At 32.5% G+C, this 72089-nt stretch overlaps 3 protein-coding genes across 3 annotated transcripts; all 3 read left to right on the top strand.

The window, feature by feature from the left end:
* The first annotated feature begins 9814 nt into the window (after nt 1-9814).
* LOC100784221 (kinesin-like protein KIN-14N) lies at nt 9815-15870 on the top strand. The gene is made up of 17 exons (XM_003539989.5): nt 9815-10101; nt 10202-10456; nt 10634-10778; nt 10872-10981; nt 11081-11200; nt 11322-11504; nt 12528-12737; nt 12826-12900; nt 13070-13216; nt 13301-13439; nt 13546-13655; nt 13988-14149; nt 14253-14452; nt 14766-14847; nt 14974-15078; nt 15161-15265; nt 15599-15870. Exons 1-17 carry the CDS (start codon nt 10030-10032, stop codon nt 15776-15778), a joined length of 2400 nt encoding a protein of 799 aa, XP_003540037.1. The 5' UTR covers nt 9815-10029; the 3' UTR covers nt 15779-15870.
* Nucleotides 15871-34731: 18861 nt separating this feature from the next.
* LOC100500083 (uncharacterized) lies at nt 34732-36409 on the top strand. Its single transcript, NM_001249623.2, has 3 exons — nt 34732-34844; nt 34959-35081; nt 35938-36409. Exons 1-3 carry the CDS (start codon nt 34743-34745, stop codon nt 36091-36093), a joined length of 381 nt encoding a protein of 126 aa, NP_001236552.1. The 5' UTR covers nt 34732-34742; the 3' UTR covers nt 36094-36409.
* A 4579-nt stretch (nt 36410-40988) lies between these two features.
* On the top strand, nt 40989-44966 carry LOC100783689 (bHLH transcription factor). Its single transcript, NM_001354890.1, has 5 exons — nt 40989-41377; nt 42985-43047; nt 43666-43743; nt 43859-44021; nt 44347-44966. The coding sequence occupies exons 1-5, from the start codon at nt 41238-41240 to the stop codon at nt 44611-44613; spliced, it is 711 nt and encodes a 236-aa protein (NP_001341819.1). The 5' UTR covers nt 40989-41237; the 3' UTR covers nt 44614-44966.
* The last annotated feature ends 27123 nt before the right edge of the window (nt 44967-72089 follow it).

Raw genomic sequence — 72089 nt, 5'->3', positions numbered from 1 at the left:
TGGAAAAAGTGTGTCACGAATATCATTAATGTGTTGGACATAATTTAAAAAAAATGCAAAACATAGACACTTAAGCATAGTTGCAAGGGTCCAAATCTTAGTTCATGAAATCGTTACAGGGGTACTTAAACATATTTGATCACATTATCACAACATTTTATACTTCAATGACCAAGATGATGGACAGTCCCACAAGGCGGTGGACATCAATTACATCGTGGATTTCTTCTTTCCTGTATGACTGGTTCTCCCACGTCATGATGATGTTGTTGTTCTATGTCAGTATATTCAATGTGGGTTGCTACAGCTGAAGAACTTTGTCCTTGTTCTCCAAACAAATGTGGTGCATCGAACTGTTGTAAAAAAGCTAAATATGATGCTGCAGAATTTGGTGTATTCAAATCGACGCCAAATAAATTAGTCATCCATTCATGGCTGGTTGCGTTATCGGACTCGCCAGTCTAACCAAAAGTTTGATGAACAGGTGAAGGAGTACAATACATTGACTGAGGATGTGGAATTTTAAAATGTGTTTGTTCAACACTTGTTCCTGCAACATTATGGGTAATTGTTGTGCGTGAATCATTTAGTTGTTGTGCAACAGACAAGAACAAAATAGTATTTTTCCTATACCATTCCATGTACGTTGGTGTATGTGCCACTATTCCTTCAACCCATTGCCCAGTTAAAACATCATTGCGTTTGTTTTTCCAGATATTAATTCACTCTACATGATATTCCATCCAGTCACTGTAATGATTGCATCGCATGTCAATTTGGTGAAGTCGATCAAGATTCATGGGATCAACATGGATATCTTGTTGTAGTCCAAATTGTAGCTTGACCCGGTTTGTTTGATGTCATTCCACAATCGGAAAACAAATAATTGCAATACATGCAGACCAAATCTCTATGTCTTTGTATGCATGTCTCGATAGGTGTTCTTCAAATCCTCTATATGGGACCCGAGAAAATTGAAATATATGCTAACAATGCAACATTAGTAAATGTTAATATGTACATATTGATGGTGCAGTTCATGATAGTATTATACCTCATGACTCTCCATATGATCTATATGAGATCTATATCTGACCAAGTCACCACGAGATGTGGCCCTATATTCTAATCTACCACCACTCCATCTGAAATGTAAAACATACAAAACTAGTATTCATTGTAATGTTATAATATGCATCATTGAAATTAAAATTTAGATTTCGCTATATGTAAATAACCTTTTAGCTAGTGGATAAGTTATTTCGGGTCGTGGGACTCTTGGTGCAATAAAAGGCATGCAGCACCAAGCCCATGACTGCAATAGTATGGCACAATCACCCATAACTTTACCAACCTCCGATGATGCTCGACATAGTTCTCTATACAGGTTTGCTAAACAAGCTGAACACCAACTATATTTTTTTATGTCATTCAAATTACGTAATAGCTTCAAATACATTTGATGAGCTCTATTTCCAGATTTATTAGGAATTAAAGCACCGGTAATCATGTACATTATGTAAGCTCTACACCTGCATTGTAGTTGGTGTATAGTTGGTTCTTCAGGCAATGGTGCGCGCAAGATGCTTAGCAACCATGTTAGCTTCAGTGCAACTCCTTTACGTGCATTTTTGGGAGGGACTTCCCCTAGTAACTCGTCGCATAACTCATCCCAATGTAAGAAGCTAAGTCCAGCCACAACATGACCATCGACTCTAATGCCTAGATGTAGTGCAACATCTTCAAGTGTGATGGTGCACTCACCCCATGGCAGGTGAAAGGTGTATGTTTCAGGCCTCCATCGTCCAATCAATGTAGTGATCAATGCATGATCGATTCTACATTATTTGATTGGGGCAATATGTTGATACCCGGTAGACGATAATAATGATATAATTTGCAATTCTGGTTCAGGTATTGTATGGTAATAGAAAGTGATTAAGTCGTTAATCGAAGTACGTGAACGATGAACATGTTGATGATGCAATAGAGGTTTATATAAATGATGGTATATATAAATTCACCATATCACTAAAGACTTGGCATAGTTGCATCAAATCAAATTGTGAGAGCAAACAAAGACAGCAAGCAAAATGAGGTCAGAGCCAATTAGTGCATATGTTCATATCAATGGTGAAATCATTCAAAGTTCAAGTGCAAATGCAGTTTTCAGAGGTGACAAGACAAAATCATTACTCTTGAATCCAACAATGATAGTGCCAAACATAATCATCGCAATACATTCATCAATTACAGATAATGATGTTATGCCTATAATTACTGCACTTTGGTATCGTTGTCCTATATATGAATTCAATGGTCAAGTTCAAAATAGGGAAATTCAAATTATTGACGAAGAAGGTGTTTTGTGCATGTTTCATACATTTGTGAATATGACGTGTAATATGTATGGAACTTAAAGTTGATGTTCATAATTCATTATCACTTACTCAAGTTAATGACCTAAGTTGGGCCGACATGGAGCAGAAGCTGGACAATTCCCTGAAATTAGAATGAATAATTTAACATATTTTGTTGTTGTATTGCATTTAAGTTTTTCTCTGTCTTTATTATGTAGTTGTAGTTGTTGCATGCTTTGAAGTTGTCATTTTCAATTTACTTCAGTAATAATAGCCTACACATGCATGATTTCAGATATACAGAGCAATGTCGTACCTAACCTTCACATGCACCGACAACCCATTAATGTGTGTTGTTGCACATTATTCACTCACATGCGTATGTTTACCCCCATTAATGTGATTCTCAACAATCCACGTGACCTCGACACGCGATGCGGAACACCGCGGTCAAAACTCATGATGCAACAGACAGTCTGTCATGTACATTAATGTGTGGTGTTGCACATTGTTCACTCACATGTTTCTTACACTATTCCGCAACTGCACATTATTCACTCACGTGCACTGAATATCCTACCTAACCCTCCCACCTAACCCTCGTAAGTAAGTAACTTTGCCACTTAACCCTCTTACCTAACCTTTCAATCTAACTCTCCTATCTAACTTTGCCATATATCCCTCCCACCTAACACTCCTATCTAACATCTCACCGCTAACGAAGATCCCATTATACGATTTCATGAGGAAAACATGGATGATTTTAGTGAGGATGAGGATCAACGTTCTTTGATCATATCAATCACCAAAATGATGACCAAAGCGATGACCAGGGTGTTGGCAAACCAACGACCCAAGTAACTTATGGGTTTAGGACACATCCCATTTCTTTTGCCTGTGTCACATTGCACAAAATTTTCTTCGTGGTAACTCAAACTGTGAAACCACTCATGCTGGCCGGTGAGAATCTATTTTATTTCTTCATTAAACTTTACTTTCAATCAAATTTCATAACTTAATAGATTGATTGAATATTTACAAGTTACACATACACGGAGAAGATGCACTGGCGACATCTTGGGGATATCCGTACGAATAAGCCAAGTGCAACTAAATGTCTTGATTAATTACCCAAACAGAATTGGGTACAATGCTTCGATTAGGAGAAGCGTTGGGGACATATGACTACAAATTTGTCTGAGTTTATTAATTCGATGTTAAAAAACACAAGACATTTACCAGTGTCATCGTTGGTTGAGGAGGCGTACTTCAAGACCGCGCAACTCTTTCCTATTAAAGGTCGACAAACTCGGGCAATGATCAACTCTGGCTCACTGTATTCTAAAGTTGTCTCTGAGGCAATGAATAATGGTCAACAAGAATTAAAATGAATTCGACAGACACAACCACACACTTATTCTAACAAAGACCCAATCCTCACTTCAAACACTTAAATCACCTGGAAGGTTTAGAGTAATGTTACAATCCCAAAAGTGTGATTGTGGTGAATATCAGGCTAAACACTTACCGTGTTCTCACGTCATAACTGCCTGTAAATCTGTCAATGTTGATCCATGAACTATGTGTCGTTGCTATCCACTTTACAACACATTTTTCACGTTTACGACAACGTCTTTGGTTTACTGACACAAGAATCAATGTGGCAAGAATATGAAGGAGATCAATGGGGTCCTGATCCAAGGAGAAAGAGGACCGCAAAGGGTCATCTCGTTTCAACTCGCATTCCTATTAAGATGGACAAAGACGAAAATGAACGGGAAAGTAAAAAAAATGTGGAATTTCTCGGCAACATGACCATAGCAGAAACAATTATCCCAACATGTCTTTATCTTAAGTTTTTCCTTAACCAAATGTGATTATTTAAATATTTTATTGATAATGTAGTATAATATTCTTCTATAAATAAATTATTAAACAAAAAGTATTATCATTTTTAAATAAATCTAATGACATAACAAACAAATTATATTTAGTAAAATAATAATATTAAAATTTTAATTCTTTTACTAAAATAAATATATTATTAGATAAAATTCATATTTTATTTAAAAAATATTCCCCTAAAAAATGTCTTATGTAAATTAAATGATATAAGAAAAATAATTATATTTAATAATATCATTTTCTTATTAAAAAATTAATTTAATAAACTCTTAAAAAATTTTAAAAAAATAAAAAATTAATTTAATAAAAGAGTATTTTTAAAACCAATTAAAAATATATTTATATAATATAATATTTATATTATTTTAATAACTTAAATTTAAAAAAACATCACCACACATAAGTCGGGAAAATCAAACTCGTCTTTCTTACTGTCCCATAAAACTAGTGTAATTTAAGAATTTTTTTTAGTAAACTAATATATTTTAGAAATATTCTACATTAAATAGGTATAATTATGGGGAAAAAACCGGTTAAAGGGTGTCTGATTGATCCCTAGGAACTTTAGGTGACACTGAATTGCTACCTTTAAAGGGCAAGATCTGAGCATGTGTGAGATTGTGAGAGGAAGAATTTTGAACTTTATTCTACTTCACATGGAAAACAATGAGTTGAATACTGATAGTATAGTGCAACAGGCTCGATTCAAAACTTTATTTGGTACACGGAGAAGAAGATGAGTCAGTTCCACGGGCATAGCTTAAGAAAAAGCCTCACAAAGGGGGGTCATAGGAAAAGGACACAGAATGCTGCTGAGTACCAAGAAGTGAATGGAAGCACCAACTACTTATAACATGTGAGGTGGTATGTGACTTGCTTTCACTGTATATTCCATTCTGCTAAGTTGGCACAGAAGAAAGTTGTGTACTAACTTTTCTTGGAAAATGAAAGGGAAAATTCTTAGCCCCAATCTAAAGCAACATTGAAAATAGTAGTTGTTTAATTCTAAGCTGGTTGCCAAACGTTTTGGATTTGGATGAAGTAATGTTGGATCCTTGCACAGCATAAGGGTTGAATAATGATCATTAATTTATTCTTATTTTATTGGTAAGGAACATTAAAGTAGAAATCTTGGAGAGTTGGCAATAAATTAACTTAATTGAGGGATCTATCTATGCTGAACATTTTTATCTGAATTCACATATATAACATAATTATGCTTAAGGATTCTTTTACTAAAATATACGCTTGAAGATAGCTAGGGAGGTTTGATTAAAACGAAACATTCAGCAACAATCGTTTTCAACATAAATGTTGCATTTATTTTTAATAATATACTTGGTAGGAGTGAAATTATGGTAACTTTTGGGTGCAAATTTTGTTTCAATTTTTCATTTTGAGATCAATTTTAAATGATTATCAAAAATAAAATAAGTCGCAACAAGTGTTATGACTTTTTTTTATTTTTCTTTCAATTAAAGTCATAATTTTTTTTACAACTTTAATTTTTTTTATTTACAATTTTAAAGTTGTATATTTTTTTATACAATTTTATAGTCATTTTTTTCTATATAACTTTGAAGTCGTTTTTTTTTCTTTTTGGTTTTAGTGTTTTTATTTACTTTTCTTTTCTTTTGTTTTTAATTTTTTTTTAAAAATTGTAAATAATTTTATTTATTTAATTATTAAATAAATATTTTTAATTTTACTTGTTATTAATTTTATTCAATATATTGTATGTATTTTTTATATGATTTTATTTAATGTTATATATTTTTTAATATTGTTTTATTTAAAATATTTTATATAATTTTGTATATTTAATATATTTCATTTACAAAACAAATTAAATTCAATAACATATAAAAATATATACAAGATATTAAATAAAACTAATAACAAATAAAATTTAAAATATTTATTTAATAATTAAATAAATAAAATTATTTACAATTTTTAAAAAAATTAAAAACAAAGCAAAAGAAAATGCAAGTAAATAAAAAAATCCTAAAACAAAAAAATTTAAGCATAAAAAAATAAAAAAAATAAATAAAAAATACAACTTCAAAGTCGTAAAAAAAAACTTATCACTTCAAAATCATAAGTTAAAAAAACATATATACTTTGAAGTAGTAAATACAAAAATTAAACTAAAGTCAAAAAATTGTTACGATTTTTATAAAAAAATAATAAATCATAACACATGTTATAATTTTTAATTTAAAAGTAGTAATACTTAATACATGTTATAATTTATCTCATTTTCGTAATAATTTATAATTGACCCCAAATAAAAAAAAAATTACACCCTTTAATAAAAGTCCCAAAATCATGAGTATAAAAGGGAAATAATCACGTTTTATATTTACTGCATAGATGCATCTTACATGATCAAAATTTAATTACTCCTCTTTAATTTATCCTTACTGTTTTGGTTCTCCCAAGTACAATTTCTCTAATCGATGAAACAACAGTACAACATTAAAAGTAGGTGTTAATTACATGTCCGAAGAAAAAACTCATTTGCATTTACGTTAAACTAAAATAGTTCTAGGGATGCAAATCATGTTTTAACTATCAACAACTTTTTTATTTTCAACTTTATACAGCACTTCACTCTATCATTATTATCATTTTTAATGAAATTTTAATAATATTAAAATAAGTTTAGGGAGTAATGTAGTTTAGCAAATCGTAATTCTACTTTGTACGAATTGATGCTCCAATTTAAGGAAGCAGAAAGCTCAATAATTCTTTCGTATTAAAGCATCCATTTCTTATTCTTTAAGGTAACTTGATGCCACCAAACTATCAATTTTTGTACATGGCCCTGTTCATCAATAGTACTTTTGAATTTCTTGAAGTCTTAATCATTAGGTATATATAGCTTTATTCAATCTAGCCCGCACATGTCAGAACACACAATAAACTATGCATAGTCGTTTTGTTCGTTACAAGTATTTTTCTATACCATTTTATCACTATGCTATGTGTGAAACTATGAAAAATGCTTTATATATAGTTTATACACATATTATTTGGGCCAAACGACCATTAAGGGGTATTTTTTAAAAAAATTATGAAATGGAGGTAAAATTTAAATTAAATATCTAAAAATGAATAAATCACAGGATATCCTGCGGACTTCTGAGTTGTCGCAAACTGTTAAAGTTGTAAATAGTTTTTTATTTTAATTATTAAAGTATATTTTTTTAGTTTTATTTAATAGTTTCTATATTTTTTATAATTTTTTATATTGTTAATGTTAAGAATTATTACTTGTTTTGTAAATTAGAAAAATAATGCATAAGATTTAAATTTATATAAAAATATTAAAATATACTATGTATATTTGTTTAACAAAAATATTAAAATATTTTGTGACTAATATTAATAAATGATATTAATTTATAATTTATCAAATAATATTAATTTCTTTTTAAAAAAAATAATTAATTTTCACAATTATCATTAAGTAAATTAATAATTTTGTACAGTAATATTAATTCATTTTATTTATAAATTATTTAAATATTAATAAAAAATAATAATAATTTAATAATAAAAATAATTGTTAAAATAAAAAATAACATAATACATTAATATAAAATGAACAATACAAATTAAATACAAATATAAAATTAAAAAATAGAAATTACATTAACAGTCATCAACTGTTACTATGATTATACCCTTTAGTTTTACACGATAAACATTTTTTAAATCTATTTAAAATTAGTTCGTTAATTTCATTATGTATATGATTAATAGGTGGTCTCCCTGCTATGTCTTGTAGTTGGATATTAATTAATACTACTATACAAAATTACTAATTTACTTACTGTAAAAATTAAACAAAAATAATTTTAAAAAAATTAATATTATTTGATAAATTATAAATTAATATTATTTGTTAATATTAATAACAACACATTTTAATATTTTTGTTAAACTAATATATGTAGTATATTTTAATATTTTTATTTAAATTTAAGTCTTTTGTATTATTTTTTAATTTACAAAACAAATAATAATTATTAACATTACTAAAAAATATTAAATAAAAAATTATATAAAACAATATATAAAATATAAAAATATATTAAATAAAACTAAAAAATATTTTAATAATTAAAATTAAAAACTATTGACAACTTTAAAGTCATAAATAATTTGCAAATAAGAAAATAATTACGATTTCAAAATCGTATAAAAAAAAATTAAAGTCGTAAACTTTTATACGACTTCAATGAAAAAAAAATTATAACAGTTTACCACTACATACTCAGAAGTAGTAGAATATCCTCGGGCTTATCCCTGCATATTAATTTAAATTTTACTCTCATTTGGTAATTTTGAAAAAAAATACCAAATGATGGTTTGGCCTATTATTTGATATACTTTATAACTTCGTAGCATTTTGTAAAATTTTATTTTATTTTTTTAATCAATGTTATTCTTTTTTACTATTTTAAGAAGTAGATACAACATCTCATCAAACCTATAATTAGTATCTAAGTTCCATTTAATCTCACGCCTAAGTGATCGCTAACTGATATTCCATAATTAGATAGTTATCTTGTCACCAAATTAAATAATTGATGTTTAGGATATTAGTGAATTGAAGCAAAGATATATTAGTAAAAGAGTGAAAAATGATAAACTTTCTAGAAAGGTTATTTTTTTCTTCAATATAATTCTGTCTTCAGTTTATCCTATAAACTTTTTGTTATATCATTATATCTCCCCTGTTTGTGTCAGTGTATGAATCGAAACATCTATTATGATAATGGTTTTCTTAAGAAATATATATAATAACGTTGAACATTTTAAAACACAACTTTTCTCTGCTATGCACTCTATATATATATATATATATATATATATATAAAACTCTATAAACTATTGAACTTTATAATCAATTTTATCGTTATCATGGCATGAGAATAGACAGACTATTGCCCAAGAACTCCGATCTGAGGGTGATATTTTTTCCAACTTCAATGGTTAAAAGCTTCAAGAATCTTTATAATGATTAATATTATGATTGTTACACTTGTCAAGATACAAGGCAATAATGGAAAAGGAGACTATACTAATACATAAGAATCTTACTACACGTGATCCCCCCAGCCTATTTAAAGGTTAAAATTTAATGAATCTACTCAAATTATTATTATTATTTTATAAAACATTTGTATTATCCTTTTAAACTTCTTGAAATAACCAACACGTGCATTCAGATACATATTGTTATATTAACTCCTTTGAATATGCAAAACAAGAAATTCCCTAGAGTTGATATCCACAATCTGTCAAATGAGTCATTTCGGAAAATTTTAAACTTAATTTTTTTCTGTAATCATAGAATTTGAGTTAATTTGAACGTTCAAAAGAAGACAGTGAAATCTAAACTTATTCAAACTCACTCACAGTGACAGTACCAAACAAAGTAACAAACAGAACATCATGCAATCTATCATCATCTAAAGCAAACACGTTAAGAAAACACATCATAAAAGTTTCACTTTGTTTTATGATTTTGTTTTTTTTTTTACTTATCTCTCTCACTATTCATCTCTCTCTCTCTCTCTCTCTTCTTTGTGTTTGTGGATCATCCTCATTCATCAATCTTCCTGCCTGCTAAAGCAACAGTTTTTGATTTATTGTTGTTTGTTATCTTTCAAAACAATTCATGGCCCCACATTAGTCAGAGTTTCTCTCTCTTTCATATGTCTCTCTAACTAAGTGCTTGTGCTTCAAAATGGTCACCAAAAACCAGAACCGGCCTCCATTATCACTCACATCCACACCACCACCTCCTTCAAATTCAAAGGTACCCTTTTGTTTTTTTAAATCATGGGTTGTTCTTGTTCTTCAGTTTCATTGCACCACCATACTTAAAAATATAATCTTTTATCATGCTGAGGTTTCAGAATTTTGAGGGTGATGTGCTCCTCCTAGACAATAAAGAGCAAAGAGTTGGAGCAGAAAAAATGGTGGGGACTCCAATTAATGGAAGAACAAGGCAAGCTTTCACAGTTGTCAATGGCGGTGTCCACGATCTTGGCCCCAGTAGTGCCCCTCCAAGCAATGCTGGATCGGACTATGGTGTCATAGAGTTCACAAGAGAGGATGTGGAAGCATTGCTAAGTGAGAAAGCCAAGAGAAAGGACAGATTTAATTATAAGGTTAATTAAAGTTTGGAATTTTATTTTAGGAGTGTGTTGTTTGTTCTGATATTTGGATTTGAGATCAAATTGTTCAACGTTCATGGCTTTGTGTGTTGTTTGATTTACATGGTACATAGTGTTGCTTGAATTATTGCTTCATCACTCATATATTAACATCATGCTCTATGCGTTTAGGAACGATGTGAAAATATGATGGATTATATAAAAAGGCTTAAGGTTTGCATCAGATGGTTCCAAGACCTTGAGATGTACTACTCTCTAGAGCAGGAAAAGTTAAAGAATTCACTGGAACTGACCCAGCAAAAATGCATAGAAATTGGTAAGATTAGTTTTCATTTTTTTCTCCCCTTTCAATTATGAAACACCCTTGCTGATTTTGACTACTAAAATGCTTTGAATTGTTTGATCATAGAGTTGCTGCTTAAAATCAAGGAAGAAGAATTAAATTCAATTATCTCGGAAATGAGAAGGAATTGCACTTCCTTACAAGAAAAATTGATAAAGGAAGAAACAGAAAAGTCGGTAAGAAAGAATTTTTAGTCAATTGGATGAAAACAAAAATGGTGAAAGGAAATGTTATACGATGAATTCTAATCTTTTTATTATCATTGTATATACAAGGCTGCAGCGGAATCTCTTGTTAAAGAGAGAGAAGCTAGGCTTGACATTGAGAGGTCACATAGTACTCTGTCAGAGGACCTTGGAAGAGCCCAACGAGATATGCAAAGTGCAAATCAGAAGGTAAAATAAACAGTACAATTCCAATCCATTGAATTTCTTTGATTCTTTCCACTTCTCAATTTTTCCAATAATTTGTGAATATGATAAAAAATAAATGTCTTCAATCTGTGAACTTTTGCAGATAGCATCACTCAATGAAATGTATAAGCGGTTACAGGATTACATTACAAGCTTACAACAGTACAATGGAAAACTTCATTCTGAGCTTTCGTCGGTTGAGGATGAACTTAAACGCGTAGAAAAAGAGAAGGCTACTATAGTGGAGAACATCACCATGTTAAGGGGTCAACTTACTATATCCGTTGTGAGTTTGCTTTCACATGTGAACTGTTTCAATTCAGAGCTCAACTAGACTATATACATGATACTTGCCGTCTTAGTAGATACATAAAAAACGCTTTGTGATGAGCACAAAAATATGAAAGCTGCAATTTTTGTGGACATGGATAGATGATTAGAGAATCTGATGATTTTCTTCCCTCTTCATCGTCAACTGGTTTTGAATGAGTGATTAGTGAATAGAGTAATGCTTAAGGAAAATAGTTTATAGTTCAAAAGTAGCCAATATTCATGCAATAATAAACCTTCAAATTCAATGATAAAAAGGAACAGAGAAATTTATCTTTCCCCTTAAACATTAGCATTTACAATATTAGAATCTTTGGGACTATCTTCCTATGTTTGCCAAAAAAAAAAAATTCACTCCAGAAAAAAATCTTTGACCTCTTTGAATCTAGTCCAATGCTAGTATCTCTGACCAAGGTTCTAATATTCCTATTAGTGTTTTGAAAGTTGAGGATAAGTTATTTTAATAATATCAAATCATTTTAAAACTTTTATTAATAAACATACAAACACGAGCAAGAATTTAATAACACTTTTCATATATTAAAGAAATTGGAATATTAGTGAAAATAACAGAGAGTAACAAGATGTTACTCCTTCAGGACCTGATGCTTTTGGTCTTTCTGCATTATTTTTAGTGGTGGAAAGTGGAAACTATATGATCTTAAGGTATATCTGCCCTAAAGATCTCATCAGAATCCTTGTTAAGAAGGACCAAAGAACTGAAAGTGCTAATATTCTGCCAAGTTTAGTTGATTGCAGAGTTTTAAGAGATGTAGTAATACTGTATTTTATATTGTTTTATCTTAATTTTAGGCACATGTAATTTTTGGTTTTAGATTTAAGATAACTATCTTAATCTTTCAAAAAAATTCCGATGACCCTAGTTATTGAACTTGTTTTGTTGTCTTTTTTGTTCTCTTTTATTTCTTACTTATCATGCAGCTGGTATATTACCCAGTTTCCTTGGTTCTTTTATTAGTCTTCTCAAGAGGAGGCTATAAAACAGAAGGATGTCTTGGCTACAGAAGTTTCCTCTCTTAGAGGAGAGTTGCAACAAGTAAGAGATGAGCGAGACCGGCAATTATCTCAAGTACAAACTTTAAGTTCTGAATTAGAGAAAGTTAAAGAATCTAAGAAACACTCCTCCACTGAATTGGACAGCTTGACCTTAAAAGCTAATGATCTGGAGGTTGGTTTGTATACCCTATTTATTTTTATTAAATATCACACCATTCTGTTATTGTGGAGTCATGAGAGGATGAGCTTCCTTCCTCCAGGAAAAATGTTCTTTGAAAGATAATCAGATAAAGGCATTGGAAGAGCAACTAGCAACTGCAGAGAAGAAATTGCAGGTAATCAAGAATTTTTTTAAAAGTTGTATACTACTAGGTATAGAATCTTTGATATATTTGTTAGATAAAGAATGTGAAATTTTACCTAATTGCTTAATTCTTTAGTTGGTCCTTGACATATACATTATGATGATTATTTATCTTATTCATGGATTTTGTTCCTTGTTAGGTGTCTAATATATCTGCATACGAGACAAGGACAGAGTACGAAGGACAACAAAAATTTGTTAATGAGTTACAAAGACGCTTAGCAGATGCAGAATATAAACTTATAGAAGGGGAGAGGCTGAGGAAAAAATTACATAATACCATTTTGGTAATTCCCTGAACCAAAACGTTGATAATAATAATAATAATAATAAAATAATAATTGACACCTTAATAATCTTCATATTAACAGGAGTTAAAAGGGAACATTCGTGTATTCTGTCGAGTGAGGCCTTTATTAGCTGATGAAAGTTGTAGCACAGAAGGCAAGATTTTCAGTTATCCAACATCAATGGAAACTTCTGGACGAGCCATTGACCTAGCCCAAAATGGTATATCTGTTGTGATGATGTATTTTAAACAATTCTTATTTCATTTTCCTTGAATTAGATTGTGCTGTAAAAATATCAACTCATGTTGCTCTTGTTTTGTTCTTAGGCCAAAAACATTCTTTTACATTTGATAAAGTTTTTACACCAGAGGCATCACAAGAAGAAGTTTTTCTAGAAATTTCACAGCTTGTACAAAGTGCTCTTGATGGTTACAAGGTAATTTCAAAGTTCTTCTGTCATCTCTAAAGCACTATTCATTTAAAATCGTATATACATATGGATCAACCATTTAATGCACTATTACTAGTCAATTTTGGAAAAGCAGAATTCTAAAACCCTTTATTTTCTATACTCACTTTCATGTTGTATTGTATTTTTGCCCTTCTTTGTCCTGTGATTCTTTGGTTCTGACATATCAGTCTTGTGAGACACATGTCTATCTGTTAGATTTGGTGTTGGATGTTGCCTTTCTAGCATGAATGTTTGTAAATCAATATATATATTGTATATATTGATGTATAATAATATGGTGATGTTTTCTTTTCCAGGTTTGCATCTTTGCCTATGGTCAGACAGGGTCAGGGAAAACCTATACAATGATGGGAAGGCCTGGACATCCAGAGGAGAAGGGCTTGATACCTCGTTCATTAGAGCAAATATTTCAAACAAAGCAGTCTCAGCAACCTCAAGGCTGGAAATATGAAATGCAGGTAACAGAGTATTTTTCTTCTTAATTTTACACCATTGCAATGCGTATAAAATTTTAAATATGACACAGAATTGCTAATAAGGTTTTCCTTGCAAAATTTACAGGTGTCAATGTTGGAAATATACAATGAAACGATCCGTGATCTGATATCTACAACAACACGCATGGAAAATGGTACTCCTGGAAAACAATATACAATCAAACATGACGCAAATGGAAATACACAAGTTTCTGATCTCACAGTAGTGGATGTTCATAGTGCTAAAGAGGTTGCATTTCTTTTAAATCAAGCTGCAAATAGCAGGTAACTAATTTCTAGTGTATATTCTATTGTCTTGTAAGGTGTAACAAACTATTGATTATTAATACCTCAAACATCGCAAGTGAGCTTACCATTTTTTACTAACATTATATACTTATACATCTTGACGCATTTAGAAACTATCATATTATAGCTTTGAATAGGATTAAGAGAAATGGACAACTGGTTTTGTTAACATAGTTTGACATAATTTCAATGGAACAAAATATTGATTTATTTTCTCTAAGTAGTCACAAAACTTTTTATTTCCAACTTAACTGTATTGATTTCTTTCTTTCTGTTTACCTCCTTTTAGATCTGTGGGTAAAACCCAGATGAATGAACAATCATCAAGAAGTCATTTTGTATTCACTCTTCGAATATACGGTGTAAATGAGGTAAAGATGTTTCTCTTTTGACAATAACTAAAACCATGTCCTATGTTTAGTTTTCAATTTCCATCTCAACCTTCAACAAACACACTGACTTGCATCACAATGCAACCTATTTTATCTTTCTTCCAGAGCACTGACCAACAAGTACAAGGTGTTCTGAACCTCATTGATCTAGCTGGTAGCGAGCGGCTTTCAAAGAGTGGATCAACCGGGGACCGGTTGAAAGAAACTCAAGTATGCAAAGTCGTGGTGCTTTTATTCTCACTTGTGCTTATTTGATTTCACATAGTTTAAACTCTCTTTCATCTGTAACCAGGCAATCAACAAAAGTTTATCATCACTGAGTGATGTTATATTCGCCTTAGCCAAGAAGGAGGATCATGTGCCATTCAGGAACTCAAAGCTTACATATCTCCTTCAGGTAATGCATTATTATTCTTTCACATGGCATTCCAAAGAATTTAATTTAATTGTCATGCATTTCCAGTGTAAAATTTCTTGCATTATCAACCAATCAGAAATCATCGTATATTATAAGCTTGTTGACTGTTATCATAATTACCTTAAAAGTCATTCCAAGGATGATTTCTGATGGATTGAGATATAGTGTTAAAAGTTTCACAATGATAGTGCATGACAATTAAACCTGTTTTTGAATTCCACACTACAAAATTGATGATTTATTTTTTGTTGGCCTTGAATGATTTGAGATAATCTAATAATTAATAATCTCTTGAACATGATGGTTGAACAGCCTTGTCTAGGTGGAGACTCTAAGACACTAATGTTTGTGAACATTTCACCTGATCCTTCTTCAATTGGCGAGTCACTATGCTCACTCAGGTTTGCATCAAGAGTCAATGCTTGTGAGATTGGAACACCTCGGCGTCAAACTAATGGACGTTCAATAGAGTCTCGCTTGAGCTATTTCTAATCTTCAGAAATGTGTATTTGTTTTTTAACCATTTGTGGCAACCAAGTGCCTGTATGAGTATCACAATAAAATGAAAATGAGATTGATTCTAACAGCGGCATATAGCTTGTATAGTGAAGAAAGTTACTAAGCTTCCATTTATAGAACCCCTTCTAGTAGTCCAATTTGTTTTTTTTTTTTTTTTTTGGAGCCAAGTCCAGTTTGTTATTCTGCTTAATGTTATGTATTAATTTATTTATAACATTTCTCTTATACAAATGGGAAAGTGAATTGTTTGTGATAATGGGAATGGTGAACTAGTTTGTTTACAAGCATATCAATAAAAAAAGATTTATTATAATATTTCAAAAGTGAACAAATATTTATTTAATCTTACTTCGACTGACTAGACTGGTTTGATTTTTAGAATCATGGCGATGTATCAAGAGTAATGCTTTAAAGCTCCACTTGAACAAATATATATATATATATATATATATATATATATATATATATATATATATATATATTTTGAGGACGGGTCGAAATATATTAGTGTAACTTTGATAATTATTATATTATTTTATAATTTTTAATTGGATAACATTTTATTAAAATTCATCGTTGGATTGAAAATTTCTTTCACATAGATCATATATGTAAAATTTCATATTAATCTAAAATCATTTGGTACTTCCTTCATATAGATTAAATCGAAATATAAACATTTTAAAATATACTAAAATATCGATCATCTAATTATCTTGTTGTTGTTCAATTTTGACAAAATTTGATAAAAACGATATTGATAATATGTAGATATAAGTCAACATGATTAATAAAAATCACATTTTATATCAAGTTATAAAAATAATGTAATAATTATTGAAATTATACTAGTGTAATTTGAACTCTCCTATGCATTTTATATCTTTTCTTGGGCAGCTTCTTTATGCTCATATGCATCTAGAGACGGACCTGAGTTTTTTTAGTACCATGAAGAAACTGAAAAAATAATATCATCATAATCATTTGAATATTGTCCTTACATTCTTTAATAATAATAATAATAATAATGACAATAATTATTTTCATAATAAAATCTTCAAATAAAAAATGTTTTATAAAAAAAATGAGTTAGCAATTTAAAAGATATAGGTTATTCGATGTGACATTCTTTTAATCCTTAAAGTTCTAAGACATAAATTGTGATAATTTGATGTCTTAAAATTTTATGTAAAGAAAATAAAAAATATTTAAATAAAAAATAGTGCAACACCTCTATCAATTCTACTTTTAGGACACATGAAATGTGACAACTCAAAAATTCTAAAATAATAAAAATAAGAATCATTAAAACACACAAAAATTCAAGAATTGTGTGGACTCTCATTCTTCATTGCTCCAGGAGATACATAGGAGCAGGAGGCTGTTTAATTTAGAAAATACCATAATAGTAGTTAATATTATTCTATAAGGTATACACTCATTAGAAAAATAATTAAATGTCTTTAAAGAACTCAATATCATAAAACTTGATTTTGAGGTCCTTTGGGCCCTCCCTGAATTAAAAAAGAAACTTGATTTTGATTCAATTATTAAAACATTTCTAAAAAAAATTTAATTTTTCAAATAAATTTTCACTATCAAAATGTTAAGAATTATTATATTTTAGATAAATTTCAAAATATTTATAATGTAATTTCAAATTCAAATTAGTGAATGATTTAAGTCTTTTCAACAATGAATAAAAATCCAAAAATTTCCTCTTATGTGTTAAATTGCTTAATCTTCTTTGGAGTGAAGTGTTTGACCTATGATATATAAAGAAAGAAAGGTGTTGGCTAACGTGGGAGACCTTTGAAGGTCTCCCAAATATGGGAAAGTAACAACAACCATGATCTGTATTGTTTTTAATCGCAAGGTTAGCCTTTTTCATTGTTACCTCCTATGTATGTTAGATAACTTCTTGTGTTGTCTAGGGTCCACAAAATACATGTGTCACGCTACATGACACTCTGAGACACATGTTAACCCTCCATGTCAGTCCTGACACAGAAGCACGAATATCTAGCTCTTAGCAGTCGGGCTCTAAACCAACAAGTTATCTCTAACCTCTTATTATTTGAATATATTGTCATCCTTTTATCTCTTGGCAGGTATTCAATTATCTACAAAGCTACACATTATCTATAAGGTACAATTATCTACTAGCAATTATCTCTAAGTTACATGTTATATGTAACATTATCTATAAGCTACATTTATCTATTGGCTATTATCTACAAGTCAGTAATTATCTACACTGGTTTGAACAGGGTGTGTCCCAAGGATGCATACCCTCTGCTTAGCATTGACAGGCTAGTCAATGGAGCGTTCGGGTTCCAAGTACTAAGCTTCCTGGACGCTTACTCTGGATACAACCAGATTCAGATGCACGCTCAAGACGAGTAGAAAACGACATTCATAACCGAAAATGCCAACTTCTACTACGTAGTCATGCCTTTTGGCCTAAAAAATACAGGCACTACATACCAGATTGATGGACCCAATTTTCAAACAGCAGATCGAACGAAACATCAAGGTCTACATCAACGACATGGTTGTCAAGTCTCAAAGCATAGCCCAACACATGGCAAACCTGGAAGAGGTCTTTGGAGAGCTCCACAAATACGGCATGTGCCTTAACCCAAAAAAATGTACTTTCAGGGTCGGCAGAGACAAGTTCCTAGGCTTTATGATCACACATTGGAGAATAAATGTCAACCCCGACAAATGCACAACTATACTGGAGATGCATAGCCCTGCTAACGTCCAGAAGTCCAAAAGTTGAATTGAAGACTAGCATCCATGTACAGATTCCTCCCCAAGCTCGTTGAAAAAGCGAAGCCGATCTATAAATTGCTCAAGAAAATTGAGTCATTCCTATGGGATGAAACCTACGAACAAGCCTTCTTAGCCTTCAAGAAGGCCATTGCCACACTGCCTGTCCTGAATCGACCCAGGCCAGAAGTACCCCTACTCCTATATTTCTCAATAGTTGACGAATTCGTTAGCTCAACCCTTGTACAAGAGGAAGGGAAACACCTTCTCCTTATCTACTTCACTAGCCACATACTCCATGACGCCGAGAAGCGCTACTGAATGATAGAAAAGGTGGCACTAGCACTCATTACCTCGGTCTGAGGTCTCATGCCCTATTTCTAGAGTCATCAAGTGGTAGTCAAGACAAACTAGCCCATCAAACAGGTCTTGCGAGAACCTAAAGTAGCAGGGAGGATGGTGGCATGGTCCATAGAACTTTCAGAGTTTGATCTTCAGTACAAACCCTGCGGCCCTATGAAGACAGTTCATGGCAAACTTCTTGGCAGAATTCGCTAGGAACAACCAAACCACCTCAAACTGGTGGAGCCTCTACGTTGATAATGCCCCCAACATGAAGGGGAGCCAGGCAAGAATCATCCTCGAAGGCCCTAATGATGTCACTCTAGAGCATGCCATCAAGCTCAACTTTAAAGCCTCAAACAACCAACCTAAGTACGAGGCACTTATTGTAGCTCTAAAACTAGCAAGAGAAGTCTGGGCCAAGAAGCTGTGATGCTACACAGACTTGTAGCTTGTCCAGGTGCAGGTTGCCAACAGATACCAGACCAAGGAAATAGTGTTTCTCAAGTACTACCACATTGCCAAAACTCTCATTGAAAATTTTGAATGCTTTGAGATGCACTACATACCTAGGGAAAGCAACACTAGAGCAGACCTGCTCTCCAAGCTGGCCAGTACCAAAAAGACTAAACACCTCAAGACTATCATCCAGGAGACGCTCCAAATACCCACCATAGGCATTAAGGAAACTATGGCTGGAGAAGAGGAAGAACCAAACTGGATAACGCCTTACAAGAATCTGCTAATTCAAGGGGTGTTGCCATTAGACGAGAATGAAGCCCGACGCCTGAAATGGATGCCAAATACTACATCATCCTTGATGACAAGCTATTCAAAAGAGGGTTGACAACACCCTTGTTAAAGTGCCTAAATAACCAACAAGAAAACTATGTCATGAGAGAACTTCATGAAGGGATTTGTGGTCTCCACACCAGGGAAAGCTCCCTTGCAACCAAGGTGGTGCACATCAACTACTACTGGCCGACACTCAGGGTTAACACCCTTGATTTCAGAAAGAGATGCAGACAATGCCAAGAGTTTGCAAATATTCCACGCACCTATCCTGACAATCTCCACAGTCTGACCTCTCCTTAGCACTTTGCCATGTGAGGAATGGACATATTGGGACCACTGCCAAAGGCTTAGGAGAAGTCAAATGTTTATTAGTCACCATCAACTACTTCACCAAATGGATCGAGGCAAGACCATTGTGAGAAATTACAACCAATAAGGTGGAGAAATTCACCTGGAAACACCTCATATGCAAGTATGGCCTCTCGTACACCATTGTCATTGACAACGATACACAATTCAAATCTCAAACCTATGAAGACTTCGTAACAAGGTTGGGCGTCAAACACCTCTTCACCTCTGTCAAACATCCTTAGACCAACGGTTAGGCAGAGACAGCCAACAGAGTCATCCTCAGGGCCCTGTGCACTAGACTCGACATGTCTAAGGGTCTATGGAAAGAGGAACTCCCCTATATACTCTGGGCCTACCATTGTTCATCTTAGACAATGACTAATGAAACTCCTTACCGATTCACACATGGCACAAACGCCATGATCACTGCTAAAGTCGGGGAATCGTCAACAAGGAGACTGTTGTTCCAGCAACAACAAAATGAAGAAAACATAAGGGTAAAGCTCGAGACAATAGATAAAGTTTGAGAAATGGTCAGGATCAAAGAAGAAGCTACCAAGCTCTGAGCAGTAAGAAGATACAATACAAAGCTTCAACCATGAACCTTTCAACCCAGCGACCTAGTGTGGCGAGTCCGAGGCGAAGCCTGAAAATATCCTCGAGCGGGAAAGCTTGGTCCTAACTAGGAAGGCTTACTCAGGATCACAACAAACCTAGGTAACAGAGCCTACAAACTACATGAACTGGATGACAAAGCGATTCTAAGAACATGGAACGCTGCCTACCTGAAGTTCTACTTCAGTTGACCTAATGCAAGACCAAATGTTGTACTCCTTTTCCTACTCAAGTCTTTTGTCCCAAAAGAGAAAAATCAGGGTTTTGGCTTGAGAAGTTTTAATGAGGCACATATGGGATAACAAAGGGAATTTGCACTCAATCAAATACATTGAATAAAATTCTACATCCCTTCATTTTTGTAATTGTCTTGGGTCTTCAAGACAGGTACATCCATGGTCGCAGCTCCATAGGCTCATTAAACCCAAGGTTCACCCATAGTGGGTCTCACTAAAATCCAGGATGGACACGTCACTGGTCGGTTCTCCAAAGTGCTCACAAAATCCAAGGTCCGCCCTTGGTGAATCCTATAAGTCATTTCTCCAAAGGGCTTGCAAAACCCAAGGTTCGCCCTTGGTGAGTCTTATAGGTTGTTTCTCCAAAGGGCTTGCAAAACCTAAGGTCCACCCTTAGTGAGTCCTACAGGTTGTTTCTCCAAAGGGCTTGCAAAACCCAAGGACCACCCTTGGTGAGTCCTATAGGCTCGTCAAACCTAAGGTCTACAATTGGTGAGTCTCTCCAAAACCTAGGATGGATAATTCCCTAGTCGGTTCTCCAAAGGACTCGCAAAACCCAAGGTTCGCCCTTGGTGAGTCCTATAGGTTGTTTCTCCAAAGGGCTCACAAAACCCAAGGTTCGTCTTTGGTAAGTCCTACATGTCATTTCTCCAAAGGGTTCGCATAACCCAAGGTCCGCCCTTGGTGAATCCTTCAGGCTCGTCAAACCCATAGTCCACCCTTGGTGAGTCTCTCCAAAACCTAGGACGAATAATTCCCTGGTCGGTTCTCCAACGGCTCGTAAAACCCATGCTCTACAAAGAAGAAAAAAGAACCACCACATGAGTGACAAGATCATTAGTTAGGTTGAAATCAAACCTAAGATGATTCCATATCATCCACTTCTGTACTTCTTACATCACCAAGGTCCTGCTTCCTACACCGTCAAAGACTCCATTCTCATCCTGGTGGCTTATTCTCACTACCACAAGTAACGGAGCATTACACAGACAAAGCCAAACACACAAGATAGAACACACGGTGCAAAATTTGTCAACAAAGGAAAAACATATGCATTGAAGAAAAATAAAAATTGTCATAATTGCAAGGCCTATGAGGCCGAAATCCAACAATAAAGAAAAGAAGAAAATAAAAAAAGAAACAATGGCCTAAACATTGGCCCCGACATCCTGCTCCTCCTCGCCAGCCTCCTCCTCAGTAGCCTTCTCTTCAGCAGCAATATCTTCCTCGTCAAGAAAAACATCATCCTTCACATCCTTGAAAGGGTCAAAAGACCCAAATCAAGGGCCTTGGAGAAGAACCCGACCTGCTTCACGGCCTTGTTAAAGCCCTTCCCATGCTACTCCATGACCTCCTTCTAGTAAATTAGTAACTCCTCCTTAAGCTCCTTCTTAGCCTTCTTCTCCCTAGCCACTCATAGCTCGAACTCCTCCAGCCTAGACTTCGAATCCTTCAGTCAGGCCTCAAGGTTCGCCACCACTTTGGCAAGATCATCCAATTCTTTTGAGTTGTTGTAAGGCTAAGAGCAAGAAAAATAGTCTCTTTCATTTCTTGGCAACATGGCTCACCCTCCTAGATTACCTGCCCATTGTTGCATTTGCGTGGAACAAGTTGAGCTCGAATGTGTTTGTCAAACTTCACAATGTAAATTAGGACTTAATGAAATTCAACGCTAACACGTTTGGCAACATTTTCAAGAGGAAAGGGAAGCTTATTTCATGTATGAAGGAAGTCCATAGAGAACTCGAGTATCAAGTCTCTTGTAATCTTGTGCGATTGGAGAAGGAGTTACAGGAAAATTACAATGAAACTCTAACCCAAGAGGAAATCTTTTGGTTCCAAAAATCGTGTGAGAAATGGATTAAATTTGGAAATAAAAATACCAAGTTTTTCCATACTTAAGCTGTGATCAGAAGGAGAAAGAATAGGGTTACAAGCCTTGTGATTGATGGGATTTGGTGCTTAGATTATGACATGTTGAAAAGGGAAGCCCTGAAGTACTTCAAAGACCTTTTCCAAAATGCACTGTGACTTATCATAGCTAGTCACTATGGATGAGACTTGTTTGGCACTTTTATCTATGGATTCTTTCAAAGCCATGGTCAAATGGTTTCTAGCTGGTTTTCTTTAAAGCTTTTCGGGACACAGTGGGAAGTGATGTCTGGGAATTGGTAGCATATGTTTTCTCCACAAGTGACATAAATCTTGCTCTTGCTGATGTTGTCATTGTCCCAACTCCTAAAATTGATGTTCCTGAGAAACTTAAGGACTTCTAGCCAATCCGTTTGTGAATGTTCTGTCTAAAGCTATCTCTAAATTTCTTGTTCATAAGATCAGACCTTATTTGGATGATGTTATTGGGCCCCTTTAGAGTAGTTTTATCCCTAGTCAAGGCACAAGTGACAATGCCCTCATCACTCAGGAAATTTTCCATCATATGCATAAAATGTAGGGGAATGAGGGAATTATTCTATTCAAAATTGATTTTGAAGAAGCATACAATCAAGTGGATTGGGATTTCTTGGAGTTGACTCTCACTGAATTTAGGTTCCTTGTGTCTATTATCAGATAAATTATGAATAGCACAAGGGCCACCTCCCTCTCTCTCAAATGGAACAACGAAGTGCTTGCCCTTTTTTCTCCTACTAGAGGCTTGAGATAGGGTGACCCCCTATCACCATACCTTTTCCTTCTTTGTATTGAAAAACTTGTTATACTAATTTAGGAAAGGGTTCAAGATAATACTTGACAGCCAGTGTAGATCCCTAGGGGGACCAAAACAATCTCATATTTTCTTTGTCGATGATTGCCTCCTCTTTGTTAATGCAAACTCTTCTCAAGTGAGGTTGGTCAAGTAAGTGCTAGAATCCTTTGGCCATGAACTCAAGGAGTATGACGGTAGCTCCTACACATGGAAATCAATTATTAAAGCCACCACTCTCTTGGAACCTAGCTTTCATTTTCATGTTGGTGAAGGTAATCTCTCCTTCTGGTTTGATCGATGGTGTGATCAAGGACCCCTTTGTTCCATGGTGGACTACGTCCACATCCAAGATACAACCATGTCTTTGAAGGATATGTGTGTTGATGGGGTATGGGATCTGCATATGCTAGCCACTCCTCTAACCCCAAATGTAACAAGCATAATTTGTGACACTTATCTTCACAATGCTACCAAAGAATATGTTATTTCAAGTGAGTCTCCCACTAGGGAATACAACACAACCAACTCTACCTACAAGTGGCTTACTAGAGAACATAGTGTTAACCATTTGGCAAGTGTAACAAAATATCCAAGTAGTAAAGACTCGAAAGTCCGAGTGTCGATTTCCACAGGGACTTTGTTTTGTACTTGTGTTGGATAATTTCCAATTTATAAAATAGAAGATGAGATGAAGTATAAAAGATGAGTTTAAAACAACATGATATAAAATAATAGCTATTAATAGAAGACAAAGGAAATAATAGGGAATTCAATGAGATAGGAATGTTAGGACCTAGCATGTCTTATTTACCTAATTAAGATGTATTATTTTATATTTTTCTCTACCAATTAGGTGAATTTTCCCTACCCACATCTATTAAAATACTTGCCCCTGATGTCTCACGATGACAAACCTATTTTACCTATCTATCTCCCAAATGTCTTTGCAAAGACTCAATAGATAAAATGCATGAAGTCGTAATTCTAGATGCTTACTTTGATGCATAGGCATAATGCAATCACTTTATGTCTAGCAATAATTTTATTAAGATACCCCTTCCTTTTAGTTCTATTAGAAATTACCCTTTGTCGAGCGACTAATCCCTAAAACTGATGCATGTAAGACCTTCCTTGTATTTCTATTAAGGATTACCCTTTTGTGTTCACCTAACCCCTAAAGATGATGCAAGGATGAATGATACATGAATTTAAAGTAAGAAAGGATAATAGGAAAGAAAATACCTTTTGCATTGATAGGTATGATGCATACAATACATCTTTTGGCTTTTTTAGGTCTGTTAGATCTTAACTAAGGGTTTAGCCTCTCATAGCCAAAAGGGGTCTTACACTTCAAAGGGGTATAGTGAACTGATGGAGGAGACGGGATGGAAAAGGGAATAGAAAATAATGGAAGAGAAGAAGGAATTCCCTAAGGGATAGTTCTCAAGCTTTAGGTGTGTATTAGAGTGCTCTGAGACTCGTGTGTCCTTTCTCCTTGGTTTGATACTTTTTTTATAGTTGCTGGAGTGGACTTGGGCTTGCGTACTCGCGCCAAGCCTGCGCTGCTCGCTTAGCGTGGGTGCCTGTTTTTGTGCTTACCACAACTCTTCTTGCTTAGCACCAGTTCTTGTTTTTGCGCTGAACGCGCGCTGCGCGTTGAGTGGGCTCTTTTCGCTAAGCCTGATGCCAAAATCTTCCTTTTTATGCTATTTTCTGCATCTTTTTGGCTTTTAATCCCTTTTTTTTGTATCTACAAACTATAAATAAGAAAAACATTAATTCTTAACAATTAAGCATAAATAACTGTTGAATAAATATTTTTAAGGTTATTTTCATTATATTTTTATTATAAAAAATATCTCATATTTAACAGTTATCACATAATACCCCAGTGTTGCTACTGGTCACAAACCCTAGATGTGGTCCCTAAAGTTCCTAGAAAACATCAAACACTTTTTATGGCTTTCTTATATTAATTGTTTACCCACTAACATGTCTCTTTTTCAAGTGTCACCTTACAAGTGACCGCAAGTGTGTACGATGTCGACTTAGCAATGAAACTACCTATCATTTGCTTCGTGAGTGTAGCACCTCTCATCAGATATGGGTGGTGTGGCCTCAGCACTTCTCTTGCAGTAGAACTTCATGCAATTTGCCAGGGCCTTCAAGTTTCTTCGTGAGCATCACCCTTCAACACACCTTGCACGAAGGCAATGTGTGCGCGACTGGCTAGCAAACCGTGGTTCCTTTGGTGTTGTTGATAGTACCATTCTCTCAACCCCCCGATTGAGCTTAGCAATCTGCTTCTAGCTAATGCAATGGGCATCTCCTTCATTATACCTTAGTTTTTCCTCTGCTATGTGTTCCCACTGATAAAAAAAAAAGATAATATGAAGGTAGTATATATAGAACAATAGGTTAAGTAGATTGTGTGAGTTATTTTAAATTTTTTTTATAATTGTCCTTGATTTTTATGTATAAAAAATGTTACTTTTTTCGTCCTTTAATTTTTTTTTAGGTTCAATTTGAATATCTTATTATTTAAAAGTAAAAGGTCATGAGTTTTTTAAAAATGGTTCAACTGGGTCTTTCATTTTTAAAATGTTCAATTAAGTCCTTTATTTTTTAAAATGTAGGTCTTGTTGGATCAAGTGGCCACAGAATAATTAAGAAGAGGGGGGTTGAATTAATTATTCCTAAACCTTTACTAATTAAAAAATTACTCTTCTAAGGCTTTTACTAAATTGTTAAGAGAATGAGGAGTAGAAGAGAAACTTAACAGAAAGTAAAAGCAGAAATTAAATGCACAGCGGAAATTAAAAGAGTAGGGAAGAAGGAGATAAACACACAAGAGTTTTTATATTGGTTCGGCAACAACCCGTGCCTACATCCAGTCCCCAAGTGACCTGCAGTCCTTGGGATTTCTTTCAACCTTGTAAAAATCCTTTTACAAGCAAAGATCCACAAGGGATGTACCCTCCCTTGTTCTCTTTGAAACCCTAGTGGATGTACCCTCCACTAGAACTGATCCACAAGAGATGTACCCTCTCTTGTTCTCAGTCAAACACAAGTAGATGTACCCTCTACTTGTACCACAAAGGATGTACCCTCCAATGTGCTAAGACAAAGATCTCAGGCGGTTAAACCTTTTATACTTTGTGAATGGGGATACAAAAGAATTCTCAGGCAGTTAGTCCTTTGAACACTTTTGTATTAGGGAAAGGGAAGAATCAAAAGAATTCTCAGACTGTGTCGTTTTGAATTCTTTGACAAGGGAGAAGGGAGACACAAAAGAATTCAGGCGGTTAGTCCTTTGTTCTTTTGGAAAAGGGAGAAGAGAGACACAAAAAGAATTCAGACGGTTAGTCCTTGGCGAATTCTTTTTGGCAGAGGGAGAAGAGAATGAAAAGATGAATAACACAAGTTTTCAAGGTTTGGAAAACCAGAAAACTTCAGAAAGCTTTTGGTACAAAGAAGAAGAAGAAGTTCAAAGAGATTCAAGGTTTGTAAAGGATTGTATGAATAAGTGTTCAAGATGATTGAAATGAAAAACAAAGCCTTGCTTTTATAGACTCTTCATGTCTGGTCAAGACAACCATTAGAAGAGTTATGACTTTTAGAAAAACTTAAAAACCAATTTGAAAAAGTCAAAAACTATTTGAAGAGTTACATCTTTTGATTTTATTCAGAAACAATCACTGGTAATCGATTACCAAATCAGTGTAATCGATTACACAAAGCTTTTATGTGAAAGGATGTGACTCTTCACATTTGAATTTGAATTTCAACGTTCAAAGGCACTGGTAATCGATTACCAAAACATTGTAATCGATTACAGCTTTTTGAAATGAATTGGAACCTTGTAAATTCATTTGAAAACTTTTTTAAATCCATTTTGCTACTGGTAATCGATTACAACAATCTGGTAATCGATTACCAGAGAGTAAAAACTCTTTGGTAAACATGTTTTGAGAAAAATCCATGTGCTACTCAATTTTTGAGAAAACCTTTTCATACTTACCTTGATTAAGCCTTCTCTTGATTCTTGAATCTATCTTGAGTCTTGAATCTTGATCTCTTGAATCTTGATTCTTGAAATCAACTTTCCTTTTGAAACTTGAAGTGTTCTTGATTCTATCTTAAACTCATTCTTTGATTGACCTTTGAGCTTTTTGTCATCATCTTTGTCATCATCTTCTGTTATCATCAAAACATCTTTGAATCACTCTTGATTCATCATGAAGTTTTTCTTCTACAAGTCTTATTTAAAATCAATTTTGGACTTTTTTTTAAATTTTTCAAAGCAGAATAAAGAGAAGTGGAACCACAATTGAACACATTTTTAAAAAACATAACCTTGTGTTTCGGTGAAGGATTTGAAAATTTTTAGAAAATTCAAATACACAACATTTTAATTGTCTTGATTTAAATTCCTTTCATTTTGTAAATATCTTGTTTGGATGAAGTAATTCAATTTCTTGTATTTTAATTTTTTTGTTTGGATAAAGTAATTCAATTTCAATGAAATTCAAATTTTTGTTTTAAAATATTTATTTAAAAATTAAAATTTCAATATTGAATAAAAATAAATATTAGTCATTTTTTAAATACTTAAATTTTCAAAATAATTTTAACGCGAGAAAATATTTAATAATTAATTTTTTTAATATTTAATAATTAAATAATCAAAATAATTTTAATGCTAAACAATTTTAAATCTTACCCAATATTCTTGTATTAACACGCCTCCTCACCTTCTTCTTCTCTATTCAGCCTCTTCACCTTCCGCCTGAACTAATTGTCCATCAAAGGTTGGAGTTTTATAGACTACAGAAATTCACAAATAACTCCATTAAATTCCCACTCCCCTATAGTGATAGTAAGTTGCTACAATCAAGAATGGGAGGGCACAGAGGTCTCAACGTTCTCCCCAAAAAGAGATGGAGTGATAAAAGGTTCGTCGCGACAATGGAGCAGCTCAAGCGCGAAGAGACCCGAAAGCGTGAGGCCGAGCTCTGCCTCGATCGACTTCGCGTCGCTCAAGGCTTGGCGTTGTCGATCTCTATATTTTTTCCATCTTAGTTCTTACTAGTTCAATTTAACGTAAAGCCTCATGTGTTGAGCAGAATATGGACCACAACAACATGAGTTTCGTTGAATCTTCATTACAAAGTGTGGGCCATGCGCTGTCGCTGCCGAAGCTGGAGGATTTTCTCGGTGACTCCTCCGCCGTGATGTGTTACTTCGACCACCACCACCACTTAGGTGTGAGAGAACGAATAGGCCTATGTGAGAGGAGAGAATTTGAAATTCTTACCATTTAGATGGAATTTCAATTCCAACCATTTTAGTCTATTAAAATTCTTTTAAAAATTGATGTCATTTTAAATTTTTTGAAATTTCATATCCAAACAACTGAATTATGATAGAGGTATCTTAACTTCATTAAAAAAATGAATTACCTTATTTAAATACCTCATCCAAAGACAGGGTAAAGGATCTAATTGAACATTTTAAAAATAAAAGACCTAATGAATTATTTTTTAAAAAACACGAACCTAAATGAACCTTAAATAATAAGAGGACCAAATCAAACCTAAAACATAAATTAATTAAGATAAAAATAAGATAATTTGAAACATAAAATTTGTAATTTTACAAATCAATTTAAATCTCACTAGAATGTCTATTAAATATTGGTCAAGTGTGAAAGTGTATGTATTAATAAGATCTATGCTAGAATTTAGAATGCCCAAAAAATAACAAAAAATATAAATTACATAGATCTTGAAGATACTACCTAGAGCAACTATGAAAACGCACACACAAGCCTATATGTGGGAAAAAGGAACTTCCTCTTTAGCTTTCCTCTTTTACATACTAACTCTTGGATGGAACAATAAAGGGGTGTTTAGTTTGGTTGTTTTCTGTTTTCATTTTCACTGGTAATAGAAAATGGTGATGAAAATGTATTTGGTTGGATTTCTGTTTTTAATAAAATCTAGTTTTCAGTTGAAACCAGGAACCTCATTTTGGGTTAAATGAAAATGCGGTGGCAAGGAATGTAATTTTAAACAAATATAAAAATACATTTCCTTTTGAAAATGAATTTTCAATGTTTTTATTTCTTGAAAGCAGAAAATAAGAAGTCAAACCAAACATGTTTTTAGAATTCTAATCTTTTAAAAATGAAAACAATTTTCAGAAAATGAAAACAAAAAATGAAAATGCAAACCAAACACACCCTAAGTCATCATAGAGGACTCGGGTCAAGTAAAGATCCTACCCTTCTTTAAATAAATAGAACTACCATGGATATTAATACCATTAGACCTTACACACAAACTCAACACACTTGCCTATTAGGCTTGACCCAATAAACATATAAACACACGTTGATTCCCAAAGCTAAAATTGGATAACTTAATTAAAATTGGGTTCACATTAAAGAATTTATTAGTTAAAGTCGTGCATGCTCTTCATAGTGGCTTCACACATTGTCTAGGGTATGACCAATGTTGAGTTTGGTAATCTTGAATCACTATTGCTTGTTATTTGTATATGATATCATATGCGCATGTTTGTTATTTTTACCTCAAGGTGGTTAACCTTTGTGCAACCTGAAGTTTAAGATGTTAATAGACTATATCTTTCCTTACCTATTGAAGCAGAAGACCGAATTCATACAATTGATGTCTCCCGTGGTAATATGGGTTATGTGTTTACCTGACTCATTCCAACCCCTAACCTTGATTTGATGGGCATTGAGGTGGATATAACAATTTTTTTGAAATAAGGTTAACTTTTTTTAACAAATATATGAAAATAAATTTATCAAATTTTTTTATTACAAAAGAGTTTTAAATTACTTATTCAATAATACCCCCTACAACTTAACAAATCCATTAGGCCTATAAATACTTTAGGCTCTATTTGGGGTGATTTTTAGTTTTGAGTTTTGAAGATTTTAAAAACAACAATTTGTTTTACTTTTCATTTCAATTTTTTTAAAAAAATAACTTTTAAAAAATGTGGTTAATTTCAAAATAAACTCGTTTTGAGATTTTTATATTATATTAAAATAATTTAAGAGTTCTGTTGTGTGATAATAACAACATGATAAAAGTGATGAGAATGTGAAAAATTTAAATTAAAATATTTTTTAATACTAACTCCATTTTATATTATTATTTTTAATATACTAACAACATATAATTTCATTATAAATCCTTAATGAAAATTTGAGCAAACAGAAATACTAGTCTTTTAAGTATTTGTTACAACTAATGTATCGTGCTATAACTTAAAAGTGCACGATTATGTTAGTTAAGAAGAAAAAAAAAATACTCACGCCACAGAACTTAATAGTTACTAACATAGCATATATTTTTTCTCATGGGATAAAGATAGTACTAGACACGTATAATAATATATCACATAAGTGTTGATGAAATATAAATTTTCTAGTAAAGATTAAAATAATAAGTTATTTTAAGTACTTTTGATTTCAATAGTTTGCATTTAATATAATTAATTTGTATATGTTAAATTATTCAAAATATTGTTTAAAAAATTTAATATTATAGTATAAAATTAATTTTTTTTATAAGTATAGTTGTAAAATAATTGAATTATTTTATTATATCATATTTTAAAATTAAGAAATTTCATATCTTTTTAAATTTTTATACATAACAATTTTTTCTTAGAATTTTATACGTGTTTTAAATAACATAAGAAATACATGTCACATTATAGTCAAATATATGTTCTCTGGTTAAATATTTTGTCTGACTTTTTCTGGCATTTTGGAGAACTTAATTAGTTAACTATGTTTGTAAAGGAAAATTTTACTTTTATAAATACATTTTTTTCAAACATACGTTAAAACAAAAATAAAACAAATGGATAAAAAAACAAAAATAACTCATGCTCTAACTTTATTAGGTTCGATTTGATTGTCTAGTTTTTTTCGAGTTCAATTATCTTCTCTAATTTTTAAAATTGATTTAATTTTATTTTTCTGTTCCAATTAGTAAACTAATGATGTTAAGAACATACTAATGTTATTATAGTTTATGACGGTTTAAAATTATCATTAATTATACATTTTTAACATCACCTGTCTAGTTTAAAGGCATGACCATGTTGAGCCAAATTTATAAATTAGAAGACTAAATTTAATCTAAAAAACTTCAAAGACTAAATCAAGCCTTAAAAATAGATTAGAGAAAAAAATTAATTTAAAATTTAATTTTAGGAGATTCAAGGTTTGATTGTGTGCATTTAGAGACCTTTTTTTAAAAAAAAAAATTATTCAATTTTTTAGTTTTCCAAAATTATGAGTAAATTAAATTTTTTTCTATCACATGTTCCTTTTCCAAAAATTATGAGTAAATTTTAAAAAGAATTCTTCTGAAATAAGATTTAGTTGAGAAGTGAAAATATCACTCATTAGTAATGAGTTGATTAATGGCCAATGATTGTTTTATTTTATATAATTTTTTATTTTAATATTTATAAAACTACACAAAATTTTGGCACCTCTTTAAAAACAGAGTCCTGGACGCTTAGGACCACCTTTGCTTCAGGAATTATCTATATAAAAATTTACATTTTTTTATTGATAGAAATGAAAAACAAAAATTTACATATCAAATAATTGTAACAAAAACAACTAAAGAACATCATTTAAAATTTCCAATTAAGTATGCTGAATACGTTAGCCGATAAGGTTAACCATCCTTAGTTGTTTCAGCAGTTAGGGATAAGATTGATTCATGATAAATCATATGCAGATTTAAATACCAACAAGGATGGCCTACACATCATCACAAGAGTGGTAGTCTCACACATGATCTTGTTTAGCTGCGTATTTATATAAAATGGGCTACTTGACCATTGTCATTCACATCTCTCGTAAGAATTTGGAACATAAAGAAATTCTGGCTGTGAAAATGACATGAGATATCCAAATCCATATATCCAAAATTGCAAGTTCCTCATAAAAAATAAAAACGTTAAGGTTCAAGATTTTGTTGTCACTTTGTTGCCTGCCAAAACTGAAAGACTAGATTCCTTAGCTTATCTTGTTTTTTATATTTTGGGGGGCTAATAATATTAGATTGGACCAGCACGTAGAAGGAGAATACAACTTATAAACTTTCCTTGTAATGTCAAAGATTCGAATCAGATGTCTTAACTTCAAGATGACTTGTACGTAATTACTTCATCGGTTAACAACCATGCCAGCAGGAATTTTCAGTTTTTTTTTTTTAAAAAAATTGCAAATAAAACAAGAATTCTCAGATCCTTAAACTAAAGGCTTAATGATAGTTGAGTTCAGTTGGTTAGATAGCATGTCTTGAGTTATTATTGTGATGTTTGTTACTCCCACAGGTAAAAAGATGCTTAATTATATTTTTATTTCGAACTTTTTAATTTTTGACGAATTTTATTCTCAACACATTAATTTAATATATCTTACTCTTAACTTTTAAAAAATATATGAATTTTAACTTCTATCATTTTGTTCCTAATTTTCTATTTTTTGAAAATTTTTACTTAATTTTCCTAATTTTTAGCGAATATTTTCTTAATTTTTTTTTATTTTTTGATAAATTTTATCTTCAACTTTTATGCTTATTAATTGAAAAATGAAGAGAATAAAATTTCTAAGGTTCTAAAAGTTAGGGATAAAATACACTAAAATAATTTGTGAAAGACAAAATTTGTTGATAATTAAAAAGTTGAATGTAAAAATACAATTAAACCTAAACTAAATGATAAAATACCACGAGATATTTTGTGATATTCTAATAAATTTAGGGGGTTTGCTTAGTTTTTGAATCAATAGCTGCATAAGTTCTCGACTCTCGTTAATGAAGCATGTCATTTGTTTCGTTATAGCTTTCATAAAATGGGAATTCATAATGACTTCATTAAATGAGAATTCATACAGCTGTTATCCACAATCAAAATCTCTATAGATTTATTATGGTATCATATAACAGCTCTAAAAATTAAGTTATTCATTAATAGAGGAGGATATTTATTCTAAAAGGAACTTTTTTAATTATCCTCATCATTCATATTTTACGTGTCTTACATTTTTTTTTAAAAAAATAATTTTTACTTTTACTTTCTATAAATTGTTTTTATTGTTTATGACCCCTACAATATTTGCCATTGCTTGTTTTGATCAATCCTTGTCCTCATGATAGGGAATACTTAAAAACAAAAATGCTATATTTTGCAAAGTATTTTTCTTTAGAAATTGAATCAACAATTAAAGAGTCGTCATAGAAAATAAAATATCAATTAGTTGAAAGATATTTTTGAAATAATATTATTAAATAAGATAAAAATAGTTAAAATTTGTTTGTATCATGTCTATCATTTTTTTTATATTTTAGTCTGAAAGTCATACATTTTTAGGATATAAAACCAAAATTATTATATTTATAAGGATGTCAAACATGTTACTATTGACAGGTTCACAGAGGGGACTAATGAAAATGAATATTACAATAATCGATATAAGAAAAAAAAAACTATATAAAACTACTATATTTGTATATATGGATCTTAAACATATTTAATCTTATTAATATTAATAATAATATCATCTGTATTTCTTTTTCTTTTGGTTAGCAAATATGGGCATGGTCCATTCTCCACAGCACTGATAAGAGACTAGAATTTGCCACTGCTTGCTGTGTTTTTTGCATGTCATCATGACACGAGTCAGGGAGCAAAGCTGACAAATAGCAAGATGTGTTTTTTAATTTGGCAAAATTCTCATATATATGTGTATATATATATATATATATATATATATATATATATATTTGTTATCAATAGATCTATATATGCATGAACACTAATAATAGAAGTCTAACTATAATTTTTATTATTTGGCCAAATGAACATGACCAAAGAATTAGCTAAAACAATGCCCCAGCTAGATTAGATTGGTTATATCCTGTATTATATAATTCAATTAAACAGATTTATTATTCAAGAGAAAATCAGCATTTCTTCTACAGTACTGAGATTTCCTCCAAGAGTATTTTATATATAAATCAACATTTTGAAGAAGCAGCTGCAGCAGAAAGAAATGAAAGGCCAACAACAGCTCAAAAAATCTAAAGTGGTGAAAATTGACTCAAGAAAATCATGGGAACACCACATAACTAATGCAACCAATAAAGGCTATCCTGTGAGTATCATTTGTTTTCTGGGGATTCATTTAGTTATAAATCAGTTTGCATTTGTAATTATTACAATTGGTTGGTTAAGGTTATTAATAACTCTTTTATTCTTCCTATTGCAGGTTATGGTTCATTTCTCTGCTTATTGGTGCATGCCTTCTATAACTATGAATCCTTTTTTTGAAGAACTGGCCTCCACCTATCAAAGTGTTCTCTTTCTGAATGTTGATGTTGATGAGGTCAAGGTAATTTATTTGTATAACCTATGGTGGGAAGGACATCCTTCATCGTTTGGTGTTTATATAAAACTACTGCTTCTAATTGGCAGAACATGCAATGCTATCTAATATTCATATAAAATCATGAAAAGCGTTGTCCAGAAAAACATTTCCTAGTTGTTTAATTTTGAATGCATGTAAGCTTCTATTCTATTCTCAAGAAAAAAGAGAGAAAAAAAACAGAGGTTTCAAGCCTTTAACTAATTGATTCTTAATAAAGTGTGACTTTGCGGATGATATAAAAAAGTGACCTACAATTATAAATAATATCTTTTGCTATCCTTTATGAATGGTTTGAAAATTGAAAGGACAAATTCTGTGCATGATTCCTGAGTATATATCACTTATATTCATAATTCTTAGCCACTTTTGTTCGACTGCTATGTTCTCATATTTTGTTCTATCTATGAAGTTGCCTCCAAGTTGGAAATCAAAGCCTTTAATTTGTTTTGATGAGTGGAGGAGCTCAGGTGGATAAGACTGTTTACTTTTGGATTCCAAACCCAACTTTGAGGTCATGTAGACTGTTTTTATGTCAGCAAACATAATAATATTATTAAAATTATTCCTAATCTAATCTCAATAAATAAATAAAATCACGTAGGTTTCAAGCCTTTTATTAACTTAGAATAATGGCATTATTAATCACAAGAATATATAATTGTGACTTTGCTGATGATATCTATAGGTGACTTATAATGAATTAATATCTTTTCTAATCCTTTTTTAGAGCTTCCAAGAGAGAAGTTCTGGTGCATATAATTGTTGAGTATCACTTGTATTCAGAATTCTCTCTTAATGTGTGTTGTGTGGCTCTATCTAGGAAGTAGCTTCCAAGTTGGAAATCAAAGCCATTCCTACCTTTTTGTTGATGAATCGAGGAGCTCTAGTGGATAAAACTGTGGGTGCAAACCCTGATGAGTTAAGGAAAAGGATCAATTGTTCTATTCACCAGACACATTCACCCAAGTCTGTGTGATGATGCATGAACGAACACATTGAACAAAGTTTGCCAGAGCTTTAAATAAGACCCATTATGTTTATTCTCTTAATAATAAAATAAAGTTAATAGGATTCGTTCCTTGTAAGTCACAAATTCCAAGTGGTTGATCTTTTATTATTTGTATAAGGTTTGGTGTGGACATGGAATAGTGTCGGTTTGAAGGGGCAAGTTACTTTATTATAAAAGGGTATTTTAGTGTATTCATTTTCTTCAGAATGCTATTTTAATTTTCTCTTTTTGTATACTTTGTAGTCGTATATATTAAGTTTATCAATGCAACTTGATTGCCAAGTCATATTAGTTCAAACCGATTAAACCAATTATTAGTTTAAATATAATTCACACACTTACGAGGAACATTTGGGAAAGATAAGTAGTTTCAATTTCTAATTGCTCTAAATGCAATTTCTGAAAAGTCGAATTGGATTGAACGGCCGAAAGAACTCGGTCATGATTTAATTGCTTGGATCCATTAAATTGATGGTTAAATCATGATTAAACTGTGAATCGAAGACATATTAGTTAATGGATTTAGATGGTTTCCTCTTTGCGAGTAACAAAATATAGTTACGTACGTTAGAGAGAGAAAGACATGAAAGAAACAAAACATAACTAATGGTAGCTCTTACAAAAACAAACAATCAACATTTGTCTATTTAATAAAAAAAAATAGATCTTACAACTAATTACAGATGTTTGTGTTTCCGATGTTTTATAATACTTATAAAATATCATTTATCAGTTTGATCCAGGTTGATTTCAATATAATATTAAATTTAATTTGATTAAAGGTAATTTGAATTAGATTGAATGATTTGATTTTTGTCTTTATTTTTAATTGGATAAATACATAATTTAGGGATTTTTGTTTAAACTTAAAAAATATAATTATGAAAATAATATTTTTTAAAGAAACAAATAGAATTTAGTTCTTAAAAAAATAAAAACAGTTTACACAAACGGACCCTAGCTAGTCTCAAATGACTCACAAATTCTCAAGTTGGTCTCTATCTAAAACTTATTAAATGGGTTCTTTGTGGAAAGGTTACGAATTTGGTCCCTATTGTCTCTAATGATTTTATGTTGATAGTTAATCCCCTTAATTTGGTCACTATATATTCTTAATTTATCCTTATACATGTTAGATATTTTCATTTCTTATCGGTATCAAATTAAGAATATCTTACACGTATAAAGATCAAATTAAAAATATATCACATATATAAGAATCAAATTAATAATACATAAAATAATTATCTATAAACATAGATACAGAATCATGATGGTAAAGAAAATAGGGAATTTTGATTACACATTTTTACATTTTTATGTGCATTTTGTTCTTATAACTACATTTGTAAATATATATATTTTTTCTTAATATTTTATCCCTGTACCTATCTTTATAAACCATCCACTATTATATAACCTCAATTATATTTCTTTTTATTTTAAAGAAAAACTTAAATACATTTTTAATCCTTTCAATTTATCATTTTATTTTCATTTTTGCAAACAAATTTAAGTTTTATTCCTTTTAAATTCTGTTTTTTAAATTTTTTGTCCTTATGGCGATTTAGATAATATTTTTTATGTGTCAAAGCGTCATCTAAGTTGATTTAAGGATAAAATATAATTTACAAAAACTAAAATAAAAAAACATTAAACTGTAAGAAGTGAAAATATTTAAACCTTTAAAAATAACATTGATGATAATAATATAGGGTGTTTTTGATACATAAAAGATATGGATCTGGCATGGATATTCTCCAGCAAATTTTCTCTACAGCTCTCTCCAGCAAACATCTCAACCGTTCATTGCATCCAACGGTTCAAACAAAACAAGCTATTAAGAGAATTAAATTAATTATTACAATAAAGTTTAACCTATGGATGCATCTAAAGGTTTAGAAATAAATCCAACTTTCCATCTTTCTCCAGCAACTTCCAGGCTCCATCACTCGCTCACCCTTCCTTCTCCCCGAACTCCTCCCTCACTGATGAACCAATCTCCCTAGCATATTCACTCAAAGCCCCCGTGATGAAGAATGAATATATTGCATTTGTGTTTCATTACTTATAAAAATAGATAAACCCAAATGCATATTCAGTCCACTGTAATAATTTGATTCAGGTTATATTGTGAAGCTACCGTACTGCCAATCTCCCATTGCATATTCAGTTCACTGTATTAATTTTAGTAGCATCCAAAGGTTCAAAATTATTGTAATGATATTTTAGTAGCTTGATTTGTCTGGATCGTTGGCTGCAATATTGGACGGTCAGGATTTTCGATGGAGAGAGGAGTAGAGAAAATTTGCTAGAGGATCCAGATCCAAAAAATATAGATTTTAATTGTATAGTGTAGACACTATTTTGAGATTCTGTTTTGAACAAGTGATAGAACAAAAACACCCCAATGGTCAATACTATCCCATAAAGCACCAAATATTTAAGATTTGAATAAACAACCATTCCAAACAGAGGTTATGCCCACCCTCCCTTCCCCAACCATTATTATTTCTTTTGTTTCTCCACAAATAGCTAAGCCTCTTAATACATAGTGCCAAGTAATCGTCATTAGTGATATGTCCTCGTGTTCCATTAAGTAAGGAAAAAGAGTGCAGTGATTAACTATTCATTGAAGGAATCCAAAAAAGGAAAAGAAAATATGTTACGATACTAAATTAAAAAGAAATAAAAATCAAAAGGCATAAACACTTTTTTGTTTATAAAATTACTTCTTTAACACCATCTTTATTTCCTACTACTGGTAAGGGGTGAGAATAAGTTAGACCAGACTTTAAAAGGCTTGAGTCTATCCTACGATGAATTTTTGAGATCAGAATTTGGCCTATAGTCTATCAAAAACTTTTATTTTGGCTTAGTCTGGCCTGATAGCCTTTTTAAAAGCTTTTTTCATATTAAATCTTTAATATTTCTTTGGTCGTAATAGGAAAGTTAATGGAAATGAAACGTTAACAAAAATAAGAAAGCTAATAAAAATTATGAGTAATATAAAGAGACACATGACTCACACCTAACTTATAATTAAAGTCTTACTTGATTATAGGAATGAAAGTTATGGAGCACTGATGTGTAATCAAAATCTACTAGTTTAAAAAAATTAATTGTATCCAAAAAATTATATATATATATATATATATATATATATATATATATATATATATATATATATAAAAGCCGACCTATCTATAAGGTTGTTTAACAAGCCTAATCCTGGTCTATCTAATTTAATAGGCTTTTAAAGAAGTCTGAGCCTAACCTTTTAATTAAATAAGTCAGTTCAGGTCAGGTTTTAGGTAGGCTAAGTGGTCGGCCTGACCTATTCCCACCTCTAATTACTTACTAGCATCACAAAATGTTACTAGCCTACTACTAACAATAACTTCTTTAAATGATCATTTGTATTTCTGATAAAATACTAATTAATCTTAAGATTTTGGTTAACCAAATTAATTTTTGTAATTAATTGGTATTTTAAGGTTTTCTTGATACGTAGAACTAGTTTTTATTTGTGTGCTATATAAGATAAATTTTTTTTAAGTAAATTACACTAATCATGTTATTGGGGTTTCCTGAAATTATATAACATCTTACTTTTTTAACATTTACATTAATTTCTTTTGTAGAAAAGTACGATAGATATAATATTTTTTAAATAAGTAAGAGGTTTTTATAATGTATAAGGAGATACCAATGTATTATTTTTGTAATTTAGTCTATTTTTGTAACATATCATATCACGTTTATTTAATAATTTTACTTGAGTTAAATAAGACAAGTAAAGTAACAAAGTTATATTTTTTGAGTATTTAATATAGTTGTGTATCAAATATTCAAACTTTAAATTATGATTAAATTACAATAATTTTGTGTTAGTTGATGTATGTGCTGAGTCATATGTAAAAAAAAATGTTATTTTTATACAATTAAAATTCATAATAAATTAATATTATTGAATTTATAAATTATATTATGGTTGAAATATATAATAAATAAATATTTTTAAATGTATAATTATATTTTATATTTACATTACATAATTTAAAATACAATATAAAATTATTTTTAGTTACTATAAAAAATTATTTCAGTTCAATCCTATATATAAATGTATGACCCTATGTGCTTTCTCATATCTCGATTTTCATCACTCTCTCTCACATTCAATCTCATTTGAATATTTTCATCTATTGAAGTGAACTTCACTCCTCTAGTATCATATGATTTTCTGCTTTTAAATTTACATACCAATTGAATGGTATAAGAATTTGTAAGTGAATATTAGAAATCATTTTAAATATTTATATTTTATCTTTAAAATTCAAATATGTTCCTAACTACATATTTGATTTTCAACTAAACATTTTAACTTAATTTCTTAAATTAATTTTGAATGAAATTAATTTTATAAAATTGATTTTATTTAAAATTAATTTTAAAGTGATTTGATTTATGTTTTAATGTTTTATTATAAAATTAAATTAGGAATAAAATTCAGTCAAAAAATTTGAATTCAACGGACAAATTATTTAAAATTATTTCAATTCAGAATCAATTCTCAACCTATAATCAATTCTAAAGTTTTCTCCTACATGAAATTAAACATGTAAAGTTACATTTAAAATTGAATTAAAATCAATTCTTTGCCGAACCAATCATACACTTGGTTTTAACTGGAATTTAAATATTTTTTAAAAGAAATTATTAATTAAAAGTCTCGTAATCCAAACAAGAGTGGCCAATACTGAAGCCCAAGTCCAAGCCCGGAACTCTATTTTTGTCGTAAAAGCTGACGACGAAGAATTCAATCACCACTTGCCAGTTGCCACCAATTTTCCCCATCTCCTCACTCTAACACACGCGTCCCAGAACAATTACAATTATACCAATAAATAAATAGTTAAATATTATTAAATTAAATAACCTTCCTTTTTTTCCTCTTCTTCCTCTCCGAACTTTGAAAACGTGCAAGCAAACCCCACACCCCCACGCAACAACAGTCCCCATTTGTTCCCCAGCAAAACAAAAACACCGCGTCTTCCCCGTGCGGGAAAAAAAAAAGAATCCTCAATTTTCCGGGAAAACCCTTCAGAATGGTTTCCCGGGAAAATACCAATTGGCTCTTCGATTACGGCTTGATCGACGATATTCCCGTTCCGGATGCCACCTTTGGCGTCAATTCCTCCGCCTTCACATGGCCCCCTAACGCCCTCGACGCTCCTTCCAATGTCGGGTACTCACAGATCGCTTCGCTAATTGCGTTTTCCCTTTTCTCGCTTTCGTTCTCGCACTCTCTGATTTCGCCTCTTTTTGCTTATTATTGATGATTAGGGTTTCTTAATCGGTGTTTGATTGTGTTGGTTTTGTGAATGTTTGGTTTTAGGGTTTTGTGTTTCGGAAGTTCTGTGCCGTACAGAATTTTGTGGTCTTGGAAGAAATGTGATTTTTTTAAAATAAAAAAATTTGGGATTTCTTAGTCACCGGTGGTTGTTGTTTTGGTTTTTGTTTTTTGAATGTTACGTGGCTGAATTTGGTATTTTTGTGTGTAAATGTCTGGTCAGAATTAATGCTGGTGCCTCAGGACATTCTTGCACGTGCGAGTCTTAATTGCTTCTGCAGATTTCACATTGCTTAATTTTCTGTGTTAATAATGGATGTATGTTTCTGCATTTTATGACTGTGCAGTGTGTGTTTTAAAGAACTGTTGATTGGCTTGTAATTCATGTTTTCTTAATTTACTTATTTACATTTATGTAATAAAGTTGTTGGCATATGAAATTGGGGATCATTTGTACCTCCAAGTTTGGTGGTTTGCTATTTTGAAGTCATAATGTCATCTTAGGTTGGAATCAAGCTAGGTGGGTGAAATGGAAAAGTGCTTCAGCCACAATTAATTGTGGAGTGGTTGTTTAACTCAAGGGAAGATTCTTCTGTGAAGTTATGATTTACAAGTTTGTTAATGCTCTATGGAAGTGATTGTTGTGGGTAGCGAAAGTGCTGATAAGGACAAGAAATGTGGAAGAAATGAGAGTGATGAGGTGGACGAGTGGATTGGATAAGTACAATATTATGAAGAAAAATATTTGAGAGAAAGTGAGATGGAAGGAGTAGCACCTATTGAGGAGAAGAAAAAACTCACGTAAGGTGGTAAAGTTTAGTCATTTGAGAAGAAGCCTGATAAAGTCAGAGAAGGGGGGTAATAGAGAAAAGGATATTCTAATTAAGGGGCAGAGGAAGACGAAGACCTAAGAAAGGTGTTATTAAAAACCATTAAGAAAAATCTTCAGTAAATGGTATACTAAAATTTGACTACTGCTAGAGCCCAATAAAGCAACTCCTCCTAGTGGGGGGATAAGACTAGATTATTATTCTAACTCCCGTTACTGCCATTTTCCTTTGGTTCTAGGTTTTATTATGAGAATGGGAAATAATTTTACCAGAATCATGCATATTTCTTTTGCTTGACATTTTTTTAGGGGAGAGAAGTGGATGGATTTAGGTTGAGAACTTGAGTATCTGAATGGCTGATAATACCAATTCAGGAAGGGTTTTTCCTTAGAGACCTATGGAATATGGACTATGAAATGCTACTTTTATTGCCATTCTTAGTAATACATTCTTATGTAATGAATATATTTCAATTCCCTTTTACTGTTAGATGATTACTTTTTTCCTTTCTAAAACATATATGTCTGTGATTTAAGGCCATATACAATTTTGTTTGGTCAAACATGACTGCTGACATTTTATTCTTACTATATTTACCTCTCCACCTGTGCCTCTATAAAAAAAGTTATTTTTTGACTGGCTTTTCTTTATTACAATATTATCTACTCCTAGTGTTGACATTGATGGCTCATTGGGGGATTCTGACGGTCTCAAAGAGTCTGGCTCAAAGAAAAGGTACACATTGTTCTATTCCCCATTCATTTTTATTGAATAAAATAATATTGCCAAGTAAAGGAAAGAAAACAAAGAATCAGCATGTTTAGTCACTTGGCAATCTTACCTGCTCTTCTGATGCTCTCTTTTCACTTTATTTCGTAATCTCTGTTTTGCACTTTTGCTTGTGTGCCTGGCTACTTGCTATTACTGTCTTCATATGGTTTACTGTTCTGTTTTGTTTTATTTCTTTTTATACCATAATAAATTAATAATGATTGAAAACCTAAGTTAAATCTAAAGGCAGTGTTAATTTAATTTTTAAATAATTTAAATAAATTTTCTTGGCACCACTAGCAACAAGTGATTTTAAACCAACTGACAGATGTCTATAATATAGTTAAGTCAAAGGATGAGGTTAATTAGGGCAAGTGATGTTAATCAAGAAGAAATAATCACAAATCCTATTGCATTGCATATGTTATCTTGTTCAAGTATAACACTTCCCTGTCTAGTAACATCAACTCCTCTTCTTTATATCAACATTAAATCAATGATTACACTCCAAAAATGAGTGTACCCAATCCAGACTGCTTATCCCTGGAGGAAGTTTATTTTCTTGTTGATTTCCTGTTGCAGAGTTAGGTCTGAATCATGTGCTGCTTCTAGCTCCAAGGCATGTCGAGAGAAGTTGCGAAGAGATAGGCTTAATGACAAGTACACTGTTTACTTCCAAATTCCAACTACCTCCCCTGTCTTTCTGTTATCCTTGTGTGAGTTTTTGTGTAAATGTGTAGCTGAGGCATGTACCTTATATGATGGATATGATTAGGTTTGTTGAATTGGGCTCCATTTTGGAGCCTGGAAGGCCTGCCAAAACGGACAAGACTGCTATCCTGATTGATGCTGTCCGAATGGTGACCCAATTAAGGGGTGAAGCCCAGAAGTTGAAAGACACTAATCAGGGTCTTCAAGAAAAGATTAAAGATTTGAAGGTGAGGTTTCAAGTTACATTCATATAAGAGAATGTTCTGTTTTCACTTTTAATTATTAAAATGTTACCTATTATTCATTTTGTTTTATGTTTTCAAAAATTCTATAGGAAACAGGGAAAACAATTTATTTTCATTGTTTCCTATACAAACTATTGAAAATAGGGAAAATGCTGAAAGCAAGGTAACTGAAAAATAAAAATAGAAAACATTTTTTTCAAACCAAACAGCTCATTTTCTGCCTTAAAAGTAGTTCCTTTTCCTAATGGTGACTGAAAATCTCAATATTATCTGAATTAAATATCAAATTTCTTATCTGTTTGTATAGGCTGAGAAGAATGAACTTCGCGATCAGAAACAGAGGCTCAAGGCAGAGAAGGAGAAGCTGGAGCAGCAGCTGAAATCATTGAATGGACAGCCTAGTTTCATGCCTCCCCCTGCTGCAATCCCTGCTGCATTTGCGGTGCAAGGCCAAGCCCACGGCAACAAGTTGGTACCTTTTATTAGCTATCCAGGAGTTGCAATGTGGCAATTCATGCCACCTGCTGCAGTGGATACCTCACAGGATCATGTTCTCCGACCACCAGTTGCCTAAGCTGGCACTGTACAATTCTCTGGGCCAGCATTTTGGTCCAAGGTTGTATCCATTTTACCAATACCTTCTTGGCTTTGTTAGTTCTCTTCTTCTAAGTATTCTAACTGGACCCAGTGGTGACTTCTGACTGTATTCGGCATATGATACTATTATGATTAATGCTGGTATTTGCATGTAAATGTTAAATGAGCTTTTCTGGCTGTCTTCACCTCTTTTTTAATACTTGCTACTGTGTTCTAAGATAATCCAATGTTAGGTTGGCAGTAGCATTATTTTGGTTTAGGCTTTGCAAAATAGGCTAGTAGATACTAGATATTATGTTTTAACAATCAAGGAAGCAATAGAGCTATGGTACTTTAGTTTTAGTTTTAAATTTCGTGCAGCCATATTTCCCTTTGTACGCCAAATAGATTAAGTTATTGAAAGTTTCTCAACTATTAGTGAGATGTGTGGGGGGTGAAAATACAAATACTACATATGGTGTCTCGGTGACAGGTATATTAGCCCTACGCCGCTTGTCTATAACGTGGGGGTTGATGACTCTTCTAAATTTGAGGCTGAGCTAGAGGAACGATAATATATGAATAGGGCTGAGACAACTTTAAAAAAAAATTGAGTTCTATTGTTTTTGTTGATTCTTCATTGTTGTAAGCCGTTGGCATGTTCTGGCCTTGGAAAAGAGACCCCTTGACCATTCCCTTAAACCTTAAAAGTTGAGAATTAAAAACAATATTTATTCTGTTTAAAAGCACAAATTGCATGGTCCCATCTTTCGTAAATCTACTAAACTTCCAAGCCATCAAAACCCCGCATGCTAATTATAATACACATTTTCAATTACCATTCAATATTACTAACACCGTGTCAAAAGCATCCTCTCAAGTCCAACTGTTTTTCTCAAAAAGCTTTGTCCACATACATCCAATCGGAGTCCCCTCCTCTTAAGTCTTAACCCACAAAATCCTCTTAACTACCCCAAAGTCTTAAACAAATAGGCAAAACCAAAAAACTAAACTAACGCAGATTCTGTATTGAGATTCCTTTGGTTGATGACTTGCCAGACTCATTAAGCTTAGAGACATGACACATCATTTCGGGTAAAATGTGTTTTTTTTCTTGCCTGAGTACTTTCGGTCAATTCTAATTTTAGTCTTGTAGTTTTAAATTCATCAACTTGATTCTTATCCTTTAAAAATATAGACGAATTTTGTTCTTTTGCATTAAAAAATAAGTGGATTTGGTTCTTATTTAGTTCCTTGATTTGCAATGCATAAGGATTAAATTAACTTATTTTTTAATGTATAGGGACCTGATTGATCAATTAAAAATTAGTGACTAAAATAAAGTTTGACTAAAGTTATAAGAATTACAAATATATTTTATCCCATCTTTTTAATATAAATTTTTTCAAAAAACTATAAAAAGGAAATTCATTGAATAAGAAAAGAGATTTATTTTTTAATGATTTTTAACTAATAAATAATAATAAGGAATGATTAAGAAAGAATGTGTTGATAATAATTTTCTTTGGAACATAAAAAAGAATATCCCTGCGCTGATCCCAGCTTAAAAGAAGCTGTCATGCCTTTATCTAAGATATTAAACAATAGAAGCTGTCATGCTGACGCCGTCCATCTTAGTTGGACAAATGGATATTCCTTCCGCTGCCAAAGTTCACCCAGATTTTTTCAGAGGCTGTATAGTTTACTCATTATTCATTACTATTTTTCACAAGAATAACTTTTTTTTTTATTTTCGTTATTTATTTTTTTAAAATTTAATCAGTTGTAATGAATAATTAATCTTCTTAATAGTTAAATTTTAAGAAAATGAATAATGGAGAAGATCAATAACTTAATCCCTTCTCTTTAAAAAATAAGTACAAAATAAAATAAAAATGGAAGCGGAATGATTGGAAACGCGGTGGCGCAGTATGCAATTACAATCACGTCTTGTTTTGTCCTTTATGTTTAAAAGAGGGGGAAGGGCCCCCTTATTACAAGCCTATGGCGACGGCGCCACTGGGAATCGGTTGGAATGGATGTGAATATTGTTTTATTTTTCTTTGAATATGCAGCTCATGCTATACGTTAACATTTACGATTTACCTATCAATTTAACATAGTTTTATATCTCAACTGAAGATAATCTTTGGTTGGCAAAATAACGCAAACGATCTCCTTTAGAAATAATTTCTCGATATGGATCTGTTTTCATAATAATTTCAGGGAGAATTTGTTTTTCACGTAAAATTATGTATGTATGAACGTGTATTGCCATGCATGTTGGCGACACATGCTGACGGGCGACACAGTGGAAACTGCGAATGGCAGCATGTATGTCGCCAGTCAAACTGGTGATACCGTGCAAAGTAACGTAGGGCGTAGCAGGCATCAGAGGGTGCAGATTAGGGGTGGCAGGTGAGGCAACATAGGGTGCAGGCATCGGTGGCAGGTGAGGCCTGTATCGTCAAAACCAGTGAAATAGGCTAGTTTTGTATGCATGTTTTTTTTTCTTCTTTGTTTAAGGTGTGTGCATCTATTTTCTTCTTCTTTGTTTAAAATGTGTGTAGAATTTCTTATTTTTTTTTAATGAAGTTTTAATGTGTAGAAAGTGCAGTCTTTTTTCCTCTTTTTTCTAGTTAAATTTATTTATTTATTTTAATTATTTATAATAGAAACTTTAAAAGCTATTTGTTTTGGTGGTTTTTTCTACCTTTAAAATACCTAAAATAAAAAAGATTAACATACAAAAACTAACATACCATATACATGTAATACAATTAATAACATACAAACTTTATAATATGTATAACTAAAAGAAATAATTTAATTATCAAATAGAAAATAAATAAAACACAACAAATATATTAACTAAATATGTATTACTAAATTTGAGTAAATAAAATACAATAAATATTAATTAATATCAGTATCAACTAACCAACTTAAGTTTCAAACTATTAACTAACCAATTTAACTTTCAACAAAATTTGAGTAAATGCAAAGAAAGAAATGTTTACGGGTGGAAGAATAGAAAGCTTGTACCCGCACCAAATGCTTAATTTATTCATGATTCATTCGTGGATGGAGGTTTTTAAATAGGGAGCATGCATTTCCCAGACAACACTGGCGAAATGTCCCCCTGCACATGTATCGCTCCTCCTTCTGGCGAATTAGACTGCTACGCGTTTCGCTGGTTGCCTTGTCGAAACGTCCAGGTATGCCATTTCGCCAGCATTAATGTGAAATCCTATTAAAAATAAACTCTCTCCGAAAATAGTTTTAAAAGAAACCCAAATGGGAAATTAGTTTGTAAAACTAATCCCAACTGCGCAATTTGCCAATCTTGGTTCATCACATCTTTTATGAGATTCACTTTACAGGGTTGTCTTTGGATAAACTTATATATAAATACTTGTAGAGGAAAAAAAAATCAATGTGCGCTTTTAATTTTTATAGTATTTACTCATTTATCTTTTTTTCTATAAAAAATGAAGTTCTTAAATTGATTTTAGTTCCTGCAAAAAATTGATTTTAGTTTATACGAGAAACTTAATTTATTTCAATGTTTTATTTTCTTTTTCTTCTATAAATGTTTATAGAAAAATTAATTCTAATTCCTATGAGAGTTCTGAAGGAGGTTTTGGAACGGACGAAGCATCGCTAGATGTTTCGTTATGCATATTTGATTAACCAAGTTGGATCAATCTAGTTTAATGACAAATTTGAAATTAGGCTAATCACCTATCTATCGTTTGTGGCAGTCTGACTATATTTGTTTTACCTCTACCATAACATTAACATGGCATAGCTTATGAAGGACCTACTCTGACATGTATATAGGAGCTGACAATGACAATGACTCCTGAACACGACTAATATCCAAGTCTTATAATTTTCATATAGTAATCATCCTACATATAGAATACTATGAAACATGTCTGTTATAGTTTAAATAATTAGTTAATTCCTATGGAAACAACTAGTTGTCTTTTTTATTTGATTTTATTTATTTTGTGATAGGATTGTTTGAGAAGTGTTTAATCAAGAATAAGTGTTCACTAATTCTCTGAACTCGTCCTCTAATCATGTGATGTGAAAGATGTTTAGAGTATATCCAACAAATCATGTTTAGAAGGTATCTGATTCGTCAACACGTTGTTCTAGAATGTTTCGTTACTCTAAGGCATAACAGAGATTTAAAATGTTATGCATATTGCCTAGAATCGATAATATGTTAGTGATAATTATATATGAATGGTAATTAAATATATGGAATTAGATTCTAATATGTTTGTATGATAAATTATCTTCAGCTTATAATGCCATGATTGAGGATATAAATTATAAATTTATTTATTCATAAATTGTTTAGCAATAAAGATGTAAGTATATTCTTGCTATTTATAATTCGTTTCTAAGCTTTATGTAAAATGTGTTTTATAATCAATTATTGAAAATAATTTGTTTGTATTTTGGTCAACATTGAAAAAATTAATTTTAAATTAAATTATTTTATAAAGTTGATTTTCATTAAAATTGATTTAGTTTAAATATATTTTTAATCATTTAAATATAAGGATTTTTTTAACCCTCCAAATTAAAATTTAATTTTTAGTCCTCCAAATTAGTCAAATGTTTTTCTTAGTCCCTCTCCATACATGTTATTATTGTACGCATGTGGAGGATATTGATTTTTTAATTTGTGGCTGCTTTCGACTGCCAAAATAAATTAAGGCCGTCAAAATCCACCAAAAATTACACATTCAAGATTCTTTTTTAACACTTTTGGGGAGAAGGATTAAAAAAATATTTATCAAATTTGAGAGAAAAAAAATATTTACCAAATTTAAGAGACTTTTTTAAAAAATAGACCCTTAATTTAACTAACTAAAAATATATTTAAATTAATACATTTTAAAGTGGTGTGATTTATATTTTAATACTTTTATTCTAAAATGTTAATAAAAAAAATAAGTATATTTTTTTTTATCAACGCAAGCCTAAAGTTATTTCAATTAAAAATTAATTATCAGTTCAAAATTAAATTTTCGAACGAGAAATGTGAATATGCACCAAAAACCAGATTACCTAGTATGTATGGGGAATCCAACTTGAAACCAAATACACTAAATCTAACATAAATAATTTCAGTTTTTGAAAACAGAAAGTCACAATCCCACCAACAAAAGGCATTTATTTTAAGTAAAAACAGTTTAAACAAACATTACAAAATAAAAATAAAAAACTTAAACAAACTAAGTCGTTTAAACGTGATTAGAGGAAATCCAACATGAAACTAAGTAAATGCACACTAAACTAGCACTTCTTAAATATTTTCATTTTTCGAAAACAAAAAATAATAAGTAAAAACAAACATAGCATCTAAATCTAAAAATTTGAAAATAAAAATTGATTTTTTAAAAATAACAGAAAATAGAAATAGAAAAATATTTTCTGCAAACTAAATGGGCCTTAAATTCTGGGGTGTTGCTAGGTGCACCATCATTATTGCTTGTGCACCCAATAATTTTTTAATACCAACAATACCCTTTTGTTTTCCTCTTCCTTTTTAAGTTGTTTTATTTCAGCACATTCATTCATTCTTCGTTTTCTCCGTTTCCTCTTGGATTTTCATTCTTGTGAGAGCTGCACATTGTCGTTTTGGTCGAGGTGAATGTGTTAGGGAGGTACATCAGTGATGATTGTTGCGGTGATTGATTCGATTGTAAACGGAGATACGCCAGAGGTATGCCGTTAATTTTTTTTGTTTGCAGATTAAGTAATCCGTATGATTTATACAGATGACATAATCCGTATGACTTATATGAATGACATAATCTATATAAATCATACGAATTAACTAATCCGTATGATTTATACGGATTTTTAAATTAAAAGAAATATTAAATTTTTAATTTTTTTAAATTATAAATATGTCAGTATGATTGTTAAAAATATTAATTTAACATGTAAAGAAAAATTATTTGTTTATATGTTTATTTGAAATATAATTCATATTATTGTTTTAAATATTTTTAAAGAAGTATAGATTGATAATTAATTTGTACTCTTATTTTTATATTTTGAAAATGGTATGATTTGTAACATAATTTATAGTTGTAATTTGTGGATAATTTATTTGAGTTTTTGTGGTCAAAAATTGATTGTTTTGTGTGGTAATAATTTCATGAATTAGAATTAAGTTGAATAAAATAATTTATTTTACTACATACATATGTTACGATTATAATTTTTTATGTATTATATGGTTATGAATTGTAAGTATAAAAAGTTGATGTTATTGGTTTTTAATAACTAGGGTTATCAATTTTAATGTTTATAAAATTATATGTAGTAAAAAATTACGTAGGATTTTGTGTGATATCATATGTATGATACAATAAAGGGTTGTTTGTTTGTGATGTTGAAACTTTTGAATGTCTTGTTAAGAGGGACGAAGATCAATGGATGTATCACAATATAATGTCTAAAGAAGTTAATATGAATGAAGAAAATGAAGACGAAGTTGGTGTGAATGAAGAACATGTTGATTGTTCTAATGCGTTTAATACTTCTCAGGTAATAATGTGATTTATTATTATTAAATTAATAAAATAAATGTCCCTTTGAAGACTAAACTTGTGTGGATTGCATTATAAGTGTTTGCTACCCGAGATGATGTTTTGCAGTGGGTTCGATCAGTTGCTTATGAAATTGGACTTGTTGCGGTGATTATGAAGTCAGACACAAACACTGGTATAAGAAGAAAAACTTCATTTGTGTTAATTGGTCGTGAAAGGAGTGGTCAATATAGGTCTAGAAGAAAGATTTTGTCAGAAGAGATACTGGCAGTAGGAAATGTAGGTGTCCCTTTAAGCTTCGTGGGAAACCAGTGGTTGGAGGTCAAGGATGGATGGTGAAGTTAATGTGTGGGAGTCACAATCATGAATTGACCAAGTCATTAGTTGGACATCCATACACTGGTCGATTGACTAAGGAAGAGAAGATAATTATTGTTGATATAACAAAGTCAATGGTGAAACCAAGAAATATTTTGTTAACGCTGAAGGAGCACAATGCCAATAGTTGTACAACAATTATTATATAGAGAGATGATGGGACAAGGGCGGCCGCCAAAAAAAAAATCGGTGCCTCCGACACCAAAATCTCCGGTGGTTTCTTCTCCGGTAGATCATTCGGACTCGCGAAGCCACAATGTCAGCAATAGTAGATTGATTAATGAAGAAATTGTGGAAATTGAAACACTTGATGAAGATCCAGAAGCTCGGGATGAAGAAATAGTTGATGAGGTTCCTAAGGAATTCGAACCTGAAAAACCTAATCAAGTTGAATCTCATGACGAAGGTCGAAAACTCTGGGTTGATGTGTTAAAGGATAACAGGAATTCGGCGAAGGGACGAGCAATGAAGTTCATAGCCCCCCAAGTCGTGGATGGGAAAATAGAAGTTTTAATTGAAGGCGATGATATCAGATCTGAAGTTAAGTTCTGGGAATCTTCTTTGATTCTGCATGCAATGGGAGCTGATTTAAGTATGAATGCTGTTAAGAATTTTATGACTAGATCTTGGAACTTTGTTCAATTGCCAGACATGTATTTCAATGATGAAGGGTATTTTATTCTACGCTTTAAATCGTTCAGAGATCGTGATGAAGTTTTGCTGAGAGGTCCGTATATGATTAGAAACATTCCTTTGTTGATTCGAGAATGGAGGCCAGGGTTTAAGATCAAGGATGAACTACTGCGAACCCTACCTATTTGGGTGAAACTTCCCCAACTCCCTATCATATTGTGGGGTGATACGAGCTTGAATAAGATTGGGAGTGCCCTGGGCAATCCCATTATGACAGATGAGTGTACTGCAAATAGACTGCGAGTGTCCTATGCGCGTATTCTTGTTGAAATGGATATTACAAAGGAGCTTCCTCAAACAATTACCATTGCTGATAATGAAGGAGAAAAGATTCAACAAGCAATTGAGTATGAATGGAGACCTCTATTTTGCAATAAGTGTCAAAAGGTAGGTCATAGCTGTGATAAGCCTAAGGTGAGGAAACAATGGAAACCAAAGCAAGTGAAACAACCTGAGGCTAATGTGGAATCTAAGAAGGAAGAGGTTGATGATAGAGGGTCTAATGCAGTGGGAAATGATAATAATGTTAAAGCAAAGACCAGTATGGATATTGCAAGTACTTCTGCTGAGACTCCTTCACCAGTGGCTGAGGATATCAGAAACAAGGATGTTGAAGCAGTTGTGGAAAAATGGATTGAGGTAATTAGAAGTGGTAGAGAAAGAGGAAAAAAGAAAGTTAATGATAGTTCTGTAGGTTCGGTCTTATGTGATAATGGGTTTGATGCTCTAGAGATTTTGAAGGATCTCATAGAGTTTCAAAACACTGGTCAATGATTATTTCTTGGAATCTTAGGGGGCTGAATAAAATGGGGAAGTTAAGGGAGACTAGCTCCCGTCTCCTTAACCTTCACCCCAAAATTGCAATTCTGTTAGAAACTAGAGTAAAGTGTGATAAAGCTAAAAAAGTTAGAGACTATCTTAACCTCAGAGGTAAGTACCTTGACAACTATCAAGCTCATTATAATGGCAAGATCTGGTTTTTTTGGGACGACAGTTATAAGGACATCAGACTGGTGAAGTGTACATCTCAGATGATACACTATGGAGTCTATGATGTTAATGGTAATTTCCAAAACTGGATGACAGCCATCTATGCTATGAATCAGCTGAACCAAAGAAGGAAGTTGTGGGAAGACTTGGAGCACATTCATAATAGCCAACAAGGGCCATGGTTCCTTATGGGTGATTTTAACAACGTGATAAAGTCCATGGATAGGGTTGGGGGAAACTTGGTGACTGAGAGAGAGTATGTAGATCTCAGGAATTTGATGGATCATGCTGGGCTTTTTGAGAAGGATAGTACAGGGGAATATTTTACTTGGACAAATAAACATTCTATAGGTACTATCTACTAAAAAATTGATCATGTTCTTGGTAATATTGATTGGCTGCAGGATAATACAAATGTGAAACTAGAGATTCTCCCTCTTAGTATATCTGATCACTGTTTACTTTGTTTGTCTGACTAGAAGAACAATAGAACTTTACACACTAAATTCAAGTTTAGTAATAGTGTGGTAAAGGTGGCTGGTTATCAGGATATTGTTAGGCAGAGTTGGAATAAAGCTTATGTTGGCAGACCTATGGTTAGACTTTGGTACAAACTTATGAGGTTGCAGGCTCCTCTTATCAAATTGAGCAAACAGTTCTCTCATCTTCATATGTCCATTGTTCAAGCTAGGACTGAGTTACTAAAAGCACAGGAGGAGCTAACTGTGGACAAAATGAATAGAGGGAATATTGAGAAGGTGAAGAAGTATACTGATGAAGTGATCTACCTGCAGGAACTTAATGATAATATGCTGAGACAGAGGACGAAACTGGATTGGCTTAGAGAAGGTGATACAAATTCAGCTTTTTTCTATGCCTACCTCAATTCTAGAAATGTAGCTACCCATATTAGTCAACTTCAAAAGGAGGATGGGACTTATATTCAGAATCCTGCTGATATAGAAAAGGAGGTTTATGAATTTTATGGTAATTTGTATGGAACTCGAGAACAAAGTGTGAGCATGATTGATATTAATGCTATGAGGGAGGGACCCCAGTTGACTATGGTGCAGAGAGCTGACCTAATTACCCCTGTAACTGTTGTTGAAATAAAGAATGCTATTAAAGGGATTGGTGATCTAAAGAGCCCTGGTATTGATGGGTATGGTGGTAAATTCTTCAAGGCAAGTTGGGACATCATTGAAAAGGATGTTGTAGAAGCTGTCCAAGAATTCTTTGAGCATAATGTGCTTTACAAAAGATTTAATGAGACTGTTGTCACTTTGATCCCTAAACATCCTGCTGCTAAAATGATAAAAGAGTACAAGCCTATTGCAGGGTGTTCTACTTTCTATAAAATCATTTCCAAGATCCTCACTACAAGACTTGGGAGAGTTTTGGGAGCTATTATTAGTAAAGCCCAGACAGCCTTTGTTCCAGGCCAGAAAATTCATTCTCAAATCTTATTGGCTATGGAGCTTTTAAAAGGGTATAATAGGAGCAATGGTACTCCAAGATGTATGGTACAACTTGATCTACAAAAGGCATATGACATGGTTGATTGGGGTGTTCTTGAAAATATTCTCAGTGAGATAGGTTTGCCAAAGAGGTTTGTTGATTGGATCATGACTACTGTTACCACAGTCTCATATAGATTCAACATTAATGGTATTTACACTGATAAGATAGAGGCTAGAAGGGGCATCAGACAAGGGGATCCCTTGTCCCCCCTTTTGTTTGTGATAACTATGGAGTACCTTAGTAGGCTGCTTTTCAGAATGCAAAAGAACCCGGATTTCAATCATCATACTAGATGTGAAAGGTTGCAGCTCACTCATCTCACATTTGCTGATGATCTTCTGTTGTTCTCTAGAGGAGATAAAGGTTCCATGGAGATTCTTCAGATCACTATTAAGAGCTTTTTGGATTCAACAGGTATGAAGATTAATCCTTCAAAGAGTAGGGTGTATTTTGGTAGTGTGTCAGATTCTGTCAAGAACTCAATTCTGCAGCTAACTTCTTATAAGGAGAGGACTTTCCCCTTTAGATATCTTGGAGTCCCAGTGACTAGCAAGAAGCTATCTGTTATTCATTATATGCCTTTGGTGGATAAATTAGTGAGTAGGATAACTCACTGGAGTTCCAGGCTTCTTAGTTATGCTGGAAGATTACAGTTAATTAAAAGTGTGTTGTATGCTATTACTTCATACTGGATGCAGTGTATTTAGTTCCCTAAAACTGTGCTTAGCAAAATCAATGCCATTTGTAGATCGTTTCTCTGGACAGGTGGAAGCACTATCAGTAGAAAGAGTCCAATTGCCTGGGAAAAAGTTTGCAAACCTACTGTTAAAGGGGGTCTGAATGTGCTAGATTTAGAGATTTGGAATAGCATGTTTATGATGAAATTACTTTGGAATATTTGTGCGAAAACTGATGATTTATGGGTTCGTTGGATACACGCCTACTATTTGAAAAATGAGGATATGATGCATAGAATTGTCAAGGGATCAGACTCGGGTATATTTAAAACAATTCTTCTGCATAGGGATAACATTGGGAACATGCAGAATGTTTGGAATGAGATGTTGCAATCAGGGAGATTCATTGGGAGGAAAGTGTATGGTAACCTATTGCCTGCCACACCAAATGTAGTTTGGGCCAATTTAATTCTCCACAATAGAGCAAGACCTCATGCAATCTTTACATTATGGATGATCTGTCATGGGAATTTAGCCACAAAGGCCAGATTGCATCGGTTTGGAATGTTGAATAATAATCAATGTGTCTTTTGTACTGAGGTTGAAACCATTGATCATTTATTCTTTGATTGTTTTATGTTGAAGAAGTTCTGGGTTGGAATACTTCATTGGCTTGGTATCCATCATACTCCAAGAATTTGGAATGAGGAGATAAATTGGATTTTGAATTGCTATGGCGGTAAAGGCTGGAAATCTGAACTTGTTAGATTAGCTTTGACAGAAATTGTGCATGGGCTTTGGCTCTTTAGAAATGACTCTTGTTTCAATCAAAGAGATGACAATAGAAATTGTATAGAAAGAATCATTAACAACATAGTGTATAGAGGGTGGTCTAGTCCTAAGCTTAGACCACATATAGCTTTATTGATGTTACAGTAAGGTAGGTTGTTTCTTGGTTGTGGGCTGGATCATTTGATCGCCTTGTTTTGTCTTGATTTTGGATTAATGAAAATTTCTTTGATTCAAAAAAATAGTTGTACAACAATCAAATAAATATACAAAGCAAGAAGTGCATATTGTTCTTTCATAAGAAACAATGATACTAAGATGCAACATCTAATAAAACTTCTTGAACGAGATCAGTATATTCATTGGCATAGATTAAAGATTGAAGATGTTGTTCGTGATATCTTTTGGTGTCATCCTGATGCAGTGAAGTTATGCAATGCATGTAATTTGGTATTTTTGGTAGATAGTACCTACAAAACAAACAGGTACAGACTCCCATTACTTGACGTTGTAGGTGTGACACCAACGGGGATGACATTCTCTATTGGTTTTGCATATTTGGAGGGAGAACGTATAAATAATGTGATCTGGGCTTTAGAACGGTTTCGTGGTCTTTTTTTGAGACGTGATGCCCTCCCTGGAGTTATTGTGACCGACAGAAACCTAACATTAATGAATGTAATTAAAACTATATTCCCTGGGTGTACCAACTTGTTGTGTAGGTTTCACATCGACAAGAATGTCAAGGCAAAATGTAAATCCCTAATTGGTCAAAAAAATGCATGGGAGTATGTCATGGATGCCGGGGGGAGTTTGGTTGATTGTCGTTTCGAGCATTAGTTCGATGATTGCCTTAAAAAGTTTGAAATTGCCTGTTCACCATGGCCAATGTTTGTTGACTAAGTTAACCAAACATGGATAATTCCCCACAAAGAAAAATTTGTTAAAGTCTGGACGAATAAGGTGATGCACTTATGAAACACAACAACAAATAGGTATGAAAATGTTCATATTTTTTTATTAGGGTTAAGGAATTAATGGATTTTAATTGTTGTATTTGTTTGTTGTTTTTTGTGTATTTCAAATGTAGGGTTGAATCTGCTCATTGGGCTTTAAAAAGACTATTACAAAATGGCCTTGGAGACCTATGTAGTGTTTGGGATGCCATGAACAACATGATCACGCTGCAACACACTAAAATTAAGGCATCCTTTGAGACAAGTACACATGTGGTTGGACATGTTTTTAAAGTTACCTTATACAGGAGGCTACTTGGCATGGCATCAAGGTATGCTTTAAATCAGATTGCTGCTAAGTATGAGCGTGTACATTATGCTGGCAAAAATCCTTCTCGTTGTGGATGTGTCATGAAAACTACTCGCAGTCTTCCATGTGTATGTGAACTATCCAAATATGTTCTTGGTACCATCCCACTTGAGACAATCCATATGTTTTGGCGAAGGCTAAGTTTTTTCAAACCAAGGGTATCTGATCCTCAAGTGACCATAATCGAAGATATGGAAACCATATCCAAGCGATTTGAAGAGCTGGATGTTTGTGGCAAAGTTACTCTAAAGAGTAAAGTCCAGGAAATTGCCTATCCTGATCTAAAATCTGTGTCCTCCTCCAGAAAAGGTTAACACCAAAGGTGCACAAAAGAAACTGATGACCAAACACCAAAGATCAACAAAGCATGATTCTTCTTACTAGAAGTATGCTGATGCTTTACATTCTGTGCAAAATAGTAATTCTTCAGTCAAACGTAGTGCATCATCTTCTGACCAAGCCATTCCAAGAAGGATTATGCCGATGTTGGATCAATTTCATTCGTTCATTCATGATTCCATTGAAAACATTGTCAATGTGATAGCTGACGGTAACTGTGGATATCGCGTAATTGCTGCATTATTAGGTATGGGTGAAGATTCATGGTTGTTGGTGCACAACCATTTTCTTAAAGAACTTGCCAAATGGTCTGATGAGTATATCAACCTTTTTGGTGGCATAGACAAATTTGAGGAATTAAAGAGGTCCCTACTTGTTGATAGATTATCCATAGTATGTAATTTATGTTTTGTTTTTTATTTAAAATTTAGTTTAAATAAATGTAATCCATATAGTTGGTTCATGCAGGTTACTATGGATAAGTGAATGAATATAATTGACATTAGATATGTCATTGCATCAAGGTACAATGTTATCCTTGTATCGTTGTCTCTGCAACAAAGCATGACGTTTTTTCCTCTTAGAAGTGAACCACCAACAGATCTTTCTGTGCATCGCGTAATATGTATTGGTCACATCTCTGGCAATCATTTTGTTCAAGTAGATTCATCGTAATGGTATTTTTAAATTAATGAAATGAATTGTGTTATAATAACTTGAAATTGTTTGTGCATGTTTAACAAGTTTATTTAAGAGACCGTTGTCCCTTACCCCCCTCTGGCTTTGTTATGGTCTAGGAATTGTCATCCTCAGGCAAAGCAGCGACCAACTTCCTATATTAGTAGAATGCATCAGTACAGAAATTTGATGATGTTGAAAAGAGACTATGTTGATTTAAGCGAAGAGTGAATATTTAGGTACTGATGACATTGTAATGTACTACATTAATATATAGTTGTTTCACTGGAAATTCACGTAATTATGTATTATATCATACGTTAAAGTTAACTGTTTAGGGTTAGTATAATACTTAGGGTTTAGTCTTATGTGCATTGTTAGAGTTAACTGTGACGTGCAAACTAGGATTTAGTGTTACGCTTTAGGGTTAAATAATTTATGTTTGTCAATAGTAATATAAAAAACAATTCAAATAAAATTGCTAAAACAAAAATGTTGTGAAATAAAATAAAATGGTAAGCATAGTCTACAAATTTTCCTAAAAAATTGTAAATGTCTTCACGCATGATTCGTGCACCGCCATCATCACGACCACACATATACATTGCGATCCACAGTGACCCCTATAGTGATCCTTAGGCAGTCTTGCTTGACATCATCGTATGTTTCTGTGTCTTCAGTCACTATCCTTAGGTTGAGCAACTGCTCCAACCTTTCTACAATTGTTTAGCATGCCTCCTATGACATTGACAACAACGGATAAGGTATAACCATATTGCATAATTAAATTAAATGAAATAAAGAAAGCTGTGGAATATATATCTTACCATTGCATGTCCAGGCTACTCCACAACAAAAGGTACATGTTTAGGTGCTTCCTCCATAGTTGTTGCCGCCACTGGGTATTCAACCTATAACTCTGCCTAGGGCACAACCTAAACCTCTAGTTCTAACCATAATCTGCAAATTTACACATACATACAAATTTATGTCTAAATTCAAACAATACTTAAATCAATTACAATACAATCATTCATACATAAAAAAATTATTATATATATATATATATTAAAAAAATTGTAATTATTTTTATGTAGTGAATTAACATCTTTATTACAAAGCAACTTAGAAAAACACTATAATTAATTACTTACATAAAAAACAAATATATATATATATATATATATATATATATATATATATATATATATATATATATATATAATTGAAAATAAAACATCAGCTTTTTCAAAACAAAAATGAAAACTATGTATTAAAACAACAAACAATACATATTTAAAAACAAAATTAAAATTAAAATATTTACAATTAAATAAAATTACTATTTAACTAGATAATTCAAAATATTTTTTTATAAAATAAAAAAATAACTATTTACAAACAAAAAAGAAAATAATATATTGATATTTCATAAAAAACTATTTAAAAAATGAATATATTTAGAATTAAAAGAAATAACTACGTAAAAACATAATTGAAAATAATTTTTTTTATTTATATAATATACAATAACTATTTACAAATAAATAAGAAAATGATATATTTCTATTTCATACAAAAAACTATTTAAAAACAAAAACAAAATTAATATATATACAATTAAAATAAATAACTACTTCAAAACATAGTTCAAAATAAACTATTTTTTTTAAAAAAACTAACAATACCTATATTAAAAACAAAATTAAAATTAATATATTTACAATTTCAAAAAAATAACTATTTCAAATCATAATTCAAAATAAACTATTTTTTATTTATAAAATAAACAATAACAATTTACAAACAAAAAAATATATTTATATTTCATAAAAAACCTATTTAAAAACAAAAAGAAAATTTCATTTTTTCTTAAAAAAATTACTATTAAAAAAATAAATGTAATTAATTTTTTAATAATTTAAAAAATAACATACGGATTATGTTATTCGTATATAGTATACATAATCCAACACAAACAACGCAACCATTGATGCTATTAATGAAGAACAACAAAGCTTACCTCGACAGCAGAAATGGCACGACGGTGGTGGACAGTTCCTCGAATCCGGCAATGGAAGCATCGAACAGCGGAGGCGTGGCACAAACGAAACACCAATGAAGTAAGAAGAAGCGCTTCGAGGAAGGACGAAGAAAAACAATAGCGGCGGCGGCGTGCGAACTATGCAAGGAGGGAGGGTTTTTAAAATTTAAGTGAAGGACATTTTTGTCATTTCACTTAAACTGCTTGGTGCACTAGCAATTATACTGGGTGCACCTAGCAACACCCTAAATTTTGCCGCTGTCGCAGTAGTTTTGGTGTCAAAGACTTTTTAGGCACCAACAGAATTGCTGGTACACCCAACGAATAATGTGAAGTGGCAAAAATGCCCTTCACTTAAAATTTAAAAACTCCTTCCTCCCTCTTTCTCATGTCGTAGACCGCACCTTCGTCTTCTTCCTTCTTCATTTCTCCTTCTCTCCGTGCCACCATTGTTCATGCCGCCTGTCCTGCCACTAGTGACAGCTACCAAGACAGTCGTATTCGTCTTCTCCTTCGGTAAGTTTGTCTTCATTGTGTGTGCGTTTTTTGTTTGTGCATTCCCTGCTGGGTCTAAGGGAGATAGGGCAATCCTTATATGGCATACAGATTGTATGACTTATATGAATTATGTAATCCTCCAATGAGTCCAATCCGTAAATTGATTTTAATTTTTTTATTTAAATTTGAAAGGATTTTTTTATAAATTATTTAAAGTTTTAAATAAATTAATATTTTTGTTAAAAAAATTGTGATAAATAAATTAGCATGTTTGGATTTTTATTTAATTAATTATATTTATTTTTTGAAGTTGGTTTTTAATTAAGAAGTTAAGTAATTTGTTTATTTTAAAACAAATGTATATATATTATTGTAATTTTTTTTAAAGTATAAGAAAATTATAATTTGTTATGTTTGTTATTTTAATTACATAGTTATTGTAATTTTTAATCAAGAAGTTAAGTAATTTTTTTATATTTAATATTTTAAAAAGTGTTTTATAAATTTGTTAGATATGATAAATTTCAAATGTTTATTTGTATATATTTGACAATTTAGTATTAAATATTTATATGGAAGTATAAAAATAAAATATTTTCATTAGTAAAAAAGATTTAAAGTTATTGTGATAGTAATTTGTTGAAAAAAGAAATAGTTATTTGTTAGAAATAAAAACCAAAATTGTAGTTATATTTTGGTCATTACTTTATGTTTACTAGAATTTGTGTTGCCAACTCTATATATTTGAAAAAAGAATTTCTATATGCATTTATGAATATATTAAAGTAATAAAAACTTAATGAACAAATAATCAAAATTTTATTATGAATTACTAAATAGGGATTGATTGAAGTATTGTTTGAATGCTAACATAAATTATTATGATTGTTTTAATGTACAGATTATGATTAGAACCATAGGTTTGGGACGTGCTTTAGGCAGGGTTAGAGGAAGAGTCCTAGGGAGAGAAGTCAACCGTGATGTGGATGAAGCCCTCAATGGCGAAGGCCCACAACATTCACACGTAGGCAACGAGAAGCTACACTTGTTGTCGAGGATGTTCACCATATGGATTATGCAGATGACGAGGTCCATGAACAGCCTGAAGAAGTAGTTGTTGATGATGTGGCGACCGATGCCGAGGGATTTTCAGGCGGACCCCACGACATATCAGTGTTGCAAGACTATGTTTATGATGTGGTCGTGAAAGTTTGGAATGGAGGGATATTTATATTTTTAAATAAATATTATTTTTGTAAGTAATTGTTATTGTTGTTGAAATGATTTAAATTATCATTTTTAGGAACGTCCTGAGCTAAAATTTTCCTCCCATGGAAGAAAGGTTGAGAAATTTGGCAAGTCTGCCCCATAGATCGAAGGCTTAGTGGCTGCCATAGGATTAAGTCCTCTGATTACATGTTTGTTGAACACTAGTGATTGGGGACTTATGTCTGCTTTCATGGAGAGGCAACATAAGGAAACCAATAGTTTCCATCTGTCGATAGGAGAGGTGACTATCACCTTGGATGATGTGGCGTCATTTCTACATTTTCCCATTACAGGCACGTTCCATAGCTTTAAGCCTTTTCATGTGGACAATGACGTCTTCCTCTTAGTCGAATTTCTTGAAGTGAGTACTGAAGAGGCAAGAGTTGAGACAGTATAATGTCATGGGGCACGTGTTCGACTATCCTGGCTGCAAGACGTATATTGGAGCAAATGTGATGCAACACAGTGGACTTTAGCAGTTCGAGCATATTTGTTGCATTTGCTTGGTTGTTGTTAACCGTTTGGCAAGTGTACCAAATGTCCAAGTAATAAAGTCTCGAAAGTCCGAGTGTCGAATTCCACAGGAATTTTGTGTTGTACTTATCTCAGATACTTTTCAATTTATAAGAGAAAATATAATAAAAGAGAGGGGTAGTAGAAAGAATAGGAAACAATAGCAGGAAATTATAAGTAAGGGAAAACAAAAGATTTAAAAGCAAAAGAATTAAAAAGGAAATTCAATGGAATGCAAGTGTTAGGACCTAGCATGCCTTGTTTGCCTAAGATGTATGATTTTATTATTTTTGCTTTATCAATTCAAGTGAATTTATCCTACCCACATCTATTCATTTACTTGCCCCTAATGCCTCACGATGACAAGCCTATCTTATTTATCTATCTCCGAAATGCCTTTGAAAAGATTCAACAAATAAAATGCATGAAGTTTGAATTCTAGATGTTTGCAAAAATGCATGGGCATAAAATTATCATTCTATGTCTAGCAATGATTTTCTTATGATCTTTTCTTTTTGTTCTATTAGAAATTACCCTCTGTCGAGCATCTAACCCCTAAAACTAATGCATGCATACCTTCTTTAAATCTTATTTAGAAGTTATCCTCTGCCGAGCACCTAACCCCTAAAAGAATGTAAAGATGAATAATGCATGTAAGATAAACAGAAAAGATAATAGGATAGAAAACACTTGGTATTGCATTGATAAATAGTGATAGTACATCATACATCGCTTGGCTTTTAGGCCTGCCACTCCCTAACTAGGGGTTTAGCCACTCATGGTCATTGAGGGCTTTACAATGGATGGGGTATAAGAACTGATGAGAGAAAAGGGGTGAAAGAAAGAAAAGGAAGAAATGGTGGAAAGGGAGAAGAGAATTCCCTAAGGAAGAGTTCTCAAACTCTAGGTAGTAGTAAGAATACTTTGAGACTTGATGTGTCGTTTCCCCTTGGTCTGAATCTCTATTTATAGTTGCTGGAGTGGGTTTTGGGCCTTCGTAGGCCCGCTTAGCGCGTCCTTCCTCGCTCAGCACAGACTGGATTACGCGCTTAGCGAGCTCCTCTCGCTTAGTGCGTGCTGTTTCTATTTTGCCCGCTTAGCGGCTGTTGCGCGCTTAGCGCGTACTGTTTCTGTTTTGCCCGCTTAGCGCCTGTTGCGCGCTTAGCGTGGGTGTCTCCAATCGCGCTTAGCGCGAGCTGGGCACTGAGCGAGACGTTGGACTGGGCCTTGTTGCTGGTTTCTTCTTTTCTTCGTTATTACTCCAAGTTTTTGCTTTTAGTCCCTCCAGTTTTTATATCTGCAGCCAGGATTTGACAAAACATAAATTCTTAACAATTAAGCACAAATAACTGCTAAATAATTATTTTTAAAGACAATTTTGCTTTATTTTCTATCATCAATAGTACAATTATTCAGGAGTTATCAGTTGCACACTCTTTACTAACAAGAGTGCCACACACGCTCATGTGGTATTCTTGGATGCATTTTGTGACCTGACGCAGAGTGGAAGCTACGCATGGGGAGCTGCTACACTGGTGCATATGTATGACAATTTGAATGATGCGTCAAAGAGCACGCCAGACAACTTGCAGGATATATCACACTTTTACATGTAATTTAAAATTTTGTTAAAAAATTATATTTAGTTGTTTACTCTATATTAAGAATTGTGTTGAATTTATTTGTTTTTAAAATATGTGCAGTGTTGGATCTATAAGCACTTTCCATCTATTGGTTCTTATGTTGTTGTTGAGGTTTATGATGTCCTAGGAGGCTTTCCAAGCAATAGATGCCTTAATTTCAGTGTGTTCCAACGTGATCATGTTGTTCATGGCTTCCTAAACACTATATAGGTCTCCTAGGCTATTTTGTAGTAGTCTCTTTAAGGCCCACTGAGCAGACCCAATTATGCATATGAAATACACAACCAGGTAAAGAAACATAATATTTTTTAATCCATTCAATCGTAAACTTTGACAACTACAAAAATTTACAATTTTCATACCTGTTAGTTGTTATGATTCCTAAGTACATCACCTTATTCATCCAGGCTTTACCAAATCTTTCTTTGTGAGGAATCACCCATGTTTGGTTGACATATTCAACAAACATTGACCATGGTGAGCAATCAATTTCAAACTTCTTAAGGCACTCATTGAACTGTTACTCAGAAGGACAATCCACCAAACTCCCCGAGGCTTCCAAGACATAATCCCATGCATTTTTTTGACCAACAAGGGTTTTACACTTTGCCTTCATATTCTTATCAATGTGAAACCGACACAACAAATTGGTAGCCTCAGGGAATACATTTTTCACTGCATTCATCAATGTTAGATCTTTGTCAATAAAAATGACTCTAGGGAGTGCATCACATATGAGGAAAAGACCTCAAAACCGTTGTAGAGCGCAAATAACATCAAGTAACGACAACCTGTACTTGTTTGTTTTGTAGGCAAAGGCAGCAGGAAATGTCATTCCTGTTGGTGTCACACCAACAATATCAAGTAACGACAGCATGTACCTGTTTGTTTTGTAGGTAATGTCTATCAAAAATACCAAATTATAGACATTGATTAATTTGACTACATCAGGATGACTCCAAAATATGTCACCCACAACATCTTCATCCTTCAATCTATGCTAATGAATATACTGATCTCGTTCAAGAAGCTTCATTAGTTGTTGCATTTCAATATTATTGTCTCTTATGGAAGAACGGTAAGCATTTCTTGCATTGTATATTTTCTTGATTGTTGTATAAATATTGACATTGTGCTCTTTCAACGTCAAAAGAATATTTCTTGGTTTCACCATTGACTTTGTCATATCAGCAACAATGATCTTCTCATCCTTAGTCAGTCAACCGATATATAGATATCCAACTAATGACTTCACCAATTCATGATTGTGACTCCCACAAAATAAATTCGCCTCCCACAACTAGTTTCGCACGCAGCTTAAAGGCACACCCACTTTTTCAACTACTAGTACATGTTCTTACCAAATCCTTTTTCTTAGCCCTATATCGACCACTCCTTTCACAATCAATTAAAACAAATGAGGTCCTTCCTCTAATACCATCATTTGTGTCTGATCTCATAATTACCGCCATAAATCCAATTTCATAAACAACATATTGAGCCCAATGCAAAACATCATCATGGGTAGCAAACACCTATAATGAAATGCAATCCATACAAGTTTAGTCTTCAAGGGACATTCATTTAATTACTTTAATAACAACAAATCATATTAATACATGAGAAGTATTGAACGCATCAGAACAATTAACATGTTCTTCATTCACACCAGCTTCGTCTTCATTTTGGTCATTCATATCAACTTATGTAGACATTACACTATCATACATCCACTGATCTTCGTCCATCTTAACAAAACACTCAAAAAATTTAATCACAAACAAAAAGTTCGAACAAAACCATAATTATACAATCATGTAAATTTTGCATTTTTCACTGCATTTATTAATATAATACATTAAATTAAAAATAAAAAAATTAATTATATATCAATTCTTTTCACATTAATATCACTTTCAAACTATACACACTACAACTATCAAATGAATATTCTAGCTATATCTATTTAAAAGTTTTTTTATTATCAATTCTAACTTTTTCTAATTAAACAAAAAAATAAATTTATATAAATAACAAATAAATTTAAAAGAAGCATACGGATTGACAATCCGTAATCTTCTTACGGATTGGTAATCCGTATGAAGCTTACGGATTGTCATTCCATATGCTTCTTACAGATTGTTAATTTGTAAAAAAGTATACAGATTATCAATTTGTAAGTTATAAAAACTTACGGATTATCAATCTGTAAATTTTACATAGCTTAGAGATTATCAATCTGTAACTATTACGCGAAAAAATCAAATGAAGAACTTACCTTCGCTATTAATGGCCAAACCAACTGCCACGACAACCACTACTTGCCGACGAATCACCGTAAACAATGCACCTCCACCAAAGACGACACAAGAATGAACGGCAAACTCTCATGGAACACCTCTCACGAGAACGAAACTCAAGGAAAGAAAACAAGGTCGCGTGAAGAAGGAAAGCGCTGAACAACAACTTATAACAAAAAGGGGTATAATGGGGATTTCTAAAAATTCATGGGTTTATTAGCAATTTTGTTGGTGCCCAAAGCAATTCCATAAAAATAAAACCTGATGCCCTTTATTCATAGTCAATGGTTATGCTACACAACCCAAAATTGGCATTGGAGGAAAAAAGTAACTTTGGTGATCTTATTGGCTTTAAGGGCTCATTTGAGGTTTTCCATTGTTGAATGGTCATAGAAAAAAAAAGTGAATTTAAGTGTGAGAGATGGGATTGTCAATGAAGAAATGAAATGTTCTTGTAAAAGAAGTGAAGGGTTCAAAGCCCTCTAAACCATTAGTGAAGTTTATCACTGATTTGGTATTTAATGTAAAATATTTTCCCTCCTTTAATGAAAAACCCTGGCTCGCCCCGCTTCCTATTCATTTTTGGGTTGAGACCCGAAGGCCTTTTTTTTTTCTCAAGAGGATATTTCAAGAATCAACCAATCGACAAATTCTTAGCCCAGGTGACTCACAACCTCCCTTTCGCAAAAATAAAATGGGATGAATTAAAAAAAATAACTTTTTTATTGATTCAGGGCGCAGTGAAACCAAATTCTTTCAAGGCAAGGTTTTTTTTTAAAGGAAAAGGGTTATATGTATATATTAATATAATAAAGGTAATTATAAAAGAGAGTTAAGTGCAAGTATAGTATGTCATTATACTCTATCGTTGTTTCACCTATGAATTTTCCTTCCTTCCCAACAAAAAATGTATCCCCTTTACAAAAAACATCAAAAGGGCCTTTGCCTTCTTAGTAACACATCAACGGGTTCATGCACCATGAAGAAAATACAGTCCCTAACTTGGTGCCATTTTTGTAGAGAAGCCATTGCCAAGATATACTTGTATCATGTCAATGATTCTACCTGCATCCCGCGGTTCATTCATAAAAATACTTTTGTTTCTCTCTAACCATATATGCCAACAAGTAACATGCCAAAACAAGTGCTTCATACATCACGGCTTAAAGTTTTTGGTACAAAAACCAAGTTGCATATATAATTGTCCAATGTCATTAGGTCTTACAAAGTCAATACCCAGCCATCTAAACACAACCTTCCAAATGCTTTTCGCAAATGCACAACTCAAACAGAGATGGTTGCTATCTTCCTCAACTAAGTGACATAATGTGCAAGAGTAATCTACATTCTAGAAAATGACACCTCTCTTTGTCAATTGAACATAAGTTGGCAATCTATCCATTAGGTGTCACCATGAGAAGATCAAGACTTTAGACGGTACATTGGACTTCCAAAGTTTTCCATCAATGATTGAAATTTGATGTAGGTTCAGATTTTGACAATGATGTTCTATGAAAAAAATCTAAGCAATAACAACAAAGTAGGTTTCTAGATTACCTTGTTTCTACTTCCATGTATCTGAGTTCTCTTGTTGTAGAGAAAAACCTTGAAGATGAGTCTTAAGGTCTTCTAGCAATACATTCTCCCACTTAAATAGTCTGTGATGCCATTCAAAAGTCCAACCACCATTTTGAGCCATTCAAAATATTTGATTTTGACAATGAGGTAAGTCTTAAGTTTTTCATATTAAGTATTCAATATAGTTACATGTCTTTATGTAACATTTTTGTGATAAATTTTTGACATATCTTATGTTAAGTCTAATTACATATTATTAATAATGTTCATCTTTTACCTTTTAAAAAAATATAGTTATATATTTGAGGGTGAGCCTTGGTGCAATGATAAGGTTGCTATCATGTGATTTCAAGGTCACTAGTTCAAAAGGATTTTTGATTGGTCGTTTAGTGTCTCCCCCATAATCTTTTATTTCTTCATTTAACATCTTAATCCATTAGCTTGTGTGACATCCTTGATTTTTTACTTCTCAACAGCTCTCACACTATGACACTTCACACGGTAACACTTCATTCAACATCTTTGTTGGCTATAACCCTCCATAAGTAGTCTTTTCCAAGACCTTGAAAATCATATCTACTTACTTCTAGGATCAACAATTGACCCCATAAACCAACACAAGACTTTTCAACATGTTTTGTCATCACTTGCATATTTTCCAAGAAACTTCCCAGAAAGTCACTCATCTCATAACTACTCCAAGCTAAGCACGCATAATCGTGAAATTCTTAAGTGATGGGCTACCAAAAAGTAGATGCATCTTATTGGTATAGGTAGTACCAATTAATTCATTTAAGTCATCCTCAATTGTATAGACCCATACCTGTATAGCCTCCGGATTCCTCTCTTTCTAGTGTGATTCGTTAGGGTGTTACAACTTACATGTTGGTTTTCCAAAAGAACTGCATTTTACTAATAATAAAAGGAATAAGAATGCAAAATTAATTAAAAGTTTTTAAAACACATTTAAATAAAAGCATTTCAAAAGGGTAAAAGGCTCACATTCATTTTTCTAACATCATAATAGAATGTGTCCAAATAAATAATAAAATCATCTTGGCTCAAAACAAGGTCGTCCAAGACTTCATGCATTTAATATAGAAACCTATGCCCCAATGTCACATCCTATTAGAGCATTGTGTTCCAGCGCCTTCTAGCATGAGGTTCTTTAAAGTCATCTACCTAGTCATCTGCTCCCATGAACACAAGATTCGAGATCATCATAGGATCCAAACAAAAATAGTACATAGGGAGTGAGTTATCACATTTCTATAAAAATAAAATAAACAAAGACGTAAATAAAATAAATTATGGAAGTATTTATAACATAGCTCAACTTAATACAATCCACGTTACTTCACCACTTTATTGTTTAAAATTCATTTTTCAATCACCAATCACATTACACATGAATCACACACTCAAGTCAAGACGTAATAACACTCATATATTTCATAATAAACAATTAGCAAACGTTATGCAAAAATTATATTAAGACTCAAGCCTATATGCAATGTGGTACCATGTTAGTGAAAAACCACATTGGGACGCTTAGGAGTACATAACAAGACACACCACACATTGGGTATGTCAGGTCACTCTCACTAAGTAAGATCATAAGGTGACCAGTCAAGATCACTTTGTTTTGCAAGAATACTCCAATCATATGGGATCAACATAGGCTTAAAGGAACACCCAAACCGAGTGCCTTTACCCTCAAGGCCTAGACTCTGAAGAATCTGTTAGGGCCTCACCTTCCTGATTCAGGTCCAACCCATAAAAGTTTTTTTACACGTAGACACTACTAATGAATTATACAATACCCACGATCTCACACTCGTGTTTCAAACACGTTTAACACATTGTGCTACAATTTAACACTTTAGGTTCCTAACTAGGAATCCTACATTTTTCCTTTAACACTACGCATAAGCATTTTTCTGAAGGTAAACACCAGTTAGGTTATTGTATAATTCATAGCTCACAACACAAATATTGTCACATCAAGTGTTAATCACACACTTATTCACAACCAAATCTCATGTCCACAATTTAACATCTCATAATGTCATAATCCATCATCACATGTTTACATGCATCTCACAAATTAAAACATGTTCAACTTTGCACTTATACTCAATCTCAATAATAATATTGTAATCTCAATGCAACATGTTATCTCACAATTCATCACATATTCAATTTATCACTCAGGCATAATTTTAATCACAATTTCATAATCTCAATATAACAATTTATCATGTCAATCTAGCAAATCTTGTCCAAAGTACAAATAATTTATACAAAAATTCTTCTCACAACATGGAGAGTAAAACCCCTCAAACAATTTCACAGAATCATATCAAAATCAATTAATCAAAATCCTAGGTTAAAAACACGAGAACACCAAGAACACTCAATTTTATCAACCAATTCGCATGAGAACATCAATTGGTTCATCAAAAACAACAATATCATATTTATAATCATAAAGGAAAAATTATAATTCAATAAGCATCCCAAAATAAATCTTAATTTGATTCCTAAGGATCCCTACACATGTTCATTCTAAACTCAATTGCGATAAACTCATCTGTGACCTCTAAGCAAGCTCACGTGTGTATTCTAAAAGTGATAGCAACATCTCTAGAAGTTGTCTATGTGACACCCTCTACCTCGACATATAAATAAATAAAATATATAAAAATATCGGTAACCAAATTCACACAGGTAAAAGGTTCACGTTCACTTCACTATTATCAATTAAAACTTATTAAAAATATATTCAGCTCGAAACAAGGCCTTCAAAATTTACAAAAATATTTTGTTAAATCAGTGAGATAAAATAAAATAGACTAACATTATGCAATTAATATAAAACTTATGTTCCACTGTCACATCCTATCAGAGCATTGTGTCCCAACGTCCTTCAGCACAAGGTTCCTTTAAGCACTTCACCTAGCCATCTGCTCCCCCGAACACAAGATTCAAGATCATCACAGTATCCAAACACAAACAGCAAACCGGGAGTGAGCTATCACATTCCTAACTATTAGAGAGAAACAAAACAACATATAGTAGCCAAATACAATTTACTTAGCATATCTCACATTAATTTATCACTTTGTCATTCAAAATTCACTTTTCATCCATCAATCACACTTTTCAATCATCAATCACATTACACAAGAATCACATGTTCTAATCAAGACATAATAACACATCAATTTCATAATAAACAATTAACAAGCGCATGAGACAATTATGCTAAGACTCAAGCCTACATGCAATGTGGTACCATGTCAGTGAAAAACCACCTTGGGGCGCTTAGGAGTACATAACAAGACACACCACACAATGGGTTTGTCAGGTCACTCTCACTAAGTAAGATCATAGGGAGACTAGTCAGGGTCACGATGTTTTGCGAGAATGCTCCAACCATATGGGATCAGCGTAGGCTTAAAGGAGCACTCAAACCCGGTGGCCCCCAAGGCCTACACTCCGAAGAGTCCGTCAGGGTCTCTCCCTCCTGACTCAGGTCCAACCCCTAAAATCATTTTAGCACACAGTCACTGCTAGTGAATTATACAATACCCACGACCTCACACTCGTGTCTTAAGCACGTACAACATATTGCGCTACAAATTAACACTG

This window comes from Glycine max, chromosome 12, assembly GCF_000004515.6.
Source record: "Glycine max cultivar Williams 82 chromosome 12, Glycine_max_v4.0, whole genome shotgun sequence".
NCBI lineage: Eukaryota > Viridiplantae > Streptophyta > Magnoliopsida > Fabales > Fabaceae > Glycine > Glycine max.
This window is presented reverse-complemented; position numbering and strand designations above follow the sequence as displayed.

Excerpts from the sequence above, each read along its gene's own strand:
- LOC100784221 (XM_003539989.5), top strand. The coding sequence starts at position 10,030 with ATGGTCACCAAAAACCAGAACCGGCCTCCATTATCACTCACATCCACA. Across the intron at positions 10,779-10,871 it reads GCAAAAATGCATAGAAATTG|AGTTGCTGCTTAAAATCAAG; the intron begins GTAAGATTAGTT and ends GTTTGATCATAG. Across the intron at positions 13,656-13,987 it reads GTGCTCTTGATGGTTACAAG|GTTTGCATCTTTGCCTATGG; the intron begins GTAATTTCAAAG and ends TTTCTTTTCCAG.
- LOC100500083 (NM_001249623.2), top strand. The coding sequence starts at position 34,743 with ATGAAAGGCCAACAACAGCTCAAAAAATCTAAAGTGGTGAAAATTGAC. Across the intron at positions 34,845-34,958 it reads CAACCAATAAAGGCTATCCT|GTTATGGTTCATTTCTCTGC; the intron begins GTGAGTATCATT and ends TTCCTATTGCAG. Across the intron at positions 35,082-35,937 it reads TTGATGTTGATGAGGTCAAG|GAAGTAGCTTCCAAGTTGGA; the intron begins GTAATTTATTTG and ends GGCTCTATCTAG.
- LOC100783689 (NM_001354890.1), top strand. The coding sequence starts at position 41,238 with ATGGTTTCCCGGGAAAATACCAATTGGCTCTTCGATTACGGCTTGATC. Across the intron at positions 43,048-43,665 it reads GAGTCTGGCTCAAAGAAAAG|AGTTAGGTCTGAATCATGTG; the intron begins GTACACATTGTT and ends TTCCTGTTGCAG. Across the intron at positions 44,022-44,346 it reads AAAAGATTAAAGATTTGAAG|GCTGAGAAGAATGAACTTCG; the intron begins GTGAGGTTTCAA and ends CTGTTTGTATAG.